Here is a 72,089-nt window from a genome sequence, read left to right on the forward strand (position 1 = left end):
CAACAAGTGTAATAAAAGAATCCCGCAAATCTGAATGTGCTTATCTGCATGCAAATTAGGGAGGGGTCTGTCTGACCCCTTTATTCAATTTTTTGTAAGCCCCCCCCACCCCCGAATCACTGAGGGTGAGTGGGCAGATATAAAATTTTTATTTAATAAATAAATCTTTCTTGGAATAAATTCAAAATCTTCTCACCTGAATATTTTTATTTATTTATTTATTTGTCAATTGTATATAAGATAGCTAAAAGTATAAACATAATTTGGATACATGAAAAGAGTAAGTAAAAAAGGAATATTAGGACAGGAACGGTAAGCACGCAGGGGCACTTATGCACGCCCCTTACAGACCTCTTAGGAACAGGGTGAGGTCAACAGTAGACAGTTTAAGCGTAAAGTTTTGGGGGTTTGGGGAAGATACTACAGAGTCAGGTACTGCATTCCAGGCATTGACCATTCTGTTACTGAAGTCATATTTTCTGTAATCGAGTTTGGAGCGGTTTACCTTGAGTTTGTATCTATTATTTGCTTGCGTATTGTTGTGGTTGCCTTAGTGGCACCTTTTTCTCTTGTCCTTTTTATGCCTTCTACAATATATTACAGGTAGTTCTCCACTTACTACTGTAGGAAATTAGCACCCACCCTCTCCTAGGAAAATGAAATATTCTAGGAAATATTAAAAAGGCAGAATATTATATTTCCCTGGATGAGAAATGGAGAAAAATGTTTTTAGGCAGGAAAAAGACTCACTCTTAATAGCCCCCACCATCTTCAATAGCCCACAGCAGATGTCCACACTTAAGAGATAAAGAGATAGCTAGGTCTATTCATAGGCAAATCCCCTCACCCAAAATCCAAAAAAGGTAGGATTAGCCCTCTACCCATCTAGCAACAGAACTCACCATTTGGCACCTGGGGAGATTTCCATCACCCAGCAAGGCTCAACCAAGCTTGGGACTCAGGACAGACTACAGAGTTGTCCCTGCATGGCCCCATGGGAGTCTGACAACCAATCAGAATACAAGCTCAAATTCAAAGCCCAACAGAGGGAATAAAACCCAGGCACTCTCAGCATCTCAGCCCTTTTTCTGCTCAGGAACTCAAACCAAGTGATCCTGTTAATCATTAAACCATCTTTCCAAATAGTCTCCATGTTTCCAGTGTCTTTTTCCCCACTTGGAACTGAACCCAGAAGGATATTTCTTCCAACACTACCACAATTGAGCCCAAAATTTATGTTGCTAAGTGGAAACGTTTCAAAGTGAATTTTGCCTCATTTTACGACGTTTGCCTCATTTTCTTGCCACAATTGCTAAGTGAATCACTGCAGTCCTTAAGTGAGTAACACGGTTGTTAAACGAATCTGGCTTCCCCCACTGACTTTGCTTGTCAGAAGGTCGCAAAAGGGGATCCCATGACCCCCAGGGACACTGCGACTGTCATAAATATGAGTCAGTTGTCAAGGATCTGAGTTTTGATCACGTGACCATGGGGATGCTACAGCGGTCATAGCAGAGGTGGGTTTCAGCAGGTTCTGACCAGTTCTGGAGAACCGGTAGTGAAAATTTTACTACCAGTTCTGGAGAACCGGTAGTAAACATTCTGACTGGCCCCGCCCCCATCTATTCTCTGCCTCCTGAGTCCCAACTGATCAGGAGGAAATGCGGATTTACAGTATCCTTCCCCTGCCACGCCCACCAAGCCACGCCCACCAAGCCACGCCCACAGAACCAGTAGTAAAAAAAAGAAACCCAACACTGAGTCATAAGTGTGAAAAATGGTGATAAGACACTCTTTTCAGTGCCACTATAACTAATGAAATATGGTTTCCAGGCCTGACATGAACAGTCACTGAATAAACTGTTGTAAGTGTGAGGACTAACTGTAATTATGTGTCTGGAAACCTCTTTCTCTGCTAGGTACATGGGTTAATTCCTTTCTTTGCATTTATGTTGAGCAGTAATTTGTTTCAGATGGAATTTCCCTTCCATAGAAGCACTGAAAAAAGGAAGGTGTTGCCTTGTTTGGTCATGTACACCAATAAAAAATAAAGATTTCTTTCTGGTAACGCAGTTCCTCGTTTTGCTTTCACTTTAGCTGAAGAGTTAGCCTGACAACATGTTCCAGTTGCTGCTTTTTTTAATCATCTGTCCCGTAAGTATTTATCCATACATAGAGCTTTCTACCTTAAAGGGTTCACCTAAGGGGTATTTTTTGGTAGCAGAAATTCAGTTGCTTATTTTGACCTGTCTGTCTGTGGAGGTTCTCAGACATCCGGGTCACAGTTGTGTCAAAGGTGCTTTTTCTCCTTCTTCTTCAAAAGGCAACCGGACTGTTGTTGTTGTTTTTTTCCTTGAGGGAGAAGAAGAAAACGTTTCGCTTTTCATCCAAGAAGCTTCATCAGTTCTGATCGCGGGATGGGCGGGCGGGCTGGAAGGATAGGTACTGAAGGTTCAGACTGGATGGTGGAGGGCTGGAACGATAGAACAGAATAACAGAGTTGGAAGGGATTTTGGAGGTCGTCTAGTCCAATTTCTCCTTAGTTCTATATTGATTCTCTCCTTGATTAGTTTCCACCCATAGCTCCAGATGCTTTGGAGAATAGCTTCACTGTTTCACTCCTGCTTCATTCCCTCTTGTCTGTGGCAGCCCCTGAGATATTGGAACGTTGCTATCATGTCTCCCCTAGTCCTTCTTTTCATTAAACTGGACATATCCAGTTCCTGCAACCGTTCTTCATATGTTTTAGCCTCCAGCCCACTAATCATCTTTGTTGCTCTTCTCTGCACTCTTTCTAGAGCCTCCACATATAGGATAGGATTTTACTGAATGGAGGGGGGGTGTTTACAATCCTTCCATTCCAGTCACAACTGTCAGTACCTATACTTCTGTTTTTTTCCCCGTCATCACAAGTGATGAAGCTTCTCAGATAAGAAGCGAAACATTTTCTTTTTCTTCCTCAAGGAACAAAAAAAACCCCAGCAAAACAAAAAACTAGTCCAGTTGCTTTTTATTATTATTATTATTTTTATTTTTAAATTTTTTTCAACAAACAAAAAAGAAAATACATTATTACACCCTTGTGCTATACATAAAAGGAAGATTTGGGTCTTCGGATATATCCTCATGATTGCCAAAATCCACGTTCTCGAGGTACAGGTACTGAAGTGTCCAATTTTCCAAGCGCATAGTCCACAAATGGTTTCCATGCTTTTTGAAGAAGAAAGCAAAAGCATCTTTGAGATTTTGACCTATTGTTATGCAGCTGAAATTATTCTATCTGTTACTTTTAACAAAAGTAGTAACTTTACACAAAAATCATGTTGTATTTTTTTAAGTAGAAAAGAAAGGTACTAAGAAGTATGTATGTATGTATGTATATATTTTGTCAAGCATGTATAAGATAACAGTTATAAGTATAAACATGATTATGAATACAGGAAATGGATACAAATAAATTGGGACAGTTCAGTTCAAGAAGAATAATTTATTTATCTATTATTTATTATTCAAGAAGAAGGGACATGGTGCTCAGGGGCTAAGATGCTGAGCTTGGTTGATCGAAAGGTCGGCAGTTCAGCAGTTTGAATCCCTAGTGCTGCCGCATAACGGGGTGAGCTCCCGTTACTTGTCCCAACTTCTGCCAACCTAGCAGTTTGAAAGCACGTAAAAAATGCAAGTAGAAAAAATAGGGACCACCTTTGGTGGGGAGGTAACAGTGTTCCGTGCGCCTTTGGTGTTTAGTCATGCCGGCCACATGACCATGGAGACGTCTTTGGACAGCGCTGGCTCTTCGGCTTTGAAACGGAGATGAGCACCGCCCCCTAGAGTCAGGAACGACTAGCACGTATGTGTGAGGGGAACCTTTACCTTTAACTTTATTCAGGAAGAATAAAAGAAGAATAAATTGGGACAGTTCAGTTCAAGAAGAGGTATTAAAGCATTTTCTCTTTGAATGGTAGAATGGTAGAAATAGACATTTGCAAACTGTCAGATACAGGCAACATATCAAAAAACGCCTTTATTTCCTCAATGGCCTACAAACTAAAATCATTTGACAAATTTCAATTGACTGGGAAGTTAAAACCTCAGACTATTTATTTATTTATTTTTTTATTTATTTAATTAATTAATTTATATACCGCCTTTCTCCCGAAGGACTCAGGGCAGTTTACAGCCATGGTAAAAAGTACAAATCAAAAAGTTAAAAAAGATTTAAGAACTAATTAAATTAAATGCTGAAAGAATTATAATAAAACTATATTAAAACCCCAATAATTTCAACTGCAATAATTTAAGGGGTCACTCTAAGTTCATTCTTATAAACAGGAACTTTTTAAATTATCCTGAATCTTGGGAAAATATCTTTCTGAGGCACAACAATACTTTAGGTTCCTGTTTCAGGTGCTGCACATCCTATCTGCATAGGATATTCAAAGCTATAAAATTTCGAAGGTCTTTTTAATTACTTACTATGCTAATTTCCTTTTTTGAAAAAAAAAAGTCTTTGCATAGGAAAGGTATTAAAAATGATCACTACCAGTTCTGATGATGTGCCGTTAAATTCAAGTTGACAAGAAAGTACCTCTGCATCTTTTTCGGTTGAGTGGTTCAGATTCTTCATCTTATTTTAGCTGTTTCTGGACAACCAATTCTAATTTCAAAAGTGAAACTTTTAACTGATCTTTCATGTGGAAAAAGTTGCTGCGGTTAAACAAAGTAGTATACCAGGGAAGCTCTTTTGGACGAACTAGCTTTTTTTTAATGAAAAAGGAGGTTTCTATTCGGAGGTGCGGTGTAGCATTCAGAAATGCATTTCTATCTACCCAACTCCTCCCTGCTTTGAAGTAACGTAGCCCTATCCTAACAAATTACCTGGCATTCTATGGGAGGGAAAACTCTTATAGCTGAACAGTTCTCAGCTTAACTTCCCCTTACATGAGAAAATAAAAGAGATTGTGTTTAATTGAATAAAAGAAAAGGGAATTTGTATTATCCCTGTTGACTGAGGAATGCATCTTTCAAGATGGTGGCCATGCTGCTGCTAGGAACAGGAAAAAAAATGAGTAAGCTTCCATCCAGGGGTGGGCTGCTGGGGGTTTTCAGGGGTTCGGGAGAACCTCTAGCTAAGATTCTGTGCAGTTCAGAGAACCCCCAAATCCCACCCTGCCCCGCCCCCTGCCCCTCCCTCCAAGGAGTCTCCATGTGACTCGTTTCGGATGCAGGTAAGTGCAGGGCGCATGCAGAGGCTTGGGGAGGGCAAGAAACGGTCCTACCGGAAGTTTCGGAAGCCAGAAATGGTCCCTTTTCTGGCCTTCAGAGGGCCTCCGGAGCCTGGGGAGGCTGTTTTTGCTTGAGAAAAGCCTCTGTAGTGTGGGGAGGGCAAAAATGCCCCGCCTTCCCACACCGTGGTGCAGGAGGCTGACTTGGCTATGCTCACCATGGCCACGCCCACCCAGCAACTGGGCAGAGAACCCCTTGCTAAATTTTTTGAAGCCCACCCCTGCTTCCATCACACTGCTATGGCCATTGTCTTCATACTTTTATCATATCCCCCAGATATCCCAGAGGGATGAATTTGTACAGAATATGTTGTGTACACTTAACCTACCTCCAATACTCCTGGAATTAAAATACAAAGACCAGAAAGGAGAATGCATGGGGAGAATAAAAGCATGTATTTCTAGACCATGCGGCAAGAAAAGTTTGGCATTTCTTTTCAAATAATTAAAACAGCCAGATCTTTTTTTTCCCCAGGCTGTTGCTACTGGGAAACTGTTCTGGTTGATATTGAATGTGCAACCATTTCCTTTATATTTGTACCCCTGGAGCAATCATGTATATGGAGGTAACTGGAGATTGTTTCCAAAGCTGTCACATCATCCAGGGAAAAGATGCAGTAGCTTTAATGATTCAGAAACAAATTCTTCATATGCATTCTGCATATTTGAAGCACTTTTTTTGTAAGGATATGCACAGCCTTACAACTTAAGGACTAAAACTGATCCTTGTTTATTATAAGGTTCATTATTGGTCTCCACAGTGGGCCATCTCAGAATATCCTAGAGACTGACTATCCTCATCGGTCAGCCTATCTGTTCCTTGGCCGCTGATCAGTAGTGGGTTCCATTTACCTTCGCTACCGGTTTGGAATCAGGAGTGTGTGCATGCGCGCTCTTGCTTCTCTTGTGCGTGGTGCTTCTACGCTTCTGTGCATGCACAGAATCTTCTGCGCATGCGCAGAGCATCCGTGATGATGTCTAGGCGGGTGGGTGGAGCTGCTTGCTGCCACCACTACCAGTTCGTCCGAACAGGGGCGAACCGGTAGAAACCCACCACTGGCGCTGATATAGGAGATGACAAGGTTGGATCCGAGGGAGGGGTCAAATGCGTCATGAGCCTCATACAAATAGATCTAAGTCCAGCCCAGCTTGAATTCGACCGACTCATATCCACTGCCAATTTGCTTTGACCATCAGTAGTTCAGACTTTTGTAGAGAGCATTAGCACACAATAAACCTATATCCATTTGAACCACCTAGTCTCCTGATTTCCTGAGTTTGACACTTTTTGGGTACAACGTGTATGGCAAATTGATGGCCAAACCATGAATTGGCACAGCCAAATGCTGAATCTCCCCCTCCCCCACTCCCCGGGTGCTATTATCACACAAAGCACAAGAAATTGCAAGCTGTCTATTCTGTACAGCAAAAAGAGGCGGGCTCTCAGAATTACATCAGAAGTTAAGTGTTCCTCCCAATCCACAAATCAGCATAGCTTTTATATACTTATATAAACTTTAACCTGGTAGTTCCCTTTAACCTGGAAAATGGTATTGAAGCATATTTCTGTTCTTGGGATAGTTGTTCTCTTATATCTGGATACTTGTGAAGGTACCCAGAGACATTTTGGAGTTGAGCTGCCTGGAAATTAAAATAAATAAATGAAATAGTGCCACCAGAACCATTGTAGCCATCATCCCATTCAGTGGTGGGATTCATTTTTTTTTACTACCGGTTCTCTGGGCATGGCTTGGTTGGCGTGGCTTGGTGGGCATGACAGGGGAAGGATACTGTAAAAACTCCACTCCCCACTCTAGGGGAAGGATACTGTAAAATCCCTATTTCCTCCCAATCAGCTGGACTCGGGAGGCAGAGAATAGATGGGGGTGGGGCCAGTCAGAGATAGTATTTACCAGTTCTTCGAACTACTCAAAATTTCTACTACCGGTTCTCCAGAACTGGTCAGAACCTGTTGAATACCACCTCTGATCCTATTTCTATCAGTGTTCTTATCATCTGCTCACATCACTCATTTTTTCTGTTTTTTATTAACTTAGTCTCTGCTAAGGAATTCCAAAAAAACTTTAGAGGTAAGTTGACACAGAGTACAATTAGCAACACAGCACTAATCACCTCTAATAATCTCTAAGGCTGAAAGCCACAATGCAATAATACTTTGTTTTCCTCTCCTTTACAGATTCTTGATTCAACTGCTGCCAAATCCTTACGCAATAGTGGTTCTGTTCCCACTAACCAGAACTGTCCTAGGGGGCAATATTTTAACAATGGTGTCTGTTGTGACTTCTGTAAACCTGGTAAGTATTATCATAGAGAAATAGAAGAAGAAAAAAGATTAATGTCACTATGGAAAGGTGAGATGAAATCTGGATTTTGTGATGGTTTTGCTATTAAGGTGTGCTTTTTTTAGGATGGCTCAGAGGGGCTTCTGAGAATGCATAAAATTAGTTGGAAGGCAGAGGTCACCAACAGCAGTAGGTTCTTCCTGCAAAGATGAGCAAGCCAGTCTCCACTTTTCTGATCCGTCGATGCATCATTGTCTAGTTTAGTGATTCTCAATATTGGCTTCATATTGTGGAAGTTGAAACCCAATGTTGTGACCCAGGCCCAGGTAGGTAGTAGGAAACTCAGTGTAAAAACAAACAAACTTTATTAGAGCAGCTGAGAATTAATTCATTCTCAGCGCAGTCCAACTAAATTAAAGCAAATTCCTCCCAACACAATTCCTCAGTCCTATCACCAACCTTGGTCCAATTAGGCAAACTGCCAAAAGCCTTTCTTGGCAAAAGTTCAGAAGACACCGATATGAAACAAATGCAACAAGACAAGGCTATCAACGTTGTTTTCCAGCAAAGAGCCCAAACGCCGTTGCTGGTCTTTAAAGCCTTATGGGAGGGGCCAATTATCTCTTGGCCCTACTCCCGCCTTGTCCTCTTTGCTTGAGCTGCTCTTGCCTTCTGGCAGTTCTTCTCATGCGTGCATTAGGAACAGGCTCCTCCTGTTCCTCTGCCTCACTACTGTCAGCCTCTGGAGGCTCTGGAGTCTGCACCTCACTCCCCGATGGCCCTGGCCACACCTCTGCCTCTGACATAGAGCCCTCATCTGGGCCTTCTCCAGCCTCCAGGACTGGCCCCTGTTCTTCCTCAGCCTCATCACTGTCCGACTCAGTTGCCAACTCCGCAGGCTGCTGGCGGACCACAACACCCAACACTTTCAAGTTGCCAAGTTTAAAGCACAGGTCCTAGTGATGGGTTGCGAAATAACATGATACATTCCACCTCTCTGTGATTGCAGAACTCTCTATTTTTCCAGGCTGGTTGTAGAATTCCGTGAGTTGAAGTCCACACATCTTCAAGCAGTCAAGGTTGAGAAACACCGTTATAGCTGGAGCAGAATCCTAATGAAACTATATCCCAATAGTATGCAGATCTCATCCACATCCTCTATTTATTACATTGGGCTACAAAAGTCTTCTTAACATATTTTTCACCAAGTGGAAGAACTAAAATAGAAAAAACACAGGGGTACCCCACGGTGGCTCAGTGGCTGACGCTGAGCTTGTCGATCAAAAGGTCGGCAATTCAGCAGTTTGAATCCCTAGTGCCGGGTAACAGGGTGAGCTCCCGTTACTTGTCCCAGCTTCTGCCAACCTAGCAGTTTGAAAGCACGTAAAAAATGCAAATAGAAAAATAGGGACCATCTTTTGTGGGAAGGTAACAGCGCTCTGTGCGCCTTTGGCATTTAGTCATGCCGGCAACATGGCCACAGAGACATCTTCCAACAGCATGGCTCTTTGGAAACGGAGATGAGCACCGCCCCCTAGAGTCGGGAATGACTAGCACATATGTGCAAGGGGAACCTTTACCTTTTCCTTTTACCCCACATGGCCTGCTCATATGGCTACCCTGTGTACGTCTGCCTTGATTTCTTTGTTTCAGATCTTGCCAGGTTCGGTCTCAACAGTTGAAATGCATTTCTGCTTAGCGGAATGGAAGTTAAAATTCCCTCCATGGCCCATAATTACAAGAAAACATTTATTTTCAGTCGACTAATGGAGTAATCATTCCTTTTGCTGTTGTTTTTCCTGCCAGCAGATAATATTTGGAGGCTCCACCCATCACTTTCCTCAAGTTGAGTCCTATTGCATTTGTAAGAGCCACACCCATTACCAACTTAGTCACTGAGGTTTGGTCTAGCGAGTATCAGTGTTCCAGGAAAAAAACCCAACTCCAAGTAAAAACTCCGAAGCGAGCATCTTTCAAGGTTCTATTTACTAGGATAAGTAAACTGGCACATCTGGGAAAACTCAAATCTGAGAGGTCCGGGTTTTCCCTCAGTAAATCAAAACCCCCAAAACCACCCCCTGACTCCACAGTTGATCACATGCTCCAATCGCCAACCATCCCATCTCGAGACAGCACTCCGACCACTCCTTCTCCAGATGCAGGATCGGCCTGACCTTGACTGACAGGAAGAATGCTATTATGTCTAAAGACAACTCCTCTACTAAATCCCCCCTCCTACTTTTCCACACATGAGAAAGTGGCAGCACGGAAGCTTCCAGCCTAGTGTGGCTTCCAAAGCTGACAGCGAGCACAACACAAAGTGTGTTGCAATATTTTTCTATTGCCTCAGAGACTGGAAGAAACTACATAGTAATGCAGAAATAAGGAAGCCGTACTTTTTGATTTTTCTGTAGTTTCAAGCAGCTCACAGAAAAAAAAATCTTTTAAAATAATAACATAGCCTGAGTTACTTTAAGGACAAAAACTTGGAAATTCAATTTTAGCCGTAGACAAGCTGAAGATCCCGGAGAGCAAGTGGTGGTGTCTAGATGGCCTGAAGGCCGAACAGTATTACAATGATGTGCTTTGCACAATGAAAAGTCTGCCGCGTGGTTTTGATTGTGTTAACAAGCAGACTGGCCTTCTTTATGAAAAGAGCTATTTGTTGCCGCTCTCTCTTCTCATTCTTTCTCTTTATAGCAGTGGAAGAAAAGCCTCCCCCACCACCATTATCCTGGTTTATTTAGTGACTATTAAGGTGTTTCCGCAGGGCATCAGAACATCTGACCATTCCAGAGAACTGCAGCAGCTCCATATCTTTCTTTCTCCTGAGCTTTGACTGATATACTACAGGGGAAATGTGTCTCAAAATATTCAAGATGGCTACTCAGGGCTTTGATGTCCCAACTGCCATCTTTATTGTTTACTCCCTCTCCCCCAATGCTCCTTTATGCTATGCATGCAGGCAAACTCTCATTCTGACTGAAGGCAGTGTGGCATTGCTTCAGAGATAACTCTGAATAACCCAATCTGACTACCTATGTTTGGTTTTTCTTGAAGTGGAAATTGAACCACTTTTGAGGAATTGCTCCTTAAGAAGCGATTCTTAAGAAGAAAACCAAAAGTTTTCCTCAAACAGTGAAACATTAACACACAATGTAAATATGTAGTGCTGTGAATGGAATGAAAAGATGGAGAGGGAAGCATGGTAGTGGCAGCATTTTTCTCTCTCTCTTCTGTTCTTCTGATAGGTCTATGACAATTTGGTGCAGCCAACTTGCCATGGCCAACTTGCCATGGGGCAACTTGCTGCGAGACAAGAATTATGCTAATATCAAAGAAATGGTGGAATGACAAAAATTAAAATTATTTATTTATTTATTTTAAATAAATAAATTCAATTGTTAAATTGTCCTATAGTGAGTTGGCCATGGTGAGTTGGCCGTGATGAGTTGGCTGCGTTGAGTTGGCCATGGCAAGTTAGCCACAGCAAGTTGCCCACAGTGAGTTGGCTGCAGCAAATTGTCACATTCCATCTCCTGACAAGGAAATGGGAGTAGTACGTAAGTGAGAAGATTGCCATACCCACTTTTCATTCTAGTGGATAAAGTGTCATTCCCATAATCCTTTTAAAAGAAAATATATAGGTAAATCTTCTTTTGCAAACTTAGTTTAAGTCATGTGGTCAAATAAGATTCTAACAAGTAAGCTGTTTAAGCCCCATGTATGTAATAAGCCTTCTTCCAACAGTGTACTCCATTGGATGATTGTGCATAGATCCAAGTGAGTCAGGAAATCCAAAATGGTCAAGAAGGGGACGTTCTTGGACTTGTACTCTCACTTGAGACTTATAAAACTCCATTTCTCTCCAGATGTTATTTCTTTCAAATGCACATTCTTAAAATAATAAATGGGAAGCAAGCACTAAACAATGTATTATTTTGAGGCAGAGGTGGTATTCAGCGAACTGGGTGAACCGGGAGCAATGACTGCAGGTGGGCCTGCCCACCCACTCACCCTGGCATAATGCTGCCTATTTAGTCATGTTTTTGAGGCTGGGCACATGCGTGGAATATTGTGGTCCATCAGCAGCCTACGGAGCTGGCAACAGAGTCGGACAGCGATGAGGCTAAGGTGAGGCCAGGGCTATCGGGAAGTGAGGTGTGGACTCCAGAGCCTCCAGAGCCTAGTATAGTGAGGCAGAGGAACAGGAGGAGCGTGTTCCTAATGCACACATGAGAAGAGCTGCCAGAAGGCAAGAGCAGCTCAAGCAGAGAGGACAACAAGAGATGATTGGCCCCTCCCATAAGGTTTAAAACAAGACCAGCACCGGTGTTTCAGCTTTGCCGGGGAAACAACTTTGTAGCTGCGTCTTCTGCTTCGTCCTCTGCTTCGTTTACGTCTTTGTTTTTGTGGCTTCTGGACATTTGCCAGGAAGGGCCTTTGGCAGTTTGCCTAATTGGACTAAGGTTTGTTAGATAACTGAGGAATTTGTGTTGGGAGGCATTTGTTCTACTTTGAGTTGAATGACGCTGGGAATGAAGTAATTCCCAGCTGTTCGAATAAAGTTGTTTCTCCACAGACTAAGTTTATTACTACCTACTTGGGTCTGGGTCACAACATGGAAGGCATGCACACAAGCAAAGCACATGTGCAGAAGGCTGGGTGCATCTGCTGGTTTGATGTATCATTTTCATTTCCCAGAATGCCTCGGGATCTCAGATTAAACCCTAGTAGAGGCATGTTTTGAAAAGGAAAAACATGGATATTTTTTCTAAGCAGAGCAGACCAGAAAATGAATGAATGAATGAATGAATGTTAACAGCCAACACTGCAAGATGAAGGCCATTGAAAGGCTCATTAATCAAAGTCTACCATCCTAATCCATTGCAAATTGGTAGACAGATTTTTTTCAACTTCTGACAGCCTTTTGAGGTAGTCCAGATAGGGAACCAATACGTTGAGTACTAGTACTACCTTTGAATAGTATGAATGAATAGAATTTTTATTGGCCAAGTGTGATTGGACACACAAGGAATTTGTCTTGGTGCAGATGCTCTCAGTGTACATAAAAGAAAAGATACCTTCATCAAGGTACAACATTTACAACACAATTGATGGTCAATATATCAATATAAATCATAAGGATTGCCAGCAACAAGTTATAGACATACAGTCATAAGTGGAAAGAGATTGGTGATGGGAACTATGAAACGATTAATAGTAGTATTAATGGATAGTTGTAGATAGATAAATAGATAATAGATTAGAAGATAGATGATAGGGAGTGGATGGATGAATGATAGATTGATAGATATGGACAGATAAGTAGTTAGAATAGAATAGAATAGAATAGAATTTATTGGCCAAGTGTGATTGGACACACAAGGAATTTGTCTTGGTGCATATGCTCTCAGTGTACATAAAAGAAAAGATACGTTCATCAAGGTACAACATTTACAACACAATTGATGATCAATATATCAATATAAATCATAAGGATTGTAAGATTACAGTAAAAGAATCTTGCAAATCTTGTCGATGACTATTTCAGCTTCAACCACAACAATACACAAGCACACAATAGATTCAAACTTAAAGTGAACCGCTCCAAACTCGATTGCAGAAAATATGGCTTCAGTTACAGAGTTGTTAATGCCTGGAATGCACTATCTGACTCTTTGGTCTCATCCCAAAACCCCCAAAAATACTGTTGACCTCACCCCATTCTTAAGAGGTCTGTAAAGGGCGTGCATAAGAGCACCACTGTCCCTCTCCTAATGTTCCATTTAATTGTATTCATTTTTTGTATTCAATTCATGCTTATACTTATATAGATTATTTAATATATATTCAACAAAATCAATCAATCAATCAATCAATCAATCAATCAATCAATCAATCTGAAAGCATATTCTCTCACCTTGCTTTTACTTTGCAGAGAGCTAGGGGAAGTCCCTTCTGAGATGTTTTCTACATTTCCACTCCTTCCATGGGCGGAGATATATCTAATTTAAGCATTGAGCTGTTCCTCTCTTTTGAAAATATACCCACAAGCCATTGTAATTTCTCAATCTAGGGGTAAGAAAGGATGACTGTGCCAAAGTCACCTAGATAGTTTCTGTGCCTAAGGGAAATTTAGGTCTTTCCACACCTAGCTCTTCACCATAACTGTTACACCATGGTGATTCAAACTGACTACTGCCCCAACTCCTTGGGTCATAAGACACAGAAGGCAGGGAAAACATAGGCAGGACTTGCAAGACTCTGTAACCATAAGTATCTTGATAAAGAATAATCTACCCAAAGTCATTATATCAGTGAAATAAGTGGCACAGAATATTGTTGTTGTTGTTGTTGTCGTCAGATGCTACCTTAATAGCTCTTAGGTCCTTGGTTAGGACTTGAACTGTTAAGTTTTTACCAGTCCTAGATTGTGAATCAAACTGAAGGTGAAATCAGCTGCAATTTGATAACTTGAATCAAAAGACAAGAAAAGTAATCTCACACATTGATTATCTACAATGCCATGATCGATTTACCAAAATGTTACGTTGGAAGCTTTGCCAGAATTTTGTGTTCAAACGCAACAAAAATTATTGGGAATGCCAAATTGACAAAGTTCTTGAAAAGGTCAAGATTTTGTGGGACTTTTGAATCCAAACAGACAGACATCTGGGCCACAACACACCTGAGATCACTATTGGTGGAGGGAGTCTTGTTCATTAATATTGCAATACCAGGTGATGCACAAATTGAAGAGAAACAACTAAAAAAAAATGAAATCTTTTTTTTACAGGTTCTGTTGTCAAGACATTAGATTGCACAAGCAATCCTAAAACCAACTGCAAACCTTGCACAGAGGGTAAAGATTACATGGATAAAGACAATTATAAAACTACTTGTCTACGATGTAATTACTGTGATGCAGTACACGGTATGTATGACCAACTATATTTTATTTCAACATCAATGTGTTTCACACAGGAGAAAAGGATATTTTAGTTCATTTGATTACAGAAAGCCCTCACATGCTGCAGACATCTGTGAACACCAACAAGGTTCCTGTGCAGGAAAAATAGATTGTTCTGAATACAACTTAAAAACATGTAAGCATGTTTGCGTCCTGAAGTATGCTAGCTGGAAAGAAATATACAGTCTCAAGCAGTGATGGGATTCAAGTAATTTAACAACCGTTCTCTGCCCTAATGATTTCTTCCAACAACCAGTTTGCCAAACTGCTCAGAAAGTTAACAACCGGTTCTTCCGAAGTGGTGCGAACTGGCTGAATCCCACCACTGGTCTCGAGTCACTGAGGTCTGGTGCAGACTTAAACATTTAAAACAAAACAAAACCTGACAATCTTAGAATTGGAGGGCAATTTGAAAGCCATTTTGTTCAAGCCCTGGTTTGATGCAGGAAGTTCAGAGTCAGAGGATCTTCATGAGATATTTTTCCAACCACAGGCCTGTTTTCAAGTAGAGACTGGCTTTATGGGTGACGTACTTCTGATTTAAAAGTTTCTCTGAAACATCTATTACTGAAATGTGCATTTTACATGGCCAGTGGCAGTGCAAAGAATAACCTTTTGTCTTCCGTTTGAAATCCTCTTATGTATTTGAAGAGCAGCGTTATTTTTCTCGAGTGGGTGCCTAGTCTTCAAAGCTTGGCAGGCATTTAAAAATGAATTTTTTTAAAAAAAACATTTGTATAACAAAATGTTTCCATTTATTTTAGGGATGGAACCTGAAAAAAAGTGTACCATCACGCAGAATGTAAAATGTAGGTGTATGATTGGTTTCTTTTGCAATTCGACTAAGCCTTGCCGCCACTGTGAGAAATGTGATCTGTAAGTACACCTACTATGAGTGATAAAACTGGATACTCATATATTTCAGTGCAGATGTGACCATTTATCTCTTTTCTCCAGAAATTCAACCTATCTGAAGGTTCACATTTTATATTGCTTTATGGCGAACAAGAAGTTCAGGAAAGATTTCTCTCAGCAATCAAGCTGGTAGATCACGGGTGTCAAACTCGCCGCGCCATGTTGCTGTCACATGACATATTGTGACATTTTTTTCCCTTCATGGAGCTGGGTTGGGCGTTGCTTGCACGTCATGCATCTGGCCTGTGAGCCGCCAGTTTGACACCCCTGTGATAGATAGACACATCATATCCACGTAACACCCACACATCTTCCATAAGTGTGTATCTCCCCTAGGGTTTAATTTCTAATCCACTTCTTTTCCCCTTTCTGAGTCAATGGAAATTTGACTATTCTCTATCAGGCTTTGATATTGGGAAGCATCTGTCCAATCCGGTGAGGATAGTAAGGAACTTTTTCAATCAGGAAGAGATAGGCAGAAATACCAGAGGAAATATATAAGCAACTCTAGCCTCCAGAGATGGAAATCTTCTTCACCCTTTGCATTTCTCAGGCTGAAGGAGAGAGGGCTAAAAAAGCTAAAAATAATATTTGGGAGGGAGGGGCAGAAGATTCTTTGGTAGCACCAGCAGCAGACAAGGAAATGGAAATGGGGAGGAGGACTTCTAGTCAATCCTTCAGCTATCTACAATCATTAGAAGGGAGAAAGAAATTATTGACATCATGGTACCAGGAGATGCCAGAGTTGAAGAAAAAGAACTTGAAAAAATCATGAAATATTGCAACCTGGCCATCAAAACGAAACAATGATGGATGAAACATGTAACAGTGATACCCATTGTCATCTGGGCACTTGGTACCATGTCCAAGAATTTTATAAGATACATCAACAAATTTCAGCTTCCTGCAATAACACCAGCGGAACTGCAAAAAACTGCGCTACTTGGAACATCATACATCTTAAGAAGGTATTTGGTTGATACCTAGGATGCTGGCAGCAACCCGTATCAACCATTAGCACCAGTCAATGGTATTTGTGATACATTTTTTAATGTTCAGTTGACTTTTTCAAAAGCCACTGGACTGTTTTTCTCCTTCAGCAAAAAGAGGAAGATGTTTAGCTTCTCATCCAAGAAGCATCAATGGTTCTGGCAGGATAGTGGGGGAAGGATTAGGTGGAATCTTCTTGGAACTGCTGAAAGGACTGTGTTGTAGACAGGATAGATAGGTGGTGTCTTATGCCTCCCCTCTGTTGAGAGATGGATGCTTCCAGTCCTTTCAGCCGTTTCAAGAAGATTCCACCCCATTCGCACTCTGATATAGGTGACCTTGAGGGCACAGGTAAGCCTCCACATGGCCTCAAATGAGCTCTCAGAGAGAGTGCTAACGACCAGATGACTGCAAAGTCGGGATTAATCATGTCGGGATTAATCCTTCCATCATCCCCACCATTGTGCCAGAACTGTGCCAGAAGTTTCTTGGGTGAGAAGCCAAACTTCTTCTTCTTCTTCTCCCTCAAGGAAGAAACAGTCCAGCTGCCTTTTGAAACAAGCACCTTTTTTTTTTTTTTTTGCATTTATACCCCGCCCTTCTCCGAAGACTCAGGGCGGCTTACACTATGTCAAGCAATAGTCTTCATCCATTTGTATATTATATACAAAGTCAACTTAATTGCCCCCAACAATCTGGGTCCTCATTTTACCTACCTTATAAAGGATGGAAGGCTGAGTCAACCTTGGGCCTGGTGGGACTTGAACCTGCAGTAATTGCAAGCAGCTGCTGTTAATAACAGACTGCATTAGTCTGTTGAGCCACCAGAGGCCCTTTGAGACAACTATGACCTGGATGACTGAGAATCTCCACAGACTGAAGCAGAGGTGACAGGAACTTTGACATCCACGCCTTTAGCAATTATTCAGACTTCAAACAAAGCTGAACAAGTATTTGTAGAACCAGGCCTCACACTTATGGCCACTGCAGTATTTCCACAGTCATACGATCATGATTTGCAACTTTTTATGCGGCATCTCATAAGCAAAGTCAATGAGGTAGTCAGAAAGAAATTGGAGGTCACAGTCACATGGGGTCCTCACTTAGCAGCTTGCGTAGTCCTCATTTAACGACGACAACCAGAACTGCCAAAACTGCCATTGTAAAAAGTACGTAGTTTTTCAATTACATCAAAGTTGCTTAAGGATGAGGTTTCCAGTCTCAATTAAACCTCGTTAAATGAGGAATACCCGTAGTGATTTTGAGGCCAGAGAGAATACCATGGCATGGCCTTGAAGATATGAGGGCTTATTATCTTTTGACAAGCAGAAAAAAAATCCCAACTTTGAAAACTGAATGCTTTGAATGCAGCTCTGAGCTGCCGTGGCCTAAATTGCCTTATTGAATGTGTGCTAGATGCAGATTTTTATATAAATAAAGGTATCATTTTTGTCTGTAATAAAGAAATTAACATGTATCAGAAAAAAATTCTATCAAGAATGCTGAACAATCCTGAACAAAATTAACCTGAAGCATTAAGATTTACTTGCAGGTCCAGCATGGCAACTGAGCCATAGTCATATAAAAGTAACTTTCTATAATTATTATAGTCTCAAATATATGTATTATCCACATGGGAAGATTGTAAGATACCTAGATGGCCCTAGATATTTTTCTGACTATTTCTATGGGCACGTAGAGCCATGGTGGCGCAATACTGTAGGCTACTTCTGCTGACTGCGGCTGACTGCAGTTTGGCAGTTCGATTCTCACCGGTTCAAGGTTAACTGAGCCTTCCATCCTTCGAAGTTGGTAAAGTGAGGACCTGGATTGTTGGGGCCAATATGCTGACTCTGTAAACTTCTTAGAGAGGGCTGTAAAGCACTGTAAAGCGGTATCTAAGCCTAAGTGCTATTGCTATTTCCGACAAGGTGAATAACTAGGTTTTCTTCTATTATATTATTATTATTTTTTTTTATTGAAAGAGTTTTAAAAAAACAAAAACATTTTTCCCCCTTTTTTCCCCCTCCCTCCCAAAACAAAACACCCCCCTCCCTCCCCCACCCCCCGGCTTCCCGGGTCAATCACAAGGTAAAGTCCAATCCAAATAACCACATCCAAAGCTTTTCGTCTCCCAACCCCCTCCCCATTACATAAAATAACTTTCTAATTATTCAAAGGCAATCTGATATTTCTTAATCTGATATCTGTTTTGTAGATAATCAATCCATTTTTTCCATTCAATTAAATATCTTTCCTGCGTATTGTCTTTTAAAACGCTGAGATTTTAGCCATCTCAGCCAAATTAATAACTTTCAATATCCATTCTTCTATTGTAGGTATCTCTTCTTCTTCCAGTATTGTCCAATCAACAGTCTTGCTGCTGTTATTAAGTTCAAAATCAATTTAGTCTCAATCCTGTACAATCCATTATAATTCCCAAAAGGAAAAATTGTGGCAGGAACTTTATCTTCTTCTTCAGTACATTTTGAATAATCCACCAAATTCTTATCCAAAAGACCTTAATTTTCTTGCAAGTCCACCAAATATGAAAATATGTAGCATCATCACAATCACACCTCCAACATTTCGCTTGGATATTAGGATACATACATGATAATTTTTTGGGATCTAAATGCCATCTATAAAACATCTTATAAAAATTTTCCTTAAATTCTGTGCTTGTGTAAACTTAACATTTCTAACCCAGATTTTCTCCCATGTTTCCAACATTATTGGTTCCTGAATATTCTGTGCCCATTTTATCATACAATCCTTTACCAAATCCTTTTCCGAATCTATTTCAAGCAACACATTATACAATCTCTTTATATGCTCCTGGGTCTGATTTCTAATTTGCTTTATTAAATTTTCCTCCTTTGCATTATACCAATTTTTGATCTTCTTTCCATCTAGCACTTATTTGCCCATATTGAAACCAAGTATAATTCCTCCCTTCTTCATTTAATACCTGTAATGATTTTAATTGCAATCTACCTCCTTCAGCATACAAAAGTTCTTTATATGTAATCATTTCCTGTTTCTGTTCTATATTTATATTCTCTATTGCATGTCTAGGGCTCGCCCATATAGGAATCTTGTAATCTAATTTATAGGAATATTTATTCCAGACCAAAAGAGCACTTCTCAACACATGATTCTTAAAAGCCCTATCCACTTTTTTCCATAAAATAAGTACGCATGCCATCCATATAACAAGTCATAACCTTCTATATTCAAAATTCTTTCCTCTGTTAAGTTAAACCAGTCACTTATTACTGAAAGGGTTACTGCTTCATAATATAGTTTAAAGTTAGGCATTCTTAAACCACCTCTTTCCCGTGAATCCTGTATTATTTTCATTTTAACCTCGCCTTTTACCCTGCCATATAAATTTATTAATCCCACTCTGCCAATCTTCCAAATTTTTATCCTTTTAATTATAGGTATCATCTGGAACAGAAACAAAAATCTAGGTAACACATTCATTTTAATAGCCGCAATCCTTCCCAATAGGGATAACTGCAATTTCTTCCAGCCACTCATATCATTCTGAACTTTTTGCCATAGCAAGTCATAATTATTCTTATAAAGTTTCTTGTTCGATGAGCTAATATAGACCCCTAAATATTTAACCTTTTTTACTACCTCAAATCCTGTCATTTCCTCTAGTTTTTGTTTCTGTTGTATAGACATATTTTTAATTATCACTTTTGTTTTATTCTGATTTATTTTAAATCCTGATACCTTTCCATATTTATCAATTACTTCCAACAAAAATCTACTTGAATTTATAGGATTCGTTAACGTAACCACTACATCATCTGCAAAAGCTCTAACTTTGTACTCATATTGTCTAATCTTAATTCCCTCTATTTTCATTAATTCTCGTATTTTATCTAATAATGGTTCCAGAGTCAAAATAGGTATCTTCTTGGAGGAGGTTCTCTTATCCCTTCTTGTATCAATTACTCCATTCCAGTCTCCTAATAAAATAAACGAACTATAATCCCAGAGGGTCAACCTCTCATGTAACATTTTGTAAAACTTTTCTTGTTGCTGATTAGGTGCATAAATACCTATCAACAAAGTCTTTTTTGCATCTATCACCAGTTCAATAGCAATAAATCTTCCTTGAATATCTGCCTCAATTAGCTTAGCTGGTAAATCCTTCCTGATATATACAACAATTCCATGCTTCTTTTCCAAAGCTGATGCAACAAAATGGTTACCCAATTTTGAATTAATTAAATATTTTTGGTCTGATAATTTTATATGTGTCTCTTGCAAACAAATCACATCATTTTTAAATTGTTTCAAGTAGTGAAATATTTTCCTTCTTTTCTGAGCTGAATTCAAGCCATTAACATTCCATGACAAGATTCTATTTGCCATTACTGGCCTCCTGAAGCTTTGAAGCAGACAACGGAAGCTCCTCCTCCGGTATCTTCCGTCTAGCTCCTCCCACAGCTTCCATAATGGGATCCTGACTTTACTTTGAGACTGTTGCTCTTCTTTACGCTTAAGGGCTCCTCTTGTCACCCTTTGCTCTTGTGGTTCCTCTAATACTGGCAGCAATAAAGGCTCTTGGGTCACCACGCCTTCTTGAGTCTATTGAAGTTTTTCTATCACTTCTATTTCGACTTTCAAAACTGTAGAAAGAAAATCCTTTGCCTTTAAAACCGTGTCAATTCTATATCTCCTTCCTTGATAGAATAGTGTCAGTCCAACTGGCACCTCCCATCTGAATTGAATCTGATGTTTTTTAAGTTCTTGTGTAAAAAAAGCAAATTCCTTCCTGTCTCTTAACATCTTTGAAGGAATCTCTTTCAACACCTTCAACTCCTGTTCTCCAATTTTTAAAGTTGTCTGATATGAAACTTGCAGAATTTGATTTCTCATAGTCCTTTTCACAAAATAAACCACAATTTATCTTCTATTATATTAGACATGGTATAAAATAGACCATCTAATACTCCTCCATCTTTTTTTAAATTTTTTTAATTTCATTTTGTCACAACAGTATGCAAACATCGATATAAAACAACAACACGTCATATAAGAAAAATATATATATAAGCAAAAGAATGCAATAACTATGTTAATTTGATATAATGAAAAGGAAAATAGGACAGGAACGGTAGGCACATTTGTGCTCTTATGCACGCCCCTTATAGTCCTCTTAGGAATGGGGTGAGGTCAATAGTAGACAGTTTTTGGTTGAAGATTTTGGGATTTTGAGTAGAGACTATGGAGTCAGGTAATGAGTTCCAAGCGTTAACAACTCTGTTACAGAAGTCATATTTTCTGCAATCAAGTTTGAAGTGGTTGACATTAAGTTTGAATCTATTGTTTGCTCTTGTATTATTGCGATTGAAGCTGAAGTAGTCTTTTACAGGAAGGATAGATTATCTTGTAACTTTTCAACTCTAGAATAGAATAGAATAGAATAGAATAGAATAGAATAGAATAGAATAGAATAGAATAGAATAGATAGAATTTTATTGGCCAAGTGTGATTGGACACACAAGGAATTTGTCTTGGTGCATATGCTCTCAGTGTACATAAAAGAAAAGATATGTTCATCAAGGTACAATATTTACAACACAATTGATGGTCAATATAGCAATATAAATCATAAGGATTGCCAGCAACAAGTTATAGTCATACAGTCATAAGTGGAAAGAGATTGGTGATGGGAACTATGAAACGATTAATAGTAGTGCAGATTCAGTAAATAGTCTGACAGTGTTGAGGGAATTATTTGTTTAGCAGAGTGATGGCCTTCGGGAAAAAACTGTTCTTGTGTCTAGTTGTTCTGGTGTGCAGTGCTCTATAGCATCGTTTTGAGGATAGGAGTTGAAACAGTTTATGTCCAGAATGCGAGTGATCTGCAAATATTTTCACGGCCCTCTTCTTGATTCGTGCAGTATACAGGTCCTACAGGTTGGTAGCAATTATTTTTTCTGCAGTTCTAATTATCCTCTGAAGTCTGTGTTTTTCTTGTTGGGTTGCAGAACCGAACCAGACAGTTATAGAGGTGCAAATGACAGACTCAATAATTCCTCTGTAGAATTGGATCAGCAGCTCCTTGGGCAGTTTGAGCTTACTGAGTTGACGCAGAACCATATAATACTAGTGCCTTTCTCTCCCCATCCCCTCTGATAACTACTGCTTTACTGTCTCTAAATCTTAAATGTTAATCTCTTTCTAAATCCCCAAGAATAGTAGGCTTTATAAGATGTTGTGAGTTGCCTCCTTCAATCTGTCATTACCTCTGGAACAGAAGATGCACACTAACTTAACAAACACCAGGTGGCGCATTATGGTTGAGAATTAATCTCACTTTTGTGTCATGTGTTTTACTATTTCAGGTGAGTCTGTGATTTTGGGTAGTTGTGTTGTTGCCTTAAAAAATGTTACTAAGGTACTTCTCACGTATGCTCACAATTACGACTGAAACTCCTATTTCTAAGTGCTTACATTCAGCCAGTCATGCCTACTTTATGACCTTTTTGATGAAATCCTTAAGCAAGGATTTAAGGGGCGTGCATAAGAGCACCAGCGTGCCTACCGTTCCTGTCCTAATGTTCCCTTTGATTGTATCCAATTAGTATAGTTATAACATGCTTATGCTTATATATATGCTTACAGTATATATCGTATAGTTATTTCATGCTTATGCTTATATATACTGTTGTGACAAATAAAATAAATAAATAAAATAAATAAAAACAAATCACAAAATTGTCAAGCAAATGTTAGAAGCTCTCGGGGAAGGTTGTAAATGGTTTTCATGTGACCCCAGGACATTGTAACTGTTGTAAATACCCACTGGTTGCTGAATTCCAATTGCATAACCATGGGGCACTGAACAGTCAAGTTCAAGGACCAGTCAGTCATAAATCAGTTTTTTCAGCACTATTGTAACTTCCAAGGATTATTAAAGAAATGATTGTAAATCAAGGACTACCCATATCTATGGTTGTGCAAATACTTATGATGATTTATGATGATTAAAGTGAAAGACAACTTCATTAAAATGAACCAGCCTATTGAACTGGAAAATTTATTCTAATTGCTGGATTGAATGAGATACCTCTGATTCTATTGAGGCACCTCTGCATAGACAGAAAGACAAATTTTCCTAAATTGAATCAGCAGTCAGAATCGAACCAATATAATGGTTCAGTTTGAAGTTTTGAATCGAATTGGAACATTTTCTGATTCATATTGGACGTTGTACAAATTCAACTATAAATTGTAAAATTTGACAAGATTTCCCATTGGTATAATTCGAATTTTTCCTCTTTATCAAATGAAACCTGGAATGGTTCCATTTTGGGAAATTCCAGATATGTCACCTGATCTTATCCCTGACATAAAGTAAAGGTTTCTCCTGTCCAGTCATGTCTGACTCTGGTGTGTGTGGGTGTGGGTGTGCTCATCTCCATTTCTTAGCTAAGGGAGCCAGCATTGACTGAAGAAGTTCAATGATCATGTGACCAGCATGATTATATACTGAAGGGCATGGAATGCTGTTACTTTCCCACCAAAGTGATACCTATTTATCTATTTGCACTTTCATGCTTTCAAACTGCTAGGTGGGGCTGAGGCAAGTAACGAGAACTCACAGCATATTGTGCAGCACTCGGGTCTCAAACTCGGACTGTCAGCTTTCCAGCTGGCAAACTCAGTGTCTTTAATTGCCTGAGTCGTGGGTTGACATATGGGTTGATATTTGGTTATCCCATGCCTCTTCTCTGAGTGTTGCAACATCCTTCTTGTCCTTTTAAATGTAACATTTTTTATGGCAAAGGCTCTGATGTAGCTTTTATAAATAAATGCTACTTATCTATTTACTGAATTTACACGCCACCAAATCTCTTGACTCATATCAGCAATTGACAGGATAAGCCAAATCCTAAAATTGATGCTGGATGCCCAGAACTAAAAAAAAAAAAAAAGTTGAGAAGCCAAAAAAGAGCAGTGTGTGCAGTCTTCACTTTCTTTTCTTCTGACATCTCTCGCCACGCATTGTGGGAAATCACGAGAAACTTCCTTGTCCGCAAGCATTTCATTGCACCTCTCACCAATTTGATCCATCAAGGCAAAAGCGATTGTAGAATACACCAAAATTTAAGAAGGAGGAATTTATTTGGATGAAAAACTTTCTCTGATTGGACCCCTTCATTATTATCCATTTTTTATCTGCAGGTGTAAAAATGGCATCGTTGTAAAAGAGTGCACCCCAACACAAAACACGATTTGTAGGGAAAAAGATACACAAAACGCAAAAGGTAACTATTGATTTGGTTAATGAACTAGGTTTGATTAATGCTCCAGAAAGGAAGGGATACAAGGGGTAACTGAGGAGGTGTCAAAAAAAAGAAAAAGAAAATCAAGGTGGCTGCACAACTACACGATGGAAGCCCCATCTCTTCTTGTGATCTGTGTAAAGCGGGGTGAGTCTTTGATTAATGATTGTAGCTTTCATCTTGAGTTTGTTTCTTTCAACCCCTCCCCGTTGAAGCCCATGGAAAGAACCAGATTTGAATGTATGCAACGGGGTGGGTTCTACTCAGGGATGAAATCTAAAAAATTTCCTTACCGGTTCTCTAGGTGTGGCTTAATTGGTGGGCATGGCTTGGTGGTCAGGTGACTGAATGAGCATGGCCAATAATGATAAATAATAAAAATAATAAAGTATACAAAGCTTGGGTCTACCTTCGGTCTACCTTCTTTAAAAATAGAGGCAGCGGTCTACGAATTGCCTTTTTTTGGGAGGCACCGGTCTACCTTCTTTAAAAATAAAGGCACTAGTCTACCAATTGCCTTTTTTTGGGAGCGCACCGGTCTACCTTCTTTAAAAATAGAGGAACCAGTCTACTAGCCATCCACAGCACTGATCAGCTGTAGTGCAGCCCTTCGAAGCGCACAACAGTAATTTAAGGCCGTTTGCAACTATATTACCACCGAGAGCTTGAGGGACAGAGAAGAGGAACAGCGAGGCGTGGGCGGTGGGGGAGGCCAGGGATTTTTGCTACCGGTTCTCCGAACTACCTGCCCCCCATCGCTACCAGATCGCGTGATCCGGTCTGAACCGGGAGCATTTCACCGCTGGTTCTATTTACCTTTACTGCCAGTTCGCATCGTGCCCCCATGTGCGTGCTCACTCCGCTTGCGGTCTTCTGCACTTGAGCAGAAGAGTTTTGATGACGTTTGGGTCAGTGGGTAGAGCCTCGCACCGGTTTTACTACCGGTTCTATAGTACCAGTCCGAACTGGAGGCAACCCACCACTGGTATGCAAGGCCATGTTTCAGTTCGTCAAGGCTCTAATAGCCAGTCTATCCAAAACGCTTTGTCTGCTGTTACTTCATTTTGCTTCATCTACCATTTCATCTACCACCTTAGCATGCAAAAAGGACCAGGAAAGTAGTGGACTCCAAAATCAGCCTGTCTCTAAGACTGAATAACATGGTTGGATCTAATCTTGTGCTGGATTAAATCTGGTGCTGGATAGGCCAGCTCTGAAAAAAGGGGTGCCTTCCAGTGGTGGGATTCAAAATTTTTTACTACCGGTTCTGTGGTCGTGGCTTGGTGGCCGTGGCAGGGGAAGGTTACTGCAAAATCCCCAGTTCCTCCTGATCAGCTGGAACTCAGGAGACAGAGAATAGATGGGGCCGGGGCCAGTCAGAGGTGGTATTTTCCAGTTCTCCAAACTACTCAAAATTTCCACTACCGGTTCTCCAGAACTGGTCAGAACCTGCTGAATACCACCTCTTGTGCCTTACAACATGGCTTCCTGCTCAAGACCCCTGGAATGTCCTTAGAGGCATTGAGGAGAAGGCAGAATTAATCAGTTTAACAGATTAACAGAGTTGGAAGGAACCTTGTAGGTCTTCTAGTCCAACCTCCTGCCCAATCAGGAGACCCCTATACCATTTCTGACAGATGGCAGTCCAGTCTCTTCTTGAAAGCTTCCAGTGATGAAGCTCCCACAACATCTGAAGGCAAGCTGTTCCATTGGTTGATTGTTCTCACTGTCAGAAAATTTCTCCTTATTTCCAGGTTGAATCTCTCCTTATTTAGTTTCCATCCATTATTCCTTGTCTGGCGTTCAGGTGCTTTGGAAAATAGCTTGATCCCCTCCTCTCTGTGGCAGCCCCTCAAATATTGGAACACTGTTATCATGTCTCCCTTGTTCCTTCTCTTCACTAGACTAGCAAATTCCTGCAATCGTTCATCTTATGTTTTAGTCACCAGTCCCCTAATCATCCTGGTTGCTCTTTCCTCTACTTTTTCTAGAAAAACTGAATGCAGTATTCTAGATGTGGTCTTACTAATGCTTTATAGGGTGGTATTAGTACCTTAATCAATGGCTGTGCTGCCTCTTCTACATATAACATAATAACATAACATAACATCAGAGTTGGAAGGGACCTTGGAGGCCTTCTAGTCCAACTCCCTGCCCAGGCAGGAAACCCTACACCATCTCAGTCAGATGGTTATCCAACATTTTCTTAAAAATTTCCAGTGTTGGAGCATTCACAACTTCTGAAGGCAAGTCGTTCCACTTATTAATTGTTCTAACTGTCAGGAAATTTCTCCTTAGTTCTAAGTTGCTTCTTTCTTTGATCAGTTTCCACCCATTGCTTCTTGTTCTACCCTCAGGTGCTTTGGTGCTTTGATCAGAAGCCTGGGTCCTTTATCAATCTTTCCTATAAGTCATCAAAGCCACTCTTGAATATCAGTAAGTGTTGAATAACACTTTGCATAAATAAATATTTATTGAGGTTCAACCCCCATCTCACTTGCCTTTGATTCATCTTCTGACCATTAACAATTGCAGAAATCTGCCCCCTTATTCATTTGCTCAATATTCAGCTTGGATAAATCGAATGGAAGCAAACAGTTTTGACCTAGCACTCATTTTTGAAACAATTTCAAATCTATCTTAAGAGTTAAATTATTCTTCCCATGAGTTTCTCACCTCAAAATGGTGAAAACTCATATTTGTGATGTGCGCTCATTTGGATCTCATCAAGTATCTGGATTTTGAAGATACTTGGCCAATCTTCAGACTGTCAGGGTTCATCTTCCAAAGAGTTTGAGTATATCAATAGAGTTTGAGCAACATTATACATGTCTAGGATGTGTCCATAAAATCATCAAAAATTAGTTCAACCCAAAAGAGATCTTACTTATAGAGCGTGTACTATATGTCTGTTCAGGACATAACTGGGCATCAGCATGAGTTTAGCAACAGCTAATGGTTTCAAATGGTAGCATAAAATGGGTAATCAATTATACAGGTAGTCCTTGACTTACAACCTTGACGTAGTGACTATTCAAACTTACAACAGCACTGAAAAAAGTGACTTACGACCAGTCCTCGCACTTACAACATGCATAACATGCCCACAGTCACATAATCAAAATTTGGCAACTGGCATGCATGCATTCATGATGGTTGCAGTCTCTTGGGTTAGCATGATTGACGTTTGTGACTCTCCCAGATGGCTCCTGGCAAGCAAAGTCAATGGGGACTTTGCTTAAGGACTGCATGAGTCACTTAACAACTTCAGCGCTTTGCTTAATGGTAGCAAAACATAAAACTGAGCACAACTCACTTAACAACCCCTTTGCTTAGCAACAGAAATTCTGGCCCCAAATACTGGTCATAAGTCAAGGACTGCTTGTATTCCGTTTGATTCTGTTTCATGATCCAAAGGAATGTTTACAACTCTACCAGGTGTGGTTTCTGTTCCCATTTTTAGCGCTGCATTTGTTGCTTTGTTTAACAGAACAGATTCAAAAATCTGCAAATTGACCCATACGGATTGGAAAATGTGATGTTATTAAATATTCTTCTTCACAGACGATTTGCTATGGCTTTGCTTAATTCTGCCTGTTGTCGCATTGCTTGTGGGACTGATTTTATGGCAGCACTATAGTAAGTTGATATCACTTTTCTTTAAAAACTGCAGTATAAACTTTATTTTTTTTAAGTCAAGCATGCAGAGGAACAACTATCTCCCAAAGCTTTCATCCTACATTTAAAATCCAGTTGTGTCCTCTTTCAATAATTTTGGAAGTCAGGATTCTTCTTTGAGTTAGAGAAAAATTCTTGTCTTCTTCTTTGAGTTAGAGAAAAATTCTTCCCTCGAAGGGAATCCAAGAATATTGTCTGCTCACTTTATCCTAACCTTTGGCATCACCTGATTTAAAATTATGGCCCCTTGTGGAATGCATCCAAAATGGGAAGATTTATCCTGGCAGCATTTGAACCATCTGTCAGACCTGTCCATACTTAATCCTCTAAATGGAAACAATCCTTGGGTCTATTTGTTGAGAAAGGTATAATTTTATTAGAAGTCAAGTGTATTGCATTAATGCCAGAACTGAGAATCACATGCCAAAATCCCTAAGTTCAACATTTCCCCTCCCTTAACTGCCTCCCATCGCTGATCCCCCCCATGACCAATCAGGTTCAAGCAAAATGTTTTCAGAATGGTCACTTCAAGCATAAGTTGGTATGCAGCTGCCTTCTTCTCCCAGGCAGGTGACTTTGAAGCAGTGTCTCAGGCTGATACAGCAGTTACTTTATCTTTCCCTCAAGCATTTCCCCTCCCCTCCACTCTTGCCAGAGTTCATGGCAGACTGTCACTGCCTGGTATCAAAGTACAGTAGCACACATACTGTGGCAGCTGACACCATCAATATTTGCTTGAAGGCAAAATTTGGGCCAGATACTTGTTGCTCCTATTCTACCAGCTCTCATGGTTGTATACCTTTATTGTCACAGAACACACCAACCAGATTTTTGTAGCTTACACATTAAATAAAAGATGGCATTAGACACAGGCAACATCCCTAAAAAAATGGGAGTCAGGCACTGGCAACTTGCAATCCCAGTGCCATATATACCATCTCACTTCCATGTTTGAGCATCCTGCCATTTTAAGGTGGCAAACTGAAGTAAATTTAAAAGTAAGTTTAAGAACTCCAGTCATCACAAATTCCAGAAATTTTACACGAGATTACTGCATTTCACACTTAGCATAAGCATATTCTTCATATGCCATTTCTGGTTATTTGAAGACTGTCTAGCAAATAATTCTTTGTGTTCCTTTGTAGGGCCAAGAATTCAAAGGAGGCCAAACATTCCAGATCAAAAGGGCTCTAACGATGAATTAGATGTGAGTCTTCTTTTTTGAAGTAATCCAGAGAACTAAGAAGGGTGATAGAGAGTAACCTAAGGCAGGAGTCTCCAACCTTTGCTGGCTGAGGGACTCTGAGAGTTGAAATCCACAAGTCTTAAAGGGACCAAGGTTGGAGACCCCTGACCTAAGGCTTTGAACCAACAAAGAGATACTAGCTTCTGTATAGCTTCTAATGATAGTGATGGTGTTTTTCCACTGCTAATGCTTCCTTGTGTTTCTTATCTTTAAATTGCCCAGTGGTTTGGGGAGGGGGCTTCATTCAGATGTCTTTTCTAATTCTTGAGGTAAGGTAGTCCTTGAGACCCACTTGATAGAGATAATCATCTGTGTGGGGACATCTACTGGAAGGTCAAAAAGTAAACATTTTGGCCATGACCATGCTATTGAAGTCTGCCCCATAAAAATAACATGGGCCTCCACACACTATAATACTCTTTTCTTTGTCTTTTTGGTTCTGTCAGACACTGAGAAAATTTAGAATTACATACTGTACCTACTATTCTTGTATTTATTTATTTGGGCACAGAATTTGGTGTTTTGTTTTAACTTTTTGTTTCGTTCAATAAGGTGACTTTTTAAGACCGTTTTATATTTTATTTCTCATTTACATGTGCATTAGTAACCTCATTTATTTATGCATAAGAGGTGTATGCATGCATAAAATAGAATGCCAGAAACAAAACAAAACAGAGATGTTAACTTCAGACATTTTGTCTCTGCTGGGATAGTTCTGACTTAAAATTATTCTGGAATATAAACTGGTACTTATTTCAATAAACTGTTCCAGTCTGTAGAGCTTCTTGTTGTTTATTTACTTTCCTCACCACAAATTGAAAATTAATTTGATTAAAAAGAGAAGAAGTCATTGGTTGAATATCATGGGTCCAGGCCAATAAACACACGTGTGGAAAGCCAATGAAATGGATAGGAATGAAGTATAATTGTTAAATGTTTTCAATTTCCTGAGAATTCAGAGCTACCCCTTATTTGTTAATATTTAATTACATCAGGAGCCATCCTTTATTGCAAAGAGTAAGGTCAAATTCAATCCATATATGCTGCTTTTGCTGATGAGTTCTTTAGATATGATATGAAACTTCAGTTTGGGAGCAAAATAGTATATTTTGCCTAGTACTAATAAAAAAGTGGCATTTACTTTACAGAATTTACACTAAAAATATTGGAAGTCACTTCTTTGTACTCTTTTCTTGTCTGTTTTTCTTTAACCTCCCCCCCTTTTTTTGTACCTTTTTATGTTGTACCTTGATGAACGTATCTTTTTTTTTTATGTACACTGAGAGCATATGCACCAAGACAAATTCCTTGTGTGTCCAATCACACTTGGCCAATAAAAATTCTATTCTATTCTATTCTATTCTATTCTATTCTATTCTATTCTATTCTATTCTATTCTATTCTATTCTATTCTATTCTATTCTTCTTTGACTACTTCTTTCTTCTTCTTGACTTTCTATTACCTTGTGTTAGCTTTAATTTTCTGGTTTAAAAGTTTTAATAAAAATTAAATATTGGGAAATAAAAAGGAAGCAAGGCTTGGTGGTGTGGATTTGGTTCATCTTTTTTTTTTTAATTGTTTCCTTTTAGGAACTTAAGGAAGATGAGTATCCAGGTGCGTAAAAAACTAAAACACAATCATTGCACTATATGTTTATATATATTTATGTATACACACACACACACACATACACTATATTTATATGCTTTTATGCTTGGACTGTATTGAGCTATAGTAACAGCTCAGTTAAGGGAAGCGGTGGCTCAGGGGCTAGGACGTTGAGCTTGTCGATCGAAAGTTTGGCAGCTCAGCGGTTCGAATCCCTAGTGCTGCCGTATAATGGAGTGAGCTCCTGTTACTTGTCCCAGCTTCTGCCAACTTAGTAGTTTCGAAAGCACGTAAAAATGCAAGTAGAAAAAATAGGGACCACCTTTGGTGGGAAGGTAACAGTGTTTCATGTGCCTCTGGCGTTGAGTCATGCCGGTCACATGACCACGAAGACGCTGGCTCTTTGGCTTTGAAACAGAGATGAGCACCACCCCCTAGAGTCGGCAACGACTAGCACATATGTGCGAGGGGAACCTTTACAGCTTTACCTTTACCTTTACCTTTAACAGCTCAGTTATATCATTCCACCTGTTGCTTTGCATGCACACTGAGAGCTTCTACACCAGAGACAAATCCTTGTGTGTCTAATCATATTTGGGCAAATAAAGTATGGTATGGTATGGTATGGTATGGTATGGTATGGTGTGGTGTGGTGTGGTGTGGTGTGGTGTGGTATGGTATGGTATGGTATGGTATGGTATGGTATGGTATGGTATGGCATGGCATGGCATGGCACGGTATTGTACTTCTATTCTGTTCTGTTCTATTCTGTTCTGTTCTATTCTATTCACATTTGCTCTGTACAGAATGGTCTTTCATTGATACAAAATGTAGTAATCGGGTTATTCATCCCACGGTCTAGTTAACGCTTTGCTGGAATCTCATGATTCTATTGATTTTTTTTCCAGTCCAAGTTTTACTCTTCTAGCTTGATAGAGGCAAATAATTCCAAGCATTGAATTGGTTTCCACTTTCTTTCTAAGTTCAGTTAATACATGGATGGTGATGACCTTCTAATGTACAGTAATTTACAACTTGGGACCAGATAATCTGAAGGGAGAAGCCCTTCCTAACCCTAAATGAATTGGCCCGCTTGCTAAATTTGACATTGCAGTTCTTTTCTGGACATGGCTAATATTCTTGATATTCTTAATATTCTGGCACTAGAATTTGTTCCAGATAAAGCATTTGGTTCCTCTCAACTATCCCACTGAGCAATGTATGAACCACATGCAGCTTCTAATACCTATTTTGCAGCACAGCTAAGATTACCATAATTCTCTCTCCTTTCACTGACATTGTCTTGCTAAACGCCATTCTCATTTCCAGATCAAATCCAAAAAGAAACCTGCACAGAAAGTCCTATCCAATGTAGCTTTCTTTATGCTTGTAATCTTGCACAATGTTATGTATTAAACATATAGGAATGCCCTATCTAGGCCTTTGTTATAAATATTCTATTATTCAGTTGCCTCTGATATTTCATTAGCTCATAAACATTATTTCAAGAGTATTTCTATCAAGAACTGCTTTGAATTCTTGTCAGCTCATTCTTCAGCCCTCAGTGACAGTATCTAGCTATTGTTTTTTGTCGGCCATTTTAAAAACTGCTGTCAGATCTTCTCTAATAATTCTTGCCTTTGCATTAGGCAAAATATTTAAGCTTTTGTTTTATAGCTTTATTAGCCATTTTCTCCATCATTACTGTTGTTGCTGTTGTTACTGTTGTTGCTGTTGTTACTGTTGTTCAATTTTTCTCATGGTCTACTTTCAACATCTGTATGTTACATATGCGAAGATCGTAGCCTTGACAGTACATTCCTTCTTCCCTGTCCCAAAAGTGTTTGATATGTATACAAGTTTTAATATTAATATTAAAATATCCACTTTATTTATACTCTATGTACGTTCTCTCTCCCCCCCCCTCTCTCTCCTACATGATAATAAAAAGAAAAATAGACTAATAGAGCAAATTTAACAAGGATTAAAATACCGCAAGTAGCAAAAGAGAAAAGATTTTTTTTAAAAAAAACAAATAGGTTTCTAACTTCTTTTTCTATGTCTGCTAATTTGCAATATTTGTAGACATTTAGAACCCCTCAGAAGCTAAACTGTAAGAGATTGTATTGGCTATGTTGCATGATATGTTCTATGTTTGGGAACCATTTTGGTTTAAATTTAGCTAAATATACAGCCACATATACCTTGGTTGTTAGAGTGATGTCTTTTCCCTTTGTTATGTCTATGGATCACACTTAAAACTGATGGAAGACAATGTTCAGAGGATAATTAGAACTGCAGAAAAAACAATGGCTACCAACCTGCCTTCCATTGAGGACCTGTATACTGCACGAATCAAAAAGAGGGTTCTGAAAATGTTTACAGATCCCTCACATCCTGGACATAAACTGTTTCAACTTCTACCCTCAAAACGACACTATAGAGCACTGCACACCAGAACAACTAGACACAAGAACAGTTTTTTTCCCAAATGCCATCACTCTGCTAAACAAATAATTCCCTCAACACTGTAAAACTGTTTACTAAATCTCCACTACTATTAATTTTCATATGGTTCCCATCACTCCTTCTACTTAAGACTGTAATTTTGTTGCTTGTATCCTTACTATTTATGTTGATATTGATTGTTTCTTGATTGCTTATTTGTACCCTATGACTATCATTAAATGTTGTACCTTAGAATTCTTGATGAACGTATCTTTTCTTTTATGTACACTGAGAGCATATGCACCAGGACAAATTCCTTGTGTGTCCAATCACACTTGGCCAATTTAAAAAAATCTATTCTTTACCCATTTATATATCATTGATTGTTATAATTGCATGCAGTTTTTCTTATTTTCCTTTGCAGATATTGACTTGAAGCCTTACATTCCTGAAATTGTACGAGATATGGAAGTGAACCATGTCAGAAAGCTTGTTCGGAAATTGGGTATTCGTACGGCTGAAATCGATGAGATCGCCCATGACAATTTGAATGATTCTTCTGAACAGAAAATAAAATTACTGGAACGTTGGTACAAAACGTGTGGGATAAAAGGTTCTTACAAGACTTTAATCACCAGTCTGAGAGAACTTAAATTTTATGATGCAGTTAATAAAATTAATCAAATGAGAGAAAATTCAGCCATCCAGAAGATTAAAAGAGGTAATTTTTAAAACATTCATTAAAGTATGCCTTTTTAGATAAAAATTACAGTTGTGTTAGTTTTTAAAATTTATTAAAATGTATAACCCATCCATTTCATAATCAAGCAACTCTGCTATTCTTGGGTAATAGGACTGATTCAACAGATGGTTCTCTTGGGAATGGATCTCACATTCCTGTTTTTTTCAGCCCTCTATCTGAAAAGAACAACTTTTGTTTTGTTTTTCAGATGTCACTATGTGATCAGATTGGACTGTCTATGTTGATCCGGCATATTTCGGCATTCATAACATCAGTAACAGGACTAGTAACAGATTCCAAATCTATTTGGCAACTCCAAATCTCAACCTACCGTTCCTGTCCTAATGTAATGTTCCCTTTAATAAATAATAATAATAATAATAATAATAATAATAATAATAATAATAATAATAATAATAATAATAATAATAACAACAACAACAACAACAACAACAATAATAATAGTTGTTGTTATTATTATTATTATGTGTGTGTGTGTGTGTGTGTGTGTGTGTGTGTGTGTGTGTGTGTGTGTTAATTTCTATACCGCCCTTCTCCCGAAGGACTCAGGGCCGTTTACAGCCAAGTAAAATACAATAAAAACACAATATGCTACATGCTTATGTTCATGAAGTCAACAACAGTTGAGCTCAACTTGAAAAAGCCCTGCTTACCCCTTATAGAATGCTTTCTTTGCAGATGGTACTATTTGTGGAATTATCCATCTACTTCATGCATTTTAAATATCTGGTTTTAAAAATGAAACTATTCTTTCCTTCCAGTTCCTGCTGTTGAAATGTTTACTTTTGTATAGTTTTGTTTGGTGCTGTGGTAGGCTCTGCACAGAGAGATATGTGAGATATTAATAAAAATGAATGAATGTAGAGCTGTGGTGGCACCATGGTCAGAATGTAGAATTGCAGGCTAATTCTGCCAACTGTCAGAAGTTCGATTCTCACCAGCTCAAGGCTGACTCAGACATGCAAGGAGTCTAAACTCACAAGCCTTTTCACTCCTCTCTCCACTGTAGCTGGAGATGTGACCTCACTTTAGCATAAATTTATCTGTGCAAACTAAATTTGGGTGTATATATTATTGGTGTATATATTTAAATATTTCTCACAGGTTGCCAGCGCTTCAGAGTAGTCCAGATAAGAAACCAAAACTATGAGTACTAATGCAACTTTATCATAAGGTTACAAAAACAGAACATTGCAAGTCTGGGTTTAAGGGTTTTAATAGTTTATCAAAATATAAAATGCAGAAATAGAAAGAAAAATGAAAATAATGGGGAAATGGGAAGAAAGGGGAAAGAGGAAGCAGTGTAGGATACAAGGGAAAAGAAAAAAGAAAAGCTTCAACTTCCAACTCCCTTTATGCAGTAGAATAAGGTAATAACATAAGTTTATATTATGTGGTGTAGTCACTGGTGGAATTCAAATTTCTTTACTACTGGTTCTGTGGGTGTGGCTTGGTGGGTGTGGCTTGGTGGGCATGGCAGGGGAAGGATATTGCAAAATCTCCATTCCCACCCCACTCTGGGGCCAGCCACATGTGGTATTTGCCGGTTCTCCGAACTAAATTTCTGCCACCAGTTCTCCAGAACCTGTCAGAACCTGCTGAATAGCACCCCTGGGTGTAGTGTTTAGAATGCAGTATTATAGGCTAATTCTGCCGACTGCCAGCAGTTCAATCCTCACTGGCTCAAGAATGACTCAGCCTTCCATCCTTTGAGGTCAATAAAATTAGGACCCAAATTGTTGGGGGCATTAGGCTGTCTCTGTAAAACTGCTTAAAGAGGGATGTAAAGAACTGTGAAGTGGTATATAAGTCTAAGTGCTATTGCTATTGCTATCAGTATGTCTTGAAATATGTATACCTCAGCAGATGGGATCACATTATAGTTGGACTGACACAACAGCTTGATTTGGATTCACAAGTAACCCATTTTTTAGGTTGCACAATATATTGAAGAATAAACTGGCCTGGGTTCAAATAACCAAGGCTTGCACCCCACATGAAACTACAAAAAAAAAAATCTAGCACACATTAAAACTAATCAGGTTTAGCATGTTGAGCAAATATAGCCATTATGTTAGTTAATGACTTGGTTAAGCATGTTGAACAAATACATACTAAGCAGATGTTGTATTAGACCTATGTATAAAATCTTCACAACTATATAAAGAAAGGCATTCTGAGAAATAGAAAGAGTTAAAGTCTCTCCCATAGCAGTTACTGAAATTGAAATACAGTCTTGCAGGTTAATTCTCCCAATCGCCAGCAGTTCGATTCTCACTGGCTCAAGGATACTCAGCCTTCCATCCTTCTGAGATCAGTAAAATAAGGACTCAGGTTGTGGGGGGCAATATGCTGATTCTGTAAAACCACTTAGATGGGCTGTAAAGAACTTTGAAGCAGTATATAAGTCTAAGTGCTATTGCTTTTGCTATATACTAGCCATTTCTGTAACAACAAACTTATCTAGTCAGCAAAACCCAAAATCAAAGTTTCTTTTTTTTTCCAGCTCAAGCACAAAGTCCAAAAGCGGTTTCCAAGTGAAAACAAACTTAATTGTATACTTTTCTTTAATCAAAACAGTCAACAGAATTTTGCAGGTCTGGAAGCACATTTCTGTCCCCTTACCTTTCCAGGGAACTAGAGAGAATCCCTTCTAAGATGCTTCTATTACTTCTGTGGGATGTCTCTTATTTGATTGTTGCCCTGGCGGCAGCTTTTCCTCATCCTGTTTCTCAAGGATATTCCCAAAGGAAATTACAGAGGACAAAGGGTTCCTACCAGTGGTGAAATCCAAATTTTTTTACTACCAGTTCAGTGGGCATGGCTTGATGGCTGTGCAAAATCCCCATTCTCTCCCCACTCCTGAGGGAAGGATATTGCAAAATCTCCATTCCCAACCCACTCTGGAGCCAGCCAGAGATGGCATTTGCTGGTTCTCTGAACTGCTCAAAATGTCCGCTACCAGTTCTCCAGAACCTGTCAGAACCTGCTGGATTTCACCCCTGGTTCCTACCCCTTTGTGATAATGCATTATAAATGGGCACTGATTAAGCCTTTAGTAAAGCAGAGTTCTAGCACACTTGATTTTTCTTATGTCTTAGGTTAATATTTCTATAGACAACCACAAAATAGAAATACCCTTCTTTACTCTCTACTGCTTGTATTTCCCTTGTGCAGTGAACTACAGCTCTGTGGGTCGTGATAGACTCATGGCCTGACCTGAAATAGATTCAGAGCTGTGTGTTGTAATTTCTACATGGAATTTCCCTAACAATTAACTGCTCTTAAAATGTTTTGTTTAAAAAAAAGAGCTTTGATGTATGAGTCATGCCGTCTGATCTCACGCGGCACCTGATTTCAGGTGGAAGAAATAAGTTTTCTATACTTAGTAAGCATTCACAAAGGGGAAAGTGTGAGAATCACATAAAAATTGTTGTCTATCAATGATTTCTTATAAAGCTGGAGTGAAGCTTCCAATGTGGCACTACAAAGCTCAGTCTTCAATCTCATAGTCTTTTTTTTTCCCTATTGACCAGGGGTGGAGAATTACTGAATTTTTTGAAGTATAAGGCACACTTTTTCCCCCCTAAAAGAGGCTGAAAATTTGGGTGTGTCTTGTACTCCGAATGTAGCTTTTTAAAAGCTTTTTCTCAGCCCTAACGAGGGGCTAGCGAGTGAAGCGATCTTCCGTGCTTTGCCTGCTTTTCTCATTGCTGCTCCCTCTCAGCTGTGCTTTAGAAGCTGTTTCTCAGCCCTAATGAGGTGCTAGCTAGTGATGCGATCTTCCATGCTTGCTTTTCTCATTGCTTCTCTTTCCAAAGATCAGCTGTGCTTTAGAAGCTGTTTTTTATTCCCAAGTAGGGGATAAAAAGCACACAAGCGCACTCAAAACCAGCAAACTAATGTGCTGAAGCTGACCAGACTAAGGACGCTAGCCAAATGAATACCTGGTAGGCAGATTTCCCCCCCTATTTTCCTCCCCTAAAACTAAGCTGCATCTTATACTCTGGTGCATCTTATACAGCAAAAAATATGATATGGCCCCTTTATGATGGCTTAGGAATTCTGGGAATTGAAGTCCACAAGTCATAAAAGGGCCATAGTTTCCCACCTCTGGCCTAGACAAAGAGGTGGAGGAAATGTTTACCAATCTTCAAGCAGCAAAAAACTAGGTTGGAGCCTTAAAGGTTGGGGGGGGGATTCTAAGCAATCTTGATATGTTACAAAATAGCCTGAAAATTACAGAATGAATTATTGCTGAGACAAATGCACAGTTATTTGTTAAGAAATAGAATTCAAATGTGCTGGTATAAAGTGGGAGATATCTGACTTGGGGATGATACTTGTGAAAAACATCTTAGAATATATACTAAACTGCAGACTAATGTGGCTAGGGGAAAAAATGCAATTCTGGACCAAATTGTCAGTAGTGTAGTTTCTCAGGAAATAATTGCTTCACTTTATTCTGTGTCAGTCAAGGTCCACTTTGTGTCTTGTATTAATTTTTTCCGTGCTTTAAGAAAATTTCAGAGAAAACTGAAACAAGTTTAGAGAAAGGTCATAGGAAGGCATGATCAGAAAAATAAAGTCCTCCCATGAATTACTGAGTTCTGCTCGGTTGTAATAAAACTCGGTTGGCTGTAAAGTCAGATGGGAAGATTTGAGAATCGTTAAGCCTTGAAAAATAAAAATGAAGGAGCGGAGTTCGGAGTCCGAACACCTAAAAAGAAATTACTCAGAACAAGATTGAGAACTTTCTCTTTCATTCTGTAGTGCAGGCCATTTAAATTATAGGAAAGGAGTTTCCAAATAAATTTTAAAAAAATCTGAACCAATTATCCAGAGTTATGGATGATGCATAGTTCAACAGATAGCATTAGACAAGGAACGTAATAATAAGTGCTAAAACATTACAGTGATCAGTCCTTATTTTCACAAGGAAACATTTTTTAGAATAAAACAAAACATGCTCTGACACTTCCTGCTCTAGATAAGAAACATAGAAGTCTTCAACGGAGAAAATGATTCACTAAGACAAAAATAAACCCGGAACTATGTTGCAACACACCAGCAATTCAGCAATCCTTTAGGAGAGCAAAGGCGCTCATGATGAAAACACAAAAATGAAAGAGCATTGAGAATTCCCCCAACCACGCCTCACACACAGTCGAATTCGGATTCCACCCAGAGATTTACAGATGCTGACAAAAAAAAAAACACATGTCCATGAAGATTCTTAGTCATCCATGTAGAGTTCCTTGGAAGTTGAGTTATGTCAACTGGACTACTTTCGATTTTGGTTTGAAACGTTTCACTGCTTATCCGAACAGCTTCTTCGAGCCTGAGCAAGTTGGTGAGGGAGACACCATATATGTCCTCCACAACGGTTTCATTCCTCACCACCTAAATCTTTTCTCCGAGGTGGGTTGTCATGTCTGCACCTTCCCTGGTGAGCCTGTGAACTGGTCTTGATCTTCCTGCGGAGGGATGCAAGAGCCGCGTAAAAAATAGGGGAGAGGTTGTGTCAGAGGCCTTCACTTCTGTTGAGGAAAGGGCTTTCCACTTTGCCATAAAGGGATGCCTTCACTGCTCTCTCAAACCATCTCTCTTCTCTGTCCCAAATGTGAACATTATTGTCTTCAGAATGAGTGTCCTTCTTCTTTTAAATGAAGGTATACTGCTGGTTCTGGTCCTGTGGTATCATTTCTCCTGTGCTGGGCTGTCATCTCGTGTAAAGGTGGCTGCATAGATCACATTGCTCTTCTTTTGTTTTGGGAAAAGGAAACCCTCCTTAGTACAATGCATTAAGGAAATGACAGCCACATTCAACCTGGATGAGGGTCAGAAGGGAAAAGATGGTGTGGGGTCTATGGGTCCAATGCAGGGGTGAAATGTAAAATTTGTTACTACCGGTCCTGTGGGCGTGGCTTGGGGGTAATGTGACTGAGTGGGTGTGGCCAACTTTTTTTTTTACTTTTAAAAGCATTTTTTTTCTACAACCTCTTCGGCCAAAGAGGGTGTAGAAAAAATGCTTTTAAAAGGCTCATCTGACGATCCCAGCTGAGTTGCCTGATCATCAGAGGCTTTTGTTTTCTTTTAAAAGCATTTTTTATTTATTTTTTATTTATTTATTTATTTTATTAAATTTTTATACCGCCCTTCTCCCGAAGGACTCAGGGCGGTGTACAGCCAGAATAAAATACAAGATATATACAATTAAAACGCATTAAAAAAAAATTGCCTTTAAAAGAAAAAAAAGCCTCTGATGATCAGGCAACTCAGCTGGGATCGTCAGAGGAGCCTTTTAAAAGAATTTTTTCTACAACCTCTTCGGCCAAAGAGGTTTTAAAAGCCTCTAACAATCTCATCTAAGCCGCACGAACATCAGAGGCTTTTTTTTTTACTTTTAAAAGCATTTTTTCAGTCGAAGAAAAAATGCTTTTAAAAGTTAAAAAAACCTCTGAAGATCGCATGGCTCAGCCGGGCATGGTGGGGTGGGGGGCATGGATTTTTGCTACTGGTTCTCCGAACCACCCACCACCATCACTATTGGATTGGGCGATCCGGTCCAAACCGGGAGCATTTCACACCTGGTCCAATGGCTAATTAATTTAGAAGGTCTGTGTGATTTAGGTTGACACAATGCGACTGGGAGACAAGAATTGACCTGTCCCAAATTACTTTTTCCCAGTTATATGATTCTCCAGTTCCAATGGCCGCTCTTTACCCCCATAGCTGGACATAAAGTAAAGGATTGAGTGGATTGTTTTTTTCTGGTAGAGGTTGGTTGGGAATTGGACATTTCAGATGAAAAAAGTTTGGTGGGAAAAGGAAATGGTAAATCACAATTATACTTGCTTGTTCCAGAAAAACTTCCTTCCCTCCTTCTCTTCCTCCCTCCCTCCCTCCCTTCCTCTCTCCTTCCTTCCTTCCTTCCTTCCTTCCATCTATCCTTCCATTTTCTTATTCATTTTTTTTATTACAAACAACAACCCTTTTTTGTTTGTGTCTGTGTTTTTGGAATTCACCTAAAGGCAAAGAAGGGGAAGTAACTGAGTTACTTTGTCTTTTTAACACTGTCTTTTAATTTTGTATTTTTTATGGATTTTATTGTTTTTAATTAAAAACTGCCCAGAGTCACTTCAAAAATTAGATGAGCCATGTATAAATGTGATAGATGAGAGAGAGAGAGAGAGAGAGAGAGAGAGAGAGAGAGACAGAGACAGAGACAGAGACAGAGACAGAGACAGAGACAGAGACAGAGAGACAGAAAGATAGATAGATAGATAGATAGATAGATAGATAGATAGATAGATAGATAGATAGATAGATAGATAGATAGATAGATAGATAGATGATAGATAGCTAGGTAGGTGGATGGATGGATGGATAGATGTAGGTAGATGATAGACAGATAGATAGACAGACAGATAGATAGATAGATAGATAGACAGACAGACAGACAGACAGACAGACAGACAGACAGATAGATGTAGGTAGATGCTAGGTAGATGGATGGATGGATGGATGGATGGATGGATGGATGGATGGATGGAGGTAGGGAGAGAGAGAGAGAGAGAGAGAGAGAGAGAGAGAGAGAGAGAGAGAGATGGATGTAGGTAGATGATAGATAGCTAAGTAGGTGGATGGATGGATGGATGGATGGATAGATGTAGGTAGATGATAGACAGACAGACAGACAGATAGATAGACAGACAGACAGACAGACAGACAGACAGACGTAGATAGATGCTAAGTGGATGGATGGATGGATGGATGGATGGATGGATGGATGGATGGATGGAGGTAGGGAAGAGAGAGAGAGAGAGAGAGAGAGAGTCTTTGAAGACAGCAATATTGTGAAAATGTTTAAAGAAATTCATGCTGGCACCAGCAGCTGTTGATGGAGCTCTTAACAATTACAGAGAGGAATTCCCAGAATTCTGAGAATTAACTGGGAATTCTGAGACTTAAATTTGGAGGATCCCAGACTGGAGAAGGCTGGTATGAAATCTCACCAGCCATTTGGGTGTCATTCACAGAGTCCTAAGAAATAGGTTTCAAATTCCAATGCATACTAAATGTTGGGACTCTTAGGATTAGATCATTTGCATAAAATACTATACAATGGGCACTGAAGTCCAAACCTCCGGTTCCAAATTATTTTTGCTGTCAATTCAACTGACCAGCGCATCACAGCCTGATTTTTATTTTTATTGGATGGGTTTTTAAAATTTTGTTATTTTATGGGGGAGTACGTTTTTTAACATTTTTTGGGCATTTGAATTAGTTTTTTAAGGGATGTTTTTAATTACTGTGTGTATTTATATTTTATCTGCCTGTTCACCGCCCTGAGTCCTTTGGGAGAAGGGCGGTATACAAATTAAAATATTATTATTATTATTATTATCACATTGTGTGTACCTGATCCTCTGCTTTCTCTATCGAAAGTGCATGCATGCGAGAGCTCTCTTCTAAAAGATGCCGTTACAAGCCGGTGATGACAGCATTAAAACTTTCCTGGCTGCAGGAAAGTACCTATACCGTTCCCACGCACACACATAATGTGCCAAGTGAGATTTTTATTATTTATTTATTTTAATCTGTGCATAGAAGGAAGATGACAGGAATTTTGCAGAGCAAGTAGCTACAGGAATATTGGCATTTCTATCTGAAAAATGGTTTGCATATGCCCACCAGATTTCTGTTTTTGTATTTCATAAAATATGAAGTAGATTTTGCTTCAGTTGGAGAAAGGCTATTTCAGACAATTTCAGCTAGACATCAACTCTCTCAAAAGTTAAAACAGGAGTTGCGCTCAATGTTCAGAAGAGGTCTACAAGTTAGGAGAAGCTGTTGTAGATGCCCTTTGGACAAAGCCAAAATGGAGATCAAATATCCTGAAATAAGATCATTGAGCCTATTCTACTGAGCGTCCAAAAGACATTTTTGTATTATATTAATCTTGTATTTTATATAATATTGTCTTGTCTGTTTTTATTTGCCTGTACACCGCCCTGAGTCCTTCGGGAGAAGGGCGGTATAAAAATCAAATAAATAAATAAAATAAATAAAAATAAATAAATATAAAGAGGTTTCAAAGTATGGGTTATTATTCATTTAAAAAAAAACAGCATTGAACTGGAACCTCCTATTTCAAGTTTCAATCTCTCACAACTAGAACCTTCAGTTTGAAAATTGTATAATTTGGAATTAAGCCCTCATGTAGTTCAAAATCTGGAACATTTTTTTTAAAATTTATCATTAAATAGTTTATCTTTTTATACCACCTTAGGGGAATGTGCTCATATGAAGTTTCATGAAACAGATCCATTTATATTTATTGCTTAGGCATCCCAAAGCTGCTTTTTCAGGAGGCAACTGGACTTCTTTCTTCTGAAGATGTTTCACTTCTTATCTAAGAAGCTTCTTCAGGCTACTGGGGAATGGAATCCTGAAAAAGCACCTTTAGGACAACCATGACCTGGATGACTGAGAATCTCTACAGACTATTGCTTTGGCATTTTTCACAATTAAATGAAGATGACTATTGCTATGTGTGCTCCCACTCAGCCATCCCTGAGACAATATAAAGTTTCAATATTTTTATTTCAGTGCAACAGTGGTTGGATGATCATGCCCACATTGACGTAGACTAAAAGGTCCACCAAAATCAAGTATAAGACGCTGAGCGTCTTATACGACATGCTTAGCATGTCGATTGAAAGGTCAGCAGTTCAGCAGTTTGAATCCCTAGTGCTGGGTAAGCTCCTGTTACTTGTCCCAGCTTCTGCCAACCTAGCAGTTCGAAAGCATGTAAAAAATGCAAGTAGAAAAATAGGGACCACCTTTGGTGGGAAGGTAACAGCGTTCCATGTGCCATGCCGACCACATGACCACAGAGACGTCTTTGGACAGCGCTGGCTCTTCGGCTTTGAAACGGAGATGAGCACCACCCCCTAGAGTCGAGAACGACTAGCATGTATGTGCGAGGGGAACCTTTACCTTGCCTATGCCCTGTTGGGTTATTATTTCAGAGACATTTCCTTATCTTAACAGAGAAACAGTATGAACACAGGTAATTAAAAGAGCAGTGGAACAGAAGAGACTTCTGACTTCCTATCAGCTTCCCCACTGAGTTTTCATGTGCGAAGATGGCAAGAAATATCTGAAATCTTTCCTTCCTTCTTTCTTTCTTTCTTTCTTTCTTTCTTTCTTTCTTTCTTTCTTTCTTTCTTTCTTTCTTTCTTTCTTTCTTTCTTATTTCTTTCTTCTTTCTTTCTTTCTTTCTTTCTTTCTTTCTTTCTTTCTTTCTTTCTTTCTTTCTTTCTTCCTTCCTTCCTTCCTTCCTTCCTTCCTTCCTTCCTTCCTTCCTTCCTTCCATCCATCCATCCATTTCTGCCAGCTTTTGCATTTACTTTGCTTGTGGGAAGCATTCTGTAAGTTAACCCATTTGAGGCACCTTAGTTCAAAAATTGTCGCCCTGTGATGCAGTTTCAGCCAGTTAAAGGTCATGATAAGGAGAGTTCTAGTACTATATAGGTAAGATTGATGCTCCTGAATCCCCTCCCCCCATTCACAGAAATATCCACTAGATGGCAGGCAATCTACTAGATTTGCAGTAATCAGACTGTACTGTAATGTAACGTAATCAGACACAGTAATCCTGTGTCAGAGCTGCCAACCCAAATACTTGGTAATAAACTCCTTAATAGTTGGGAACATTATGAGCTCTTCTTGTGCAATTAATAATGATGTAAGGCCTACCACCTGACTGAGAGTCAAATTTCCCAGCCTGTAGCTAAGAAGATGGCTACATTTCCACATGACTTCAAATTTAATCAACATTTTGAAAGAAGCAACCAACCCTGCTTGAGCAGGTGGTTTCTCCTGCTTGAGCAGGGGGTTGGACTAGAAGACCTCCAAGGTCCCTTCCAGCTCTATTCTGATTCTGATTCCATAAAATAAGGGATATGAAATGACTTATGAAAGGCCAATTTCCCATAATTCGAAGGCAGTAGGTGGCTAAAGACTTATCTGGCATCCTTACAATTTTGCCCTTAAATTTAATTTTTAAAATATTAGAGAAATCATTTAAAATGATGGAATCTGTGGAGACTGACGATACTAACTGCATTAAGTCAACTTGCGTAAGTTTGGAGAATTGTTGCTGGCACGCAACTCAAAAGCTATCGCTGCCTTAGACAGAAGACTGCAATTTTTACTAATTGAGTGGCTTGATTGGATCAAAATATTTTTATTCATCAACATGTTTCCCCAATTAAGTGAAGATCAGATTTAAAACAAAGGTACTTCAATCAAAGGAACAATGAGAGCTGTGTTGTTTTGATATGGATTTCCTGCCTTGGCTGCAATACGGGAAGGACTGTCTACGGTAATAAGAAAGATTTTTCAAATGCTTACTTAAAAATGTCCTGGCTACCATGCGCCCTTCTGCCACAGGGAGGCAAGGAAATAATGGAAGACTAAACGAAACTTTGGGAAGGTGTTAAATTGCACAATTTGAACCAGGGGTGAAATCCAGCAGGTTCTGACAGGTTCTGGAGAACCGGTAGTGGAAATTTTGAGTAGTTTGGAGAACCGGCAAATACCTCTGGCTGGCCCCAGAGTGGGGTGGGAATGCAGATTCTGCAATATCCTTCCCCCAGGAGTCAGGAGAGAATGGGAATTTTGCAATATCCTTCCCCTGGAGTGGGGTGGGAATGGAGTTTTTGCAGTATCCTTCCCCCAGGAGTGGGGAGGGAATGGGAATTTTGCAGCATCCTTCTCCTGGAGTGGGGTGGGAATGGAGATTTTGCAGTATCCTTGCTCTGCCACGCCCACCAAGTCACGCCCACAGAACCGGTAGTAAAAAAATGTGAATTTCACCACTGATTTGAACGTATCTATCTTTCTTCTTTCCTTTCCCCTCCCCATTACAGGAGATCGAGAAATGTCCAGCTAATATGGGGGGGGGGAGGGCTGTTTCACACTCCAAATTAGTGACAGCAAGCAAGTCAACCTAAGCCGTGATGTGTTCTCATCTCTTTATTATCAGCATTGGTTTGGGAGTCATTGCAAAGAGTTGGACACAAATTAGCGACTGAACTACAAATCAACGACAATTTGTTTGCCATGAAAATAAAGTTAAATGAGGAGGAGAATTTCAGAAAGAGGATTCTGCTCTCTTATTTTCTTTTCTATTTTTTAAAATCCCATTACAGTAGGATGAGAAGCCAGCTGACCAGACTCAGTGTGCCCATGTCATCTACATTCCAGCAATGTCTTTGCAGTTATTATTCATGACATTATGTCGCCCCCAAACTATTGTTGTTGTTTTGTTGTTCAGTTGTTAAGTCATGTCCGAGTCTTCATAACCTCATGGGCCATAGTACGCCAGCCCCTCTGCTTCTTCACTGTCTCCCACAGTTTGCTCAAATTCATCTTCACTGTGTTGATGACACTATCAAACTGTCTCATCCTCTGCCATCAAGCTTTTCCAAAACTAGCCCAACTCAGCCCCCCCCCATAAAAATGCAACCCACAAACCAGGGATGGGATTCTACCGGTTCAGACCAGTTCGGGAGAACTGGTAGCTCCGACAATCAGCTGGGAGCGAATTGATTCGCTCCAACGATCAGGTCGACCTGCCCACCCGCCCCTGCGCTTTATTTACCTTTATCTTCTCAGCTGATTGGCATGGCAGAGCGGATTGCCACGTCTCAGCTGTGTTACTCCCAAGTGGTAACACAGAAGGTTAGTATTTTTAAAACTGCGCATGCGCATGCGTGAGAATTGCATGTGTGCGCGCAAAGGGTGCAATCACCACACCAGTTGTTAAACCGGCAGCATCCCACCACTACCACAAACTCCAAAAATTTATCATAAGTGATCTCCAAAACTAGCACAACTGGATGAGAAAAATTCCCAAATGACAAAAACGGAATGCTTTTTTTTTTATTTTTAAGAAAACCGGTATTCAATGTTGGAATAGGACAAACATAATCTTCTGCAGTCTGTTGGCACTGTTTTCAGGATTTCTTTAAAAAACAAAACCAATTTACAAAAAGGTGTGGCTTTTTAGAGGCCTTTGTGGGATTGAGGGATAGTAGGGGATAGCCACAAACAGAGACCAAGAGGTGCCAGTGGTTCTCCTTAATCTAAGGCTAAATTATTCTCCCGGCCACAGATGGTTAAAAGCAGATATGTATGGTTTTTCGTTTCTCAATTTAACTGCTGCTTGAGGGGACATAACAACTTTGAAGGGTCTGAGGCAGGATTGGCTTCAGGCTTCGTAAATAATACTTTCATTGCCACAGACGTATTTCTATTAAAACCCAAAGGTCCAACTTTTCTCCATACTGGCACGTTGTTCCTACAGTCTACGTGACATAAAACACCCTACTGAAATTGTGTCACTGCTCCATTAGTAGCTGAGATTTTTCTCACCTCACCTGGAGGAGGGGTTAGTACTACTACTACTGCTGCACTGTGCCTTTATAATTTGTTTAAATATAAAAGTGTGTGGCCCTTATAAATTTTAAAGGACAGGTATTGTAAGCTGAGTTGGAAGGTGGGATTAAATATGTTATCAGGTTGGAGTGATTGCATTGCCACAAGAAACCCAAGTTCAGCACCTTGTGAATTCCATTGACCCTTATCTAGCATTCATTGACCAGATTCTTGCATATAGGCCTTATGTGCTTTGAATTCAACATATATTTCTAGTTATTTGTGTCTGAGGGGTATTTGCAATTGATGACATATAGCAGTGTTGGCGAACCTTTTCGGCACTGAGTGCCGAAATAGGGGAGCCCGCGTGCCCGTGCGCATGAGCGTGCCAGAAACCAGAAGTGCAGCCACCTGGTACGCATGTGCACCCTGGGAAGATCATCTTCCAGTTTCTGACACGCATATGTGCACTGGCCACCTGGTCTTCCGGTTTCTGGCACACATACGTGTGTGAAGACCAGCTTGTCGGTGCGCATGTGCGCGCCGGAAACCAGAAGATAATTTTCCCAGCGAATGCATGCGCACTGGGCAGCTGCTCTTCTATTTTCAGCACTCCCGCATGCATGAAAACCAGCTGACTGGTGCGCCGGAACCCGGAAGAGCAATGGGCAATAGCTCGTGTGCCCAGAGAGATCAGTGTTGGGTTTTGAATTTTTTTACTACCAGTTCTGTGGATGTGGCTTTGTGGGTGTGGCATGGCTTGATCGGCATGGTTTGGTGGGCGTGGCAGGGGAAGGATACTGTAAAATCCCCATTCGCTCCAGATCAGATGGGACTTGAGAGGCAGAGAATAGATGGGGGCGGGGCCAGTCAGAATTTTTACTACCGGTTCTCTGAACTACTCAAAATTTCTGCTACCGGTTCTCTAGAACTGGTCAGAACCTGCTGAAACCCACCTCTGTGAGAAATGGCTCTGTGTGCCACTTCCAGCATGCCTGCCATAGGTTCACCATCACAGATATATAGGGTCCGCATGTTTGAGGAAGGGTTATGCATTGCTGTAAGCCATAATACTTTGGCTTTTGTAAAGATTTTCCAGGTGACTAACTAAAAGCCAGTATGCAAGATTGTAGAAGATTTAACAAAAGAAGCTACAAACCAACCCCCAGTACTTGGAGTTGAATTACCTTATGGTTACCTGAAACTGGCTGATTACGCAATTTGGTTCTAACATGTTTAGCTTTTCTGACTGAAACAATCATTTTACTTGGCACAGGCCAATATTTAATTGGCCTTTTCACTAGTTGCTTTCAGTAGATAGATTGAATCCTGTTCTTGTGTCAAATACCTATATTGACCACCTTGAGATCAATGGGGGGACAACTGCAAGAAAGCAAGTTCTTAGAGGGGTGGGATTGTGTTAACACCGACCCGTGCGCTCTCACAGAGAGGGACTCCTTAGGGTGCCGTCCGCCAAGCAATGTTGGCTGGCGACCCCCAGGGGAAGGGCCTTCTCTGTGGGGGCTCCCACCCTCTGGAATGAACTTCCCCCAGGACTCCGCCAACTTCCTGACCTTCGAACCTTTCGCCGCGAGCTGAAGACATATCTATTTATTCGTGCAGGATTGGCGTAGGATTTTAGTTTTTAATTGGGTTTTTACTGTTTTAATTATATTTTAATTTGGGCCAATTTAATAAGTTTTTTAAATATTATTTTATCTTGTATTTATTCTTGTTCTGTTTTATCTGGTTGTAAACCGCCCTGAGTCCTTCAGGAGAAGGGCGGTATAAAAATCTAATTAAATAAATAAATAAACAAAATATCTGCTAATTAGAGCAACCTTTTAGTATGTACTTATAGAAGTTTCTATGGCACTGTTACTGATATTCTATTAATGTAACTGTCTATCTCAATGGTCTCCAACCTTGGCAACTTTAAGACTTGTGGACGTCAACTCCCAGAATTCCTCAACCAGCAAAGCTATCTTTGGTCTATCTGGTCTTTCTATTAGGACAAAACTTTCTTAAAGACAATAACAGCATAAGGGTAGGAAAGTAACTTGAGGTAAATTTTATCTGTTAGCTAGGCATATTATGTCTGTATCGTTTTCTCTTCCTTTCCTAAAATATATAATATCCTTTTGCCTGTAGGAGTTCCATCCATTATTTTCTGTAAGGAATTCCTCCAGCACACCCTGTTAAAAAAATAAATAAATACTGCAGTGAGCCTTGGCTATTGATTTCGGGGTCCTGCATTCGATTTCAAAATTTAATGTAATGGACTTGCGAACCCAGCAAATTGTGCTTGAAAATTTTATGCACAAGTAGTCCTCAACTTACGACCACAGTTGAGTTGTAAGTGTGAAAATTGATCATAAGTTACTTTGTCAGCGCCATTGTAACTTCAAACAGTCACTAAACCAATAGTTGTAAGTTAGAGCAGGGGTCCCCAACCTTGGCAACTTTAAGCCTGGTGGACTTCAACTCCCAGGGTATTCTGGGAGTTGAAGTCCTCCAGGCTTAAAGTTGCCAAGGTTGGAGACCCCTGAATTAGAGACTACCTGTACTGTATAAGCGTAAGATATGAACCCAGCAAATTGTAATTTATTCTTACAAAATGATTAAGCATATCTGTTGTGCAGGGCCTTTCCATAGTGCTGCATTGAAATGCTTTCTACCACTGTTGAATGAGCAAAAATCTATACTGGTATAAAATTACCCCATTTGCTGATCTCTAGCGGGTCTCTTTTACACATATTCCCAGTAACTGACTAAATTATATTTGACAGCGCGTTACAGGTTTTTTGAAGGCTGGATAATGTTGCAATAAGAAGTAAAATACTACTTTGTACAGCTAAGAATTGCTTAAATGTCTCTTAGTCATGAGCTGGGGATGAAATGAAAGTAGCATCTAGTAACGACATGACAGGGGGGGAAAATGATGTGGGAGACTTTTATGCTGAATTTAAGTGCAAGGAATTCAACTGGAATTTGCAGTTCCTCATTTGTGATCATATCACAAACATCTTAAGGCAGGGGTGTCAAACTCGATTTCATTGAGGGCTGCATCAGGGTTGTATTTGACCTTGGGGGGGCGTGGCCAAGGGGTGTGGCCAGCTTGATGTCAATCTTGTCGGGGGACCTATGGTCCGAATGCTCTGCCAGCAAAAATGGGGTCCTGAGCTCCATTTTCAGCCAGAACGGCCTCCTGCAACCCTCTCCCATAAAAACAGAGTCCCCCTGAGCTCCATTTTCAGTGCCAGAGGGCTGCAGGAAGCCGTCGTGGCCAAAAATGGCATCTGGGAGGGTTATGCGTGACCCTCACAAGCTCCATTTTCTCTGGAAGAGGCATTGCAGGCCAAACCTTTGCTGTTTCTTGGGCAGTCTTGTGGGCCAGATCTAAGCAACCCACGGGCCGAATCCGGCCTGTGGGCCTTGAGTTTGACACCCCTGCCTTAAGGCTACCAGCTCTTGGGAGCACTTAAGAGGCTCCTTTAAGGGTCTTCTGCAGGCCCAGTAGGTCCCTGGTGCCAGGTCATTTCCCTACTACTTACCAGAGAGTAGGAAACCTGAAATCTCATGGTTTCATTCAATCTGTCAACTCCATTTATCCTGCTTTTGAAGATACCGCCAACTGAAATGGTCAATAATGAAGGTCATAGTTTGATGTTATTTTGAGATAAGGAACCCAAAATATTTGAACTGGAAAAAAAACCCACAACAAAATCATCATATTTCCGTATTGCCCTGCTCGTTGTAAGCCTCACCTTTAGCGTGAAAATTTTCTGTGCCTCTGTTGTAGCAACAGTAGTAAAAGTGGAAGTTAATTATTTATTTAGCACTCGTAGCCAAGTGCGTTAAAGATATACCCCAAAAATTACCAATGCAAAATAAAATACTTTTAAAATTATGCTTCAATACATCAATCATCTTAGTTCCACAAACCAAAGTTTAGACGAGGCATGTCTTATATGGATACAATCAGCTACGGTTTAACTGGCATATGCATTCCATTGATATAATACTTATGCACATTTTTTAAATAAAAACCACTAACCAACAGAATGCATATAACCTATTTTTAAAAATATCAAATCTCCACCAGTTTCCACAAAACAAAATGACACCTAATATTACAAGAGGACTGTAAAATAATGACAGTTGGGTAACCCCATTTTTAACCTTTTCTTAAATGTTATTAACTTGACTCCTTAGGAATCAAGCTGCCATCTTTAGAATGGCCGGCTTGAGGAAGTTAGTGCTTCAGACCAGTGGGCCCCAAACATTTGGAGCAAAAGGGAGCGGAGAGGCATGGTTTCAGGCACTACCTAGATCCTGCACACACATAGATGAAGCTTTGCTTGCTTGCTTGCGTGGCCTGGTTCCTTATAGGCCATGGACTGGTACCGGTTCACAGCTTAGGGGTTGTTGGATCCCTGCTCCAGACAATACTGGCGGTCTTTAGGATAGCAAGCTTAGACTTTTGTTGTGCCTCGCTAGCAACATAATCAACCAAACTCACCCAAGAGATTCTGTCATGTCTTCGGCTCCCGAGCCTGGCCTCTTGGCAGAAAGTGACTCAGAGAGTGAGGTGGAAGGGCCGATAGGGCTTTCCTCTGCAGGGCCTTACTCTCTGTGTCTGCTCCAGGTTCCAGAGGCAAGCCAGGTGGAGGAGATGACGAGGCCTCTTTCTCCCACACCTTCCCCCTCCCAGGCAACACCTCAAGACCCAGCTGTTGACAATCAGTCCTGGTTAAATCCCAGGCATCGTAGAAAGGAGAGGCAGGAACAACAAAAGAAGGGCCTAGAGAGTGCTGAGTCATGGAGCCACAATCCACAGGGTATAAAACCAGGAGGAGCTGCTCTATAGCTTCTTGTGACGGACAAAAATTGACTCTTGGAAACTTTGTTTGCAATATTTCGAGACTAAGAATTTGGCTTCTGGATTTCTGTTTATTTCTGAACTCTTGGTTGCTCTAGCAACGAACTGCAGTTACGCTGGCTTCTGAGGAGATAAGAGAACTTGGCAGGCAATCACAGGTTCATTGCTAGAACTGATATCTGTTGTAGGAATAAATTGCTGCAGATATAGTCAGCTCACATGTCTTCTTCATTGTGGTTGGGTGGGGGGACAGAACAGATTCTCTCCTTCATATTGGGGAGGGCAGGAAGTTACAACATGCCAAGAAGATGAGGGCTAACCCATCCTTTCTGTTCCCATTACATGCAGCTAAGCAGCACCAGTTTTGCAGTGGCTGGTTGGGATACAGTGCCCCACTCCCTGCTTCAATGGACAAACAACCTCACATAAAATGTGAATCCTGAACACTAGTTCAGTTTTCCATGTAAACCAGGCCAAAGGCAAAGGAAGACCCAGACAATTGCAAAGGAGGACAAATTGGACGTGGGGGGTGGAAATATGAGGGCACATTAATTGTTTAACTTTCTTGGCATTTGTGATAAAATAAATTATGTTGAAAAATGCAAAACAAGGTACAGAGGCCTACATGTATATAAAATTATTTTTTCCAGCATCAGAAAAGTGGTTTTCCAATTGCAGGAAATTGTTCTAGCTAGTTAGGCAGCAAAAGCCTTCTGGGTATAATTGATTAAAGTCTTGTCAATTTCAGGCAGCAGCACAAACCGCCCAGAGGGTACCCATCAACTAACTGACGTCTCAAGGCAGATCTTTTTAACCTGCAGTTAGCACATATTAGCAAAGCACTATGCATAAAGAAAAGCTGCTCAGATGCCTTGTTAAATACTCAGAAAGCCTGAAAATATCTGATTTTAAAGCTGTGCCTGCTGGCGGGAAGGCACGAGAACAAAAAGCAGGGCATTTTGCCAGATGTCTGGCAACCCTATTCCGAGAATACTTAACTGGATTAATTCTAAAACAATAGTCTTGTTAGAAGTGATAAATATTCGCTTCATTCCCCAAAGCTTCTGAAATTCCAAATTCATCAAGCTATTCAGGAAGTTTTCTCTTAGGAAAATACCTTCCCCACACCACCACACCTTGCAAACTATTCTGATTTCTGAAAAACCTAAATATAGTCTAGGGTTCCTGTAGGTTTTTGAAGTAGAAAGAGGAAGGAAGGAAAGAAAGAAAGACAGCTATAATATATTATTATTTCAAACATTCTGTTGAAATATGTCCTGTTTTCCTTTACTAGGTCGGCGAGAGAAATAGTAACATCTAAGCAGGGGGGGGAAATCATAAATTCTGTGTCAGCCTTATATTGTGTCAGCACAATAACCATACTAATATTTTACTGGGATTCAAGTCATGAGTGACCCTACACAAAAAGGAACTGAGCTCAAACCTTCAGCTATTCTAATGTCTAGAAAGGTAACTGTGCCTCTAATGTTCCTGTTAGTTTGGTATGACACAAAAATATGAGCACAAATCAGCATGTCTCACCACAGTCTCCAGGCTAATGGTAATTAGTGCAGCACACTTCCCCTGTGTTCACGCAGACAATTTTATGAGAATCTAACATTTCCTTGTGGTTTAAAATATCACATTAAAAAAAGCTACTCTACGTATAACCCCTTGATTGACGGATGACTGTGTAGTAAGAAAGATTGATAAAAGAGAATCCTTGTGCATTAGTCAAGTAACTAAAAAACCTAAATCTGGCGATGACTTGAAGATTAGCATCACTTCATAGAATAGAATAGAATAGAATTTTTTATTGGCCAAGTGTGATTGGACACACAAGGAATTTGTCTTGGTGCATATGCTCTCAGTGTACATAAAAAGAAAAGATACCTTCATCAAGAATCATAACGTACAACACTTAATGATAGTCATAGGGTACAAATAAGCAAATAGGAAACAATATCAATATAAATCATAAGGATACAAGCAACAAAGTTACAATCATACAGTCATAAATGGAAGGAGGCGGGTGATGGGAACAATGAGAAGATTAATAGTAGTGCAGATTTAGTCAATAGTTTGACTAAAGGGAGGGAATTATTTGTTTAGCAGAGTGATGGCGTTTGGGAAAAACTGTCCTTGCGTCTAGTTGTTCTGGTGTGCAGTGCTCTATAGCGTCGTTTTAAGGGTAGGAGTTGAAACAGTTTATGTCCAGGATGTGAGGGGTCTGTAAATATTTTCACAGCCCTCTTTTTGACTCATGCAGTATATCCTTAATGGAAGGCAGTTATTGTTTGTGATTCATTGGTGATTGTTCTACAGAACTCCTGAAGTGGCTATCAAAGCAATATTTTTCCCATGCGGTCATTTCAGGAGACTCGTGATGATCTTTCTAACTTAATTTGTAGTCTTGAATAACACTATCAAGAGAAGCCTAAAAATGCAGTAAATTGTGTAAAATGTAGTAAAAATATAAAATGTAGTAAATTGTGTAAAATGCAGTAAAAATGTGGTAAATAAAATAGGACCATTTCATGCCAAAACTGCACATGGGGTAGGATGGGCTAAAGTGAGGAGATACCACAGCTTAGCAAAAATGACCCAAGTACATTTCCTTTAGAGATAGTTCGAAGTTACAACAGCACTGAAAAAAGAGACTTATGACCATTTCTCACACTTGTGACCATAGCAGCATCCCTTGGTCACGTGATCAAAATTGTCAACTGGTTCATATTTATGATGGCTGCAGTGTCCTGGATCATGTGATCCCCTTTTGTGACCTTCTGACAAATGAAGTCAATGGGGAAGCCAGATTCACTTAATAACCCTGTTACTAATTTAACAACTGGAGTGATTCACTTAACAACAGTGGCAAGAAAGGTCATAAACTGGGGCAAAACTGGCTTAACAACTGCCTTACTTAGCAACATAAATTTTGGACTCAGTTGTGGTTGTAAGTTGAGGACTACCTGTACCATATTTTAAGCAGAGCCTTCCTGTTTTTATACTTCAGTCACTCGGTCCATTATATTTGTCATCTGAAAATGTTATATTCTTTCATTCACAGAAACAAGGAGAGACATGACACCTGCTTAAGTCTCAATCCAATCCACTTCTAGTTGGAATGATTGCAAGTTTCAGGGCTGCCTACAATACGTCTCTCCTCCTATATTGATCTTCAGTTTCAGCCCTGCCTCTTCATTCTGTTTTTCACAGATGAACGTCATCTTCTCCTTGAGAAGATAGGCAGAGTAGGGATCAAATAATTCTGCCTTGGTCTTCTTATTAGTTAGCATTTCGCCATCTTCAATAATGGTATACTGGGTCTTTTTTTTCAGAAGTTGGAATATGGCTGATTGCCCTGAAACTCTGGATAAAGATAGGCTTCTGTTGAGCACAGGAAATCAGGAATCCAGGCAATTTGAATGAATATAGTTTATTGTAAGCTAATGTTCTCTATGAGAATCAAGGGTCAAAGCAAATTGGCAGCAGATAAGTGTAATGTATCTTTAAAAGTTTTGGCGGGAAAATAGCACGTTGCTGATTGGTTGAAGCCTCCGGCTAAACTGTATATAAAGAGAGGTTTTCCCAGCACTGGCTGCTGGGTTCACCATATAGTAAAGAGCTGTTGTCACTATCCTGGTCTCCTGCCTCGTTATTGCCCGAATCTAACACTGGCGACGAAGGTGGGATTTCGAGGCTAAGAGCGCCAGGAAAAGAGCTGAACTCACCAGGAAGACGCGAACCCAGCAAACAAGGGGCGGAAAGCAGCGATGTCCGGCTACACACCGCCAGCGCCATTCGACCCAGCTAAGGAAAAATGGGGTCATACATGGCTCGTTTCGAGTGTTTCCTCGAGGCGAACGAACTTCAAGGAGTTTCAGACAACAGGAAACGTGCGTATTTCCTGAGCCACTGCGGTCCAGAAGTTTTCGACACCGCAGAATCCCTGGCGGAGCCAAGTCGGTACCGTGGCAAACTCTGCAGACTTTATTGAAAGCCCATTATGCACCAACGCCGTCCAAGTATGTGCAACGGTTCGAATTCGGGGAGCGCAGACAGCAAGAGGGCGAGTCCATCAGCGCATACATGGCCGCCCTGAGGAAAGCCTCAAAACATTGCGAGTACCGAGACTTGGATGAGGCATTGCTGGAGCAACTCATCCGCGGGGTCAGGGACATCCGTTTGCGGAGGCGGCTGCTGTCTAAAAGCAACCTAACGCTGGCAAACGCCTTGGACGAAGCCAGGGCTCACGAGATGTCTACCCAAGCGGCGGAAACCCTACAAAAGCAGGTCGCACCAACGGCTGGTGCGAAATCAACCCCGGTCCACAATGAAGAGGTCCAGGCCGAATCGGACGGTGAGGAGGAGGAAGGAGTCTTCCACACCGGAAGGCCGGAGAAAGAAAACCGGGGTGACTGCGCGAGTTGCGGAGGGCAACACCAACGACAACAATGCAGGTTTAAGGATGCCACTTGTCGGCGGTGCGAAAGGAAGGGGCACCTAGCACAGGTCTGTCGAGCACCCCAACCTTCCCGCCAAAAATTCAAACTAACCAACCAGAGCGCGGGAATGGCGAAGCAGCCCGCGATTGGTCAATTCAAAAAAGGCGCGAAGTTGAATCAGACTGTCGTGAGAGTGGGTCATGCAGCAACACGCCTAGAAAAAAAAATCTTTACGAAGCCAAAGATTGAGGGGGTGCCGTGCCGATTGGAGGTGGACACAGGCTCAGCGATCACGATCATGTCCTGGGACACTCTCGTGAAAGCCTTACCCGCCATCGCAAAGCGCAAGCTGAAAACACAGAAATTAAAGGTACAAGACTACCAAGGGAATCGCATCCCTGTTCAAGGGGTAACGTCCGTCCACGTCGAGTATGGACAATACAAGAAAACTCTCCCCATCACCATAGTCGATGGGACCCTGCCAAGCTTGTTGGGACTGGACTGGTTCCGAGCATTGGGCATGGGAGTGACTGGAATCTTCAGAAACGAAGTAAACCTCAAAGACGCACTCGTGAAAGAATTTGGGGACGTTTTCAGAGACTGCCTGGGCAAGTACACGGGGACCCCTATCTCTTTAACTTAGACCCCAAGTTGCCCCTATCCGTCTAAAGGCTAGGAGGGTCCCGTTAGCCCTAAAGCCCAGGATTGACCGAACTGGACAAGCTAGTAAACCAGGGAATTCTAGTGCCAGTTGACCATGCTAAGTGGGAGACCCTATAGTCACCCCAGTCAAACCGGACGGGTCGGTCCGGATTTGCGCTGACTATAAGGCAACGCTTAACAAAGCGTTGCAAAAGAGTGCTTACCCCGTTCCGGTGGTACAGCACTTACTGCACTCAATGGGGCAAGGGCAAGTTTTTGCCAAGCTAGACTTGGCCCTAGCCTATCAACAGCTGCCCGTAGATAGCAGCACAGCCAAGCGCAGACAATTGTGACTCACAGAGGGCTTTTAAGTGCACCCAGTTACAGTTTGGGGTTAGTGTGGCTCCAGGGTTATTTCAGAACCTAATGGGCGGCTATTGCAGGGACTACCAGGGGTGGTAGCATACTTTGACGATGTACTGGTATCCGCTGAGAATCTAGAGGAATTAGGGGTAAGGCTGCGAAAAGTTTTGGGCATTTTCCGGTCTGCCGGTCTCACAGTTAAACTGAACAAATGCCAGATTGGGGTTGAATCTGTGGAATTCCTGGGCTACGGATAGACAGGAAGGATTCACCCCACTGAGAGCAAGGTACGGGCCATCAGGAAGGCCCCGGTTCCAAAGAACAAAACGGAGTTACAGGCATTCTTAGGTCTGGTCAACTTCTCGCGGTATTCTTAAGGAATAAGGCAACAGTAGCGAGCCGCTGCATAAATTACTAGCAAAGACGGCTGCATGGTCTTGGGGAAAGGCGGAAGCTAGGGCATTCAAGGGGTAAAGAATCTCCTATCGGTGATAGCCTCCTTATCCAATACAATGGCACGCTGCCATTAGTGTTAAGCTGCGATGCATCTCCCTATGGGGTGGGGCTGTGCTCAGCCACAGGTTACCAAATGGCACAGAAGCCCCTATTGCATATTACTCCCGAACCATGTCATCAACTGAAAGGAATTATAGCCAGCTTGATAAGGAAGCCTTGGCTATAGTCTCCGGAGTAAAGAAATTCCATGAATATGTATTTGGTCGTGGTTTTCAAATCATCACGGACCATAGACCTTGCTAGGTCTGCTGGCAGGCGACCGCCCAACGCCCGTGGCACTTTCGCCCAGACTGACCCGATGGACTATCTTCCTGGCAGCGTATTCTTACAAATTACTACACCGGCCAGGAAGGAATTAGGCATGCAGACGCCTGAGCAGATGCCCGTTACCAGAGACTATCGAAGACCCCACCCCGGGGATACCAGTTCTGCTAATTGACTCTTTGGACTCTGGCCCAGTCACATCCAAAGAGGTGGCTCGGGCGTCGTACAAGGACATTACAATAAGAACTGTAATTGGTTGGGTACAAAGAGGTTGGCCCGCTGCGCGGGCGGCGTTTAAAGAGTTTGTAAAAAAACGTGGGGAACTCTCAGCTCAAGGGGGGTGCCTGCTATGGGGGGATCGAGTGGTGATCCCGGAGAAATTGAGGAAAAAGGTATTGGACCTACTTCACGAAGGCCACCCAGGGATCGTGAGAATGAAGGGTCTAGCGAGAAGCTATGTGTGGTGGCCCTTAATGGACTCGGAAATTGCTGAAAGGGTAGGGAAATGCCAGGCCTGCCAGGAGTCCAGACCGCTACCCCCAACGGCCCCGATTCGGGAATGGGAGAGACCCCAGGGCCCCTGGTCTAGGATCCATATCGATTTTGCCGGCCCCTTCCACGGCCAAACCTTTCTGGTAGTAGTCGATGCCTACTCCAAATGGCTGGAAATCATTCTCATGAGATCCATGACAGCCGATGCCGTGATTTCAGTCCTACGGCACCTATTTGTAACCCACGGGTTGCCCGACACGTTAGTCTCCGACAACGGCCCGCAATTCACGGCAACCCAGTTTGAGGGGTACTTGGCAGAAGAGGGCATCCGGCATGTCCTCTCGGCGCCTTTCCACCCTGCGACGAATGGCCTTGCAGAACGTTCCGTTCGGAGCGCAAAAGAAGCATTGTCCAGAATCAGGCCAGGCGACTGGCAAACAAAAATCGATACCTTCCTGGCCGTCCAACACAGAACCCCCTGTGTCACAACTGGCAGAAGCCCGGCAGAGTTATTAATGGGTCGGAAGCTCAGGTGCCCACTAGACCGTTTAAACCCAAACTACACACCAGACGGTTACAAAGGGGTACAGGGTAAAACAAGAGGGATGGCAGTAGGCGACCTAGTGTGGGCACACAACTACAGCGAGGGTCCGACCTGGGTAACAGGAAAAATCCTAGAGATAACAGGACCAAAATCATATCTAGTAGAGATAGAGGATGGCCGGGTATGGAAGCGCCACATAGACCAGATAAGGAAACGCATAACCGGTAAATCAGAAACAGACGAAACAGGCCCTGACTACCCAACGAATGAATCCACAACTGACTCAAACCCGTGGCAAACGCGGGACTTATCTGAGTTCCAGGAGGTCCAGCGACGCCAACCGGTTCCTCCTGAAAACAGCAGGGACGACTCTGCAAATAATCCAAGGCCGGATGGCCTAGAGGAGGAGCTGAGAGGAACAAACAGTCCCTCCGGTCAGCTCGACTCACTCCCAGAAAGTGAATTGCGCAGGTCCGAAAGAGTCAGGACACGCCCAGTCTACTTGCGTGATTACGTTGAAAAATAAGATGTTAATTTTATGTAAATAGTGGTAAAGTGTTTTCTGGGAGGGAAGGAGTGTAATGTATCTTTAAAAGTTTTGGCGGGAAAATAGCACGTTGCTGATTGGTTGAAGCCTCCGGCTAAACTGTATATAAAGAGAGGTTTTTCCCAGCACTGGCTGCTGGGTTCACCATATAGTAAAGAGCTGTTGTCACTATCCTGGTCTCCTGCCTCGTTATTGCCCGAATCTAACAATAAGAGTCTTAGATCAAAACTTAGATTGTTTGTAGGTGCGAAGGGACTCAAGACTGATGATACATTTGATACCCCCCCCCCTTTCAGGCTCAGTCTGGTTCTCTCCTACTTTTGAACAGCACCAGTGTTATTGTCTCTGCAGATGTCCACATCTTAGAAGCCTCTGCTACAGAGGTGCTGTAGATTCTCCAGCACTTCTGACCAGTGCTGGAGAATCAGTAACAAAAATACTGAGTAGTTCGGAGAACCGGTAAATACCACCTCTGACTGGCCCCGCCCCCATCTATTCTCTGCCTCCCCATTGATCAGGAGGAAATGGGGATTTTGCAGTAACCTTCCCCTGGAGTGGGGAGAGAATGGAGATTTTATCTTTTCCCTGCCATGCCCACCATGCCATGCCCACCAAGCCACACCCACAGAACCGGTAGTAAAAAACATTGAAACCCACCACTGCTCTACTAGCTCTCTGAGTTCACTGTCTTGGGATATCACCTGTTTTTCTCTAGCAGATATGATTCCACAGTTCCACTAATAAAGCAAAGAGGATGAAGTCCGTATTTGTGTATAGTTGCTCACGCAGCTACTTTGGCATCTTATATGGAAAAAAAACCCCTTTTCAACCAGCTACCCGTCTTACTGGTCTGCTGTAATTAATCGTTTGCCTTGTCTTGGGCAAAACCGAACATGCTCTTCATGCATAGGCTGTCAATCAGGTGGAACACATTCCTCTATTCAGCATAGTTTTCACTGGAATTCACTTGTCACTGTGAATGACAATTGCAATCAATAAATAATGATGGCATTCATTTCCCTTCTGTTTTACATTAAACACTAATTGAAAATTAACATTAGAATGAGGGAAAATGTGATGATGAAAATAAAATTTTATTCAAAAGTGTTTGTTCTATGTTATTACAGCATTTCTTTTTCTTCTGTTCAATTGTTGTGTCCAATTCTTGGAAATCGTTTGGACAATTCCCTTGGCAATGTTTTTCAGAAATGATTTGCCATTGGCTCCTTGCTACGGCAGAGAGAACGTGACTGACTTTAGTCACACAGTTGGTTTTGTACTTAAGATGAGACTACAACTCACATACTCATGGTTTCTAATCTGATGCCTTAACCACTACTCCAAACTGTCTCCCTCATTGCAGTTGTAGTTATTTACTATCCTTTACTATAAGAGCCATGGTGGTGCAGTGGTTAGAATGCAGTATTGCAGGCTAATTCTACAGACTACAGGTCGGAAAAAGGAGGAGCCAGATTTTTGGGGGCAATATGCTGACTTTGTAAACTCCTTTGAGAGGGCACTGTGAAGTGGCATATAAGTCTAAGTGCTAGTGCTAGTGCTACTATATTATTATTACTTGAAGCTATATCCATGATGGCGAATCTATGGCACCTGTGCCACAGGTGGCACATGGAGCCATATCTGTGGGCACGTGAGTGTTGCTCTAACTCAGCTGCAGCGCGCATGTGCGTGCCGGCCAACTGATTTTCAGGCCTTCCGGGGATACCGGAAATCAGGAAACGGGCTGTTTCCAGCCTTCAGAGGGCCTCCGGGGGGTGGGGAAGGCCATTTTTGCCCTCCCCAGGCTCCAAGAAAGCCTCTGGAGCCTGGGGAGGGTGGAAAATGGGCCTACCAGGCCCACGTGCCATCGCATGCCAAAAGCGGGGTGTTGCATTATGGGTTTGGGCACGCATACATGCGACCCCCCTCACGCTCCCTCCACTTTTGGCATGCAACGGCAAAAAGATTAGCCATCACTGAGCTATATCTTTTGTTCTGTGTATCTGTTCTTTTCTAGTTTACTGAATGCATTAAAATGTTGAAATGTATTTGAATTTTAGTAGCTCAGGTTGGTAGTTAGGCTGTTGTCCTGAGCTCCGAGCTTGGCAATTTGGTTGCAAACGTTTTGTCACCATTTGAGGAGACATTGTCCGTGCACTTTGAAGTGTGCTCGTCTGTCAGAACACTGGCCTTTAAATACCCTTTTGTGTGATGCAAATTAGTCCGGATGTTGTTTGTTTGGATACTTCTGAATCATGTTCTGATTTCAGACTGTTTGGCTGGTTGTTGTTACTGAGGCATGGTCTTTGGTTTTAAATACCGTTTGTGTGATGTAAATTAGTGTTGTTTGTTCAGGTACTTCTGAGTCATGGTCTGGTTTCGGATTGTTTGATTGGCTGGTTGTTGTTACTGAGACGTGGTCCAATTCTTTGTGAGCTGATGGGACAAAATCTCTGATCTGTAAGCTCATGCAAAAAGCTTAATTCAGAAATTCAGTGACTGTTATTTGATTTGCAGTTACAGTAGGAAACTGTTACAGGTGGTCCTCAACTTACAATCATTCGTTTACTGACCGTTCAAAGTTACAATGCCATTGAAAAAAAGTGATTTTATGACCATGTTTCACTCTTGTTGCCACACCCCCATGGTCATGTGATCAAAACTCCGACTCTTGGCAACTGGCTCATATTTATGCCAGTTGTGGTATCCCAGGTCATGTGATCATTTTTTGTTACCTACTGACAAGCAAAGTCGATGGGAAAGCCAGATTCACTTAACAACTGTTTCACTAACTTAACAACTGTAGTGATAACACTTAACAAGTGTGTCAAGAAAAGTCATAAAATTGGGCAAAACTCACTGAAGAACTGTTTCACCTAACAACAGAAATCGGGGTCTCCATGGTGGTCACAGGTCGAGGGCTACCTGTATGTAATTTTGCATAGCATCAGATACTTTGTGTAATTGTAAGTTTTTCTTTATTTTTTCTTCTTATGTAGACTGGGAAAAATACAAGGAAAAAATGGTGCGCTGAACAGTGGAATCCTACAGCCTCTGCCTCTTTTTCCCATCATCCTTGCTATGCTTCTATTTAGCTTGTTATCCAATATATGGGTTTGACTTTTTTTTTAAAAAAAGTTTTATTTTAACATTCATATCCAATAACCTATTTAATGTACCATCATATACAATTAATCGGACCTGCCCGGTCACCACCCCTTCCTTTAACTCTCTTCCCTTCTCTACCTTCTTCTACTTTCCACAACCATCCTCCCCCTCTCTTATCTACATCCTCTCCTCCTTCCTCCCTACTCCTTTCTTCTCCCTCTTCTATCCCTCTTCCTTCCTTTCCTCTTCCTCCTCTTCTCTTTCCTACCTCCTTCTCTCTTCTACTTCCTTCTTTCCCGTCATTCTGAAGTGGTAGCCAGGCAGCTCCGATCTTACATTAATTATACTTCTTCAATAATCTTTGTACATTAACCATCAATCCATTTTCTACCCTCATCCCCCCTCCCCCTCCCTTCCCCTTCCTCCCCCCACCCAGTATGGGTTTGACTTTTAATGGGTGTTTTTTAAAATAGGATTAATCTACTATATTCTCACTCTGTAACAATCAGAAAGGAAACAAGGAAAATGCAGAGTGCACAGACTATCACTCAGAGGCACCAAACTTCAAGTATTTAACCTCAAGGGAATTAAATCAGGTGCAGCTAAAGTCAGGATAGACGGAAGTGTCTTACGTAATATTGAAACAAGATACAAACACTACAAAGAATAAATAAGCATTTGAACGCTGACGATTGGATTCCAGGGAAGCTTTTATCTTGGTTGAAATAAAGAGATCAAACAAGTATAATAAAAAAATAATCCATTCAACATTCCTTCTATGAAAATCAACGTCATAGAATGACTACAATTCATGTAATGTAATTTTTGATACCTTATTCCAACCTTTCCCAGATTATCTGCACTTGATAATTCCAGGTAAGATCAATCATGCACAATCACCACTTTCCTCCCTCCCAAATCCATAATTTGTTCAAAAGGAGCTGGTTTGATATGGTGGTTAAGGTGCTGGCATTGATGATTGATTAAGCAGCTGGAGACAAACGATAAATGGATCAGAAGTAGGTTTCAGCAGGTTCTGTCCAGTTCTGGAGAACCGGTAGCAGAAATTTTGAATAGTTCGGAGAACCAGCAGTAAAAATTCTGACTGGCCTCACCTCCATCTATTCTCTGCCTCCTGAGTCCCAGCTGATCTGGAGGAAATGGGGATTTTGAGTAACCTTCCCCTGGATTGGGAAGAGAACGGAGATTTTACAGTATCCTTCCCCTGCCACACCCACCAAGCCACACCCACAGAAACGGTAGTAAAAAAATTTGAAACCCATCACTGATATGGATCTTTGTTTTTTTATGTGATGACTGCAAAGAGACTCTTATACTTGTGGATTTAAAGATTCAACTTTACTTACAATGGAGGAATGGATAGTGAAGGCATTGGAACTTGCTGACTTGGTCAAATTGACAGCTTTAACTAGAGTTAGCACATTGTCTAAATTTATTTATTTAAACTGTGGTGGAGCAGTGGTTAGAATGCAGTACTGCAGTCTACTTCTTCTGACTGCAGTTCAATTCCCACCAGCTCAAGATTGACTTAGCTTTTCATCCTTCCAAGGTCAGTAAAGTGAGGACCCAGATTGTTGGGGACAATATATGGACTCTGTAAATCAGTTAAAGAGGGCTGAAAAGCACTGTGAAACGGTATATAAGTCTAAGTGCTTTTGCTATTGCAGGCTAACTGCCAGGAGTTTGATCCTGACCAACTCAAGGTTGACTCATCTAATTGCTAATGATGAATGAAAACCCTTCATTGACTTTCTGGGGGAGAAAGAAAAAATGAACTCATGATATATGGGTTTGCTGATTAGAATAAAAATAATAAACTATAGAAAATGTAAAGAATTCCATAATCATAGAGTAGGATGCCATTTTATATTTGTACTCATAACTGCAGTACAAGAAAACCAAAAGTCACTGTTCTGTAATTTCTTTTTCCTTTTCCTCTTTTTCATTCCAAGTATTCTTCGTTTTTCATTTTCTAAGTATTCTTGTTAGTTTTTATTCTGTATTTTAAACTTTAATAAACAAAAATGGGAAGCTGAATATGGAACTCTCATGAAATTTTCAAGAATTGTTTTTGGATTGTTTCTAAACAAGGGAATTCCTTATAAATACATAGCTCAGCACCGTACAGCAGCAAAGCTAGAATCTTGGCTTTAAATTCCTTTAATTGCTGCTGAAGCATAATTGTTACCAAACTCATATACAAATTTAGTAATTGAAAGGGAAGCCATTTGGATTTTTGCTAAAAGCAATCTTGTTGAATAGACCAGCAAGTAGAAGATTGAAAATGAGAGTCCCAAGATAATTTTCCAGTTGAGAAACTAGATTTTGAACTTTTAGGGATGAAACAGGACACTGTTCAGGGAGAAGTTCATCAAATAGATACTGTTGGGTAGGAAGTTCACCAGCTTCAGATGCAGTGTATAAATTACAGAAATATCCACTTTTTTTTGTTGTTGTTTACATTTATATCCCGCCCTTCTCCGAAGACTCAGGGCGGCTTACAGTGTATAAGGCAATAGTCTCATTCTATTTGTATATTTTTTTACAAAGTCAACTTATTGCCCTCCCAACAATCTGGGTCCTCATTTTACCTACCTTATAAAGGATGGAAGGCTGAGTCAACCTTGGGCCGGGCTTGAACCTGCAGTAATTGCAGGCTACTGTGTTCTAATAACAGGCTCTTAACAGCCTGAGCTATCCCGGCTTAAAGATTTAAGGCAAATTAGACTAATTGTTGCCATCATTTATTTTGTGTGAAAATCAAAAGACAAGTTGCCATAATAGACAACTGTTTTTATTTTATTTTATTTTTTTTTTAAAGTCCAATCTGGTTCAATAATTCTCAAGAGCATAATCATGCTTTGTTTTCCTTGAAGTTTGTTAGAGTTCTTTTTTTAGGAAGCAAAAGATTTCATATGAGGGATGCTTCTGATGGGGAAAACAGAAGGAGCTCAACTGAAATAAATAAGGCAAGGTGACAGAGACATAAATGGAAGACAGCGAGAGAAGAAAGAAATAAATTTAAAAGATTTTTTCCCTTTCTCAATCAGAAAACAATGCAGAGTATATATTGTAATGGGTCTAAATGTGAGAGGCTGAATAATTTTAGTTCAAAATCTATTGGTCTTTCCAGGCAATGGTCTGGATTAAGAATTTGTCAAAGTTTTTACACATTATAACAGCTGCACGAATAACATATGCACAAAACTGGAAACAGGAAAAGATACCAACAGATAAAGAAGTGATAGGGCAAGTTTTAGAGTGTGCCGAAATGGACAAGTTAACAAAAGAAATTAAAGAGAAAGAAGAGACAGATTATTACATAATCTGGAATAAATGGTATGAATGGCTTGAGTCTAGAAATAAAAGAAAAAAATAAAGGGGAGAAATTAGAATGTACAGAATGTATTAGAAATGTATAATATGTAAATAATAAATACATAATATTTATATGTAAATAATAAATATGTAAGAATCTAGAAAAGTAAAGCTATTAATATTAGATAATTTTATGTAAATAAAGAAAAGGGGATAAGAAAGAAAATAAAATAACAAATGTGATTTGGGGGTAAAGGTATAAAAGCGAAAGAAGACCACTAAGAAACGCTGTTTAGAAATAGGAAATATTTATATGTTATATGTTGTGTGTTTATCAGATTGTGTATCACATTAAAATAATAATAAAAAAAGAATTTGTCAAAGTTGTGCCACTAAAATCAGTGAAATCTGGTTAGATTCAGTCCTGCTGGACAATGGGACAAATCTGTTTCAAGATCTGCCCTAAACACAGCCAAGTCTGCTTCCACCCCTGAATTTAAAAAGCAAACAGGGGACTATTAAGCCACTCAGCAGTGACTGAAACGCTTAATGGAGCTTCTTATAACAAGAGCTAATCCACATCCAAAGAGCTATGGATTCCGTGCAAAAAAAAAAAGACAAACAGGCAGCTTTAGTGATTGGCTTGGTAGCTTCCTAGAGACCTTTGTGTGGCCTGGGTGTAGGTCATAAAGGTGGAGGAGCAGGTGAACTTTGAGAGGAGGATATGGGAGGCAGTTCATCTCCTTGGGAATTCTAATGGCTTTATGACCTCACCTTTGAAGGCTGAAGTGTCAGTTACTGTCGGTTATATCAGTTATCAGAGTGAGAATGCCTTCCTAGAGTTAAGTTGCTCTTCAGTGGGGCTCTTAGACTCTGGGGAAACTTCCCTGCCAACTCTCAGAGTGGTAAGTGAGGGTGAGAGTTTGGGTGAGTTTAGGGTGGAAGTGAGGGCAAGAAGCTTAGGGGGAGGATAAAGGTGAAAGTTGAGGGAGACGCTGAGAGGGAGAGGTTGAGGCAGAGAAGGGATCAGGGGAAGGGGGACAGGGAGGGAAATGGGTATGGGGAAGCGGGGAGAGAAGAAAAGGTAAAAAGGGGAGGGGGAAGGAAGATAGAGAAGGGGAGGACGAGGGGTATATATATATATATATATATATATATATATATATATATATATATATATATATATATATATAGGTCTTTGGTTGTTCGGGTTTTCTCCCGTGTAAAATTGGAAGTGTCTTGGCGACGTTTCGGTTTCAGCTGTTTTGGTTTCGGTTTCAGCTGTTTCTTCATCACACTGCGATCACACATTGCTCCCAGAGGCACGAAGCTGAATCCTGAAGATGACGAGTAAGACTTCATCGAAACTTCGCCAAGACACTTCCAATTTTACACGGGAGAAAACCCGAACAACCAAAGACCTACATACAAACACCCATGAAAACCTCAGAAAACAAATATATATATATATATATATATACACACACACATATATACATATATACATATATACATATATAAAATGCCTTTCTGGAAAAGCTTTAGGCTTTCCAGAAGCTGGCTGACTCAGTCTTAAATTTACCTCCCTCGTTTCAGAGGCTATAGCATCTTCATATGGCTTGAATGAGAACGGCTGATCTCTAAACCGGGGTTAACAAAACATACTTGCTGTGTCCCACAAACCAGGCCTACATTGTGGCTTCTGGGAAGTTCCCTCTCAGCCTCACCCACCTCACATGGTTGGTGTGAGGAAAAAACCAGCAGAAGCCCCAGGGCAAGGAGGGTGCAACCCAGCAAAAGAAGCTCCCGCCAGCAAGTCCTGGTGCCTTGAGCGGAGCTCCCTCACTACGTTTGCTCCGATGCCGTCCTCACACACACCCCACCGAGCCATGTATATTATAGATACACTCATTCCTATAAGCAACAATTACTTGTGCTTTGGCTATGCTGCATTTCATCAAACCAAGATTTAGACCACGGCTTGGGTGGCTGGAATAAGAGGGATGGCTAGGCTATGTTTTTGAGCCAGGCTAATAAATCTCTGATACAATGAATTTATTTAAAGGGCAATGTTGTTTATACATTTAGATGGTCTTAGATCAACAGTCAAGGGGCAACAAAAAGTGAAATGAGATCATAGCCAGTTTATTTGTCCATATAGGTCTAAAGGTCCTGCCCATAGAGCAGGGTTCTTCAACCTTGGCAACTTTAAGACTTGTGGACTTCAATTCCCAGAATTCCTCAGCCAGCTTTGCTGGCTGAGGAATTCTGGGAATTTAAGTCCACAAGTCTTAAAGTTGTCAAGGTTGAAGAATCCTGCCATATAGGGTTAATCATAGGGATAGCAAGGAGCAATTTGTACTTAAAAAATGCCTCCCTTAACTGGAATTAACATCATTGTTCCTACTTGGTGAATTTGCTGGAATGTACCGAATGCCAGTATCCTGTCTTGAACAGCAGTGTCGAATTCTTTGATGAAAATATATTACTATATTGTACTAAATGTATTATTTTAATGACTACTCACAGACAATAGGTCAAACTGTGAACCTTGGCTTAATTCTTAGAAAATGATAATGAGACAATGAATCACAACTTTTCACTTACAATATAATTCTAGCGAAAGAAAGCCAGGAAATTGGAAATGTTATATCTTGTACTCTTTTGTCTGTAAAAAAAAGGGGGGTGGATGTTGGAGGGGAGAGGGAGAGACAGGAGAAGGGGGAGATGGAGGAAAGGAAGGAGGAGGAGGAGGGAGAGGAGGAAGGAGGGGGTGTGGAAGGGGAAAAAGGAGAAGTAGGAGAAGGTGAAGTAGTAGTAGTGGAAGAAGAAGAAAAAGAAGGGGGAAAAAGAAGGAGGAGGAGGAGGAGGCATTTCACCCATATTTTGCAACAGCTGTATTCACTGCTAATAGGCTCCTAGGCACACACCTTCACCCAAGGTTGTTGTATGCAAAATAGATGATGTTGGAGCATTACATAATCCACTTAAGTTCCTGAAGGAAAGGTGCTTTTTCAAAAGGCAAGTGGACTTCATTTTTCATTGAAGACATTTCGCTTCTCATCCAGAAAGCTTCTTCAGTTCTGACTGAACTGAACCATTGCTGAGGTTTCAAGGACATGCATGGGTGCAATGAGTAGTGAACGTGTAATTGTTTCCTGTACTGCAGTTGCATCAACCTGTCACTTTCGTTTATGTTGCATAGCTATTCTTTTTATATGTCAGTTAATTTTAATGTTCTGGATAGAGAGAAGTTCTATAGAACAGGAAGTCAGATCAACCAATCAGCACACAGGATGCACACCTCCCTAGAAGGCACAGTTGAGATTTGGGAGGTGTGCAAATTGCCCTGTCTGCAGTCACTTGCAACTTCCACTTACCCATCCACCCTTGTGATGGCAGGTATGGGCTGTGGTGAGCAACACTAAATCAGCCTTAACAGGAAAAAGGGAGAGACGTTTTCCTAGTGTATTCCCCTGGCAGAGAATATCCTGGCAAAACTGGGACTTCTGGCCATCAAAGTGTGTCGGAAAGTAGGAAGGAAGATTTGCACTGCCGACACTCTGGTCTTCAAAATCCAAAACTAATATAGACTTTTTCAGATGTCAACTAAACCAGAGGTGAAATGCTACTGGTTTGCTCCGATTTGGGTGAACTGGTAGTGATAAAAACTACCATTTTGAGCAAACCAGTAGTAAAAAAAAAAAGCTACCGGTTCAAGTGAACTGGTAGTTAAAAAAAGGTACCAGTTCCTCTGAACCGGTATTTCCAATGATCAGCTGTGCCGCACGGTTTAGCTTTGCTAGATCATGCAGCACAGCTGATCCCCCCTTCACTGTTCTACTTACCTTGCCAAGCCTCCTTTTGGTGTGTACTGTGTATGCACGTGTGCAGTGTGCATTTGGTGCACACTGCACATGTGCACGCAACACAATTGTTGCACACTGCATATGTGCGCGCAGCACACGCTTGCCATGCAGCGTGCATGCGCGGCCAGCGAATGGGTAGCAAACCGGTTCAGATTTCACCACTGCACTAAACCTAATTTGGATGAGACAAACCACACTCAACGAGTAGTCCTTAATGGTACTACATCTGCATGGAGGAGGAAAGCTAGCAGTGGGGTACCACAAGGTTCCATTTTAGGCCCAGTACTCTTCAATATCATCATGACTTAAATGAAAAAATGAAAGGAGAACTCATCAAATTTGCAGATGATACTGAGCTGGAAGGAATAGCCAACACCAAAAAGATCTTGATAGCCTTGAACAATGGGCTCTATTCAACAAAATGAAATTTCATGTGGAGAAAAGCAAGATTTTACTGGGCGGGAAAAGCCAACGGTACAAGTACAGATTAGGCAAAACCTAACTCAAAAACAGTAACTCTGAGAGGGACCTTGGTCACTTAAATATCACTTAAATATGAGTCACTTAAACAATCACTTAAATATGAGTCAGCAATGTACGGCAGCAGCCAAAAAAGCTAATACAATCCTTGGTTGTATAAACTGAGGCACAGAATCAAAATCACATGAAGCATTAGTACCACTTTATAAAGCCTTAGTAAGGCCACACTTGGAATACTGTATCCAATTTTGGTCACCACATTAAAAAAATGGTGTTGAGACTTTGGAAAAAGTGCAAAGAAGAGCAACTAAGATGATGAAAGGCCTGGAGACTAAAAGATATGAAGAACGGTTGCAGGATTTGTATTTGGCTAGTCTAGAGAAAAGAAGGACTGGGAGGACATGATAGCAGTATTCCAGTGTTTGAGCAGCTGCCACAAAGAGGAGGCGATCAACTTATTTTCCAAAGCACCAGAGGGCAGGACAAGAAACAATGAATGGAAACTACTCAAGGAGAGAAGCAATCTGGAATTAAGGAGAAACTTCCTAGCAGTGAGCACAATTAACCAGTGGAACAGCTTGCCTTCAGAAGGCAACTGGACTATTTTTCCTCCCCCCC

General features: G+C 40.7%; 1 protein-coding gene across 3 annotated transcripts; it reads left to right on the plus strand.

The window, feature by feature from the left end:
* The first annotated feature begins 2,097 nt into the window (after window positions 1–2,097).
* FAS (Fas cell surface death receptor) lies at window positions 2,098–34,874 on the plus strand. 3 transcript variants are annotated; one of them, XM_058188143.1, is made up of 11 exons: window positions 2,118–2,154; window positions 7,340–7,372; window positions 7,480–7,597; window positions 14,385–14,522; window positions 15,323–15,434; window positions 24,681–24,763; window positions 28,346–28,420; window positions 29,605–29,666; window positions 31,296–31,320; window positions 34,187–34,483; window positions 34,713–34,874. In XM_058188143.1, the coding sequence occupies exons 1-11, from the start codon at window positions 2,119–2,121 to the stop codon at window positions 34,724–34,726; spliced, it is 993 nt and encodes a 330-aa protein (XP_058044126.1). In that variant the 5' UTR covers window position 2,118; the 3' UTR covers window positions 34,727–34,874. The 3 variants fall into 3 exon arrangements, with proteins under 3 accessions (XP_058044127.1, XP_058044126.1, XP_058044128.1); XM_058188144.1 differs by lacking the exon at window positions 7,340–7,372 and having other exon boundaries at window positions 2,098–2,154; XM_058188145.1 differs by lacking the exons at window positions 28,346–28,420; window positions 29,605–29,666; window positions 31,296–31,320.
* Window positions 34,875–72,089: the final 37,215 nt, after the last annotated feature.

The sequence above is a fragment of the Ahaetulla prasina genome, chromosome 6 (genome assembly GCF_028640845.1).
Source record: "Ahaetulla prasina isolate Xishuangbanna chromosome 6, ASM2864084v1, whole genome shotgun sequence".
NCBI lineage: Eukaryota > Metazoa > Chordata > Lepidosauria > Squamata > Colubridae > Ahaetulla > Ahaetulla prasina.

Coding starts and splice junctions, on each gene's coding strand:
- FAS (XM_058188143.1), top strand. CDS start 2,119: ATGTTCCAGTTGCTGCTTTTTTTAATCATCTGTCCC. Junction 24,764..28,345: donor AGATACACAAAACGCAAAAG/GTAACTATTGAT, acceptor TCTTCTTCACAG/ACGATTTGCTATGGCTTTGC. Junction 31,321..34,186: donor TAAGGAAGATGAGTATCCAG/GTGCGTAAAAAA, acceptor TTTCCTTTGCAG/ATATTGACTTGAAGCCTTAC.